Raw genomic sequence first — 72089 nt, 5'->3', positions numbered from 1 at the left:
AGTACTAAACTGAACTGAAACAAATACAAGAATTTGCTGTTGTATACATACAACCAAAATATGCATACTAATAAAAACCAGGACAACATTATTAATTTAAATGGGTGATCATTGGGAATTCAAAATAAGAACAGGAACCGTAGAGAAAAACAATATCGAAAGAGAAGGATCCATGTTCTCTGCGTTAAAGCTGTAGTATCTCTATAGAGGTCCAACAGGCCCTTGCTGAGTCAGACCTATAGCTCTGCAATAGGCAAAGCTCATGCCTACTTGCTGTTTGGAGATCTTTAGCTTTGACCTAGCAAGGGGTGTATGTTGGTCCTTTGCAGAGAGATCACTGCTTCCACACAGAGAGCAAGTGGCTGTTTCTGCAGTATAAACATGATATAAGAAAAAAGAAGAATTATAAATAATCTGTATGCTAGATCACAGCATTACTGTAGTCATTATAACCTATAGCAACATAAAAACAACAAAAATATAGACCACATTATAGATACCGAGGTCATAACAGTGGTTTATTCAAAACACCTACATAGCTTGTACACAGTCTAAAAAAGACAAAAATATTTCTTCAGTAAATTATTCCACAAATTATAATTTAGCACTCATATTGAAAAAAGCAAAATACCCTTTGCCATACCCATAAGTGAAAAAGACAACGTTGTCTTAGCTACACAACCAGATGTTTGGACTTCACTATGGCCACTGAAATAACTTGTGGCAACAAATGGGCACTGTATCCAGTCATAACCTACTGAACAATATATGCATTAGTGTGCCATTGCTAGCCATGTAGTTATTTTAGCTCCTAACTAAACAATTTTCCCAGGTACACAGGCAAAAAGACTATTGAAAATAACGATCCAAATGCACTTATGTGCAATTTAAGGGAAGAACACTCAATAGATGTCTTCAACATACGAAAAGTTCCCTTTTACTTAATCAAGGATCCATAGAGCAATTTGCTGCCCAAGAGATGAGCAGAAGCAAGCATGTGGTCTGCAAAGCATATGGTAAGTAATTGTGTGCTGAAAAGAAGTAGCAAGCTAACATATAGCTTGATGGATGTAAGGCAGCTGGCTAGAGGTGCTAGTGGAGATTAGCAATAGCAGGTAAGTAGAATGTTATACGTTTTCAGCAAGACAGTCCACAAGAATGGATATTTCCAACCAAAGAGATGCTATCTCTTGGTATTACTGCAAAGTAGATGTAGTTGTATTTGACATCACTCCTTGTCACTGACTTCAGAAGCACCCACAAGACAGTTGGCCTCCATCATACTGTGATCACAGAGTCTTTTTAGTTTTGTTTGTATAGCAGCACATTGAGCCACTGTCTCCTGGGATCCCAGGTAATAGGAGGCTTGGCCCACATGACCTCACCTCATGATCAGTTATGCTATGTCAATGGGGACATATTGTAACAAATATAAAGTAAGCATCATCCCAATTTGGCTGCAAAAGCGGAAATACACTTTAAAGTTGAACTGAGTATAAAAAGTGAATATCAAAAAGATATTACATAATTGTTAAGGTTAAAAAGAGCCACAGGTAAGTATAGGTACATGTACGATTTGTGTGAACTTGAGTCTCTAAGAATACCTAAACCCTTTTATATTATGCTCACTAAGTAAGACATCTAAGAGTTTTTTTAATTTATCATCAATCTCAGATAATACTACTAACTGGGGAAGGGAGTTCCACATTTCCACTGCTTTAACATTGAAAAACCCTTTATACAATTTGACTATAACCACTTCAGCACTAGAATGATTTTTTTTATTTTGTGAACACATGTAAAAATCAACATTTTTGGCTGTGAAATTACTTAAACCCAGAGAACATTATATATTTTCTGGAAGCAGAGACCCTGTGAAATAAAACAATGATAGTTGCCATTTTTTATGTGGCATGATAGTTGCACAACAGTTTATGAAATGCAAATTTTCCAAAAACAATATAATAAAATTAAATTTAGTAGAAACACATACAATACCAACTTTTGTGGTGAAATATAAAAGATGGGGCTGCATCAAGTAAATGGATACCAAACATGATGAATCTTAAAATTGCGTGCACCCATGAAATTGCAAAAAACTATGGTACCTCCAAATCTCCATAGGCGATGCTTTAAAAGCCTTTAATGCTCATGATTTTAGAGTTAACTGTAATCTTTGGTGCTAGAGTTATTGCTCTCACTCCAACGTTCGTGGCAATACCCGACTTTATACACATGGGCGCCTGTTTGCACTTGTGAGTTTGTAAGGGGTAACAGGGTTATTTTTAATTTTTTTCTAAATATATTTTATTATAATGTTATTTTAAATTTTTTTTTATTTATTTAACTTCATTGCTATCGCAAGAGGTTAACAAAACCCCATGTAAAAGCATTGAGCAAGTGACAGGTACTATCTATGGAGACTGCCCTCCACTGCATCTAACCAAGCAGAGATCTGCTCGATTACATGCTCCGCTGACTGTACCAGCCAGGGAATGGAAGCTCTGAAACCAAAAGTGGCAAAATTCTTGTCACATCCACTTTCATTCAGTGCAGAGAAAACTGGGGAATGGATTTTACTTTGTTAACTCCCACTTTCTATCCTTAAGCAGCTCGATTTGTCCCGGGCTCCCGGTAAGAGCAGGAGAGCCTGGGAACCACATGGGGTCCACTGGCACTTTCCAGCCAGGAGCCAGCTGAGTAAAATCTGCTACTGGAGCCATCAGCATTTGCTTAAAGTGATACTAATCCCAGGACCCTGCATTCGCTATATCTGGTCTCTCACAGTACACACAACATGGAAATGCAATTATTTTAGTAACTATAAACTGCTAAATACCTTTTCTCATCAGCAGTTAGAGCAGTCTTGTGACTTCAGAAGAGCACTGGTTAAAGCTTGTAGGAGGAATTTTCTTTCTGCTCTAGGAAGATGTGAAAGTCCTGACCTCTGTGCTGATCACATGCACCCTCAAGAAAAAAAAAACATCTCTAGCAATACACACCAAACTGAGCGTGTGTATGTGACTATGGATTCAGTCTGTATCAGGTGGTCATTTCAACAAGAGGAGGGGCAGAGAAAAAAGGATCAAACAGCCTTTTTACACAATACAGAGGATTAACCCCTTAGGTTCCACAGTGAGTATAACAAGCATGCTTTACTGCATATACAGACTGTTAGGGTTTAGTAACACTTAAATAGTATGGCCAAAGAGTAAATCATTAATGTCCAAAAAAGCTGAATTACTTAAACCTCTTCTTTATGGATCTTAGAGTAAACATTTTATTACAGTTACTAGAGATACCTTTTACAAATTTGTACATTGATCATATTTCCTATTAAGTGCCTCCTCTCCAGAGTGAATAAAATGTAATCTTTGTAATTGTTCCTCATAGCTAAGGACCTCCAGCTCCCTTATTAATGTTGCAGCTCTTTGCTAAACTCTTTCTAGTTTATTATAATTATACAGGATTTGTATAGCGCCAACAGTTTGCTCAGCGCTTTACAGTGTTTAAGGATCCTGCATGGATTAGTGACCAAAACTAAATTGCATATTCAAGATGAAGCTGAACATGTTTTTTGTAAAAGTGTAGAATTATTAGAATTATTGATTTATCTCCTGAGTGTATGTCCTTTTATTACATAATAATATTCTAATGGCTTTGTTAACTGCAGTTTAGCATTGCATGCTATTGCTAAATCTGTAATCTGCAAGGACCCCTAAATATTTTTCCATCAGTGATTCTCCCACTGGAGCCCCTCCTAATAAATACTTTGCATGCATATTTTTTTGCACCCAAGTGCATAGCTTAACATTTTTCAGTATTGAATCTCTGCCATCATGCAGCTACCTAGTTTTTCCAGGTCTTCATATAACCTTGCTACAGCCTGTGTCAAACTTGTTTCCTTGCATGGCTTACTATCAATGGAAAACACTGACATTGAGCTCTTAATTTCAACCTCAATATCATTAATAAATAAGTAAAAACAGCAAGATGGAGCCCTGGGGCACATTACTCAAAACCTTGGAGCATTTGGAGAATTAGTCATTTATCACTTCTCTCTGGACTTGATCATGCAACCAGTTTTCTAACCGTGTACAATTTCTTCCACACCAATAGATCATATTTTGTAAATTAAACATTTATGATTTGCTATGGGGAATGTGTAGAAATTTTAACTTTGCATAATCAATACTCTAAAATATGTACCTTTTTTCTGGAATACCTATTGAAAAAATAGTAGTGCACTTCATGGTACATGAGTGGGCCTATGCACTCCTGTGCCTACAGACTCTTAGCTATTTCCTATTAGTTATCTGCAGTGTGAGAGTTCAGGCACTGCTACCTAGTCCTAGGAGATTTGGAGTGAGATTTGGTGATTTCTCTGCTGTGCTGATCACTGTTCTCTTTGCCGAAAATTCTGACATAAGGAAGTAAAGCCCTGCCTCTATCAAGATGGTTGCCCCCACACAAACACACATTGCAGAGCAAAGCACAAAAAGTAATAAAGAGAAAGCAGCAGCTGTGAGACCACAGGCAATGCTGCCTGCCATTTTTTTTTGCACAGCTTCCAGAAATCAGTTCCTCTTTAAGAAACACAGTGGTGTCAGCCAGCTGCTTAAACAATGAAGGAGCAGCAACACATTAATAAGGTATCAGCTTTGCTCACACTTTGGTCTCCTCTTGTCCGCATGCTCCTTGTTAGCACATGTGCCTGCTCCAGAGCCTAATTGGCTTCTAGTACTGCTCCTCACCAAGTATACCCTCGATCATGCAGGGATAACAAAGCCTGATATAAAAACCAATTTGGGTACTTATAATAGTTTAATGTAAACATGCATTTAAATATACTATATTGCCCTCCAAATCATTGGATTCAGGTGTTCCAATCACCTCCATGGCCACAGGTGTATAAAACCAAGCACCTAGGCATGCAGACTGCTTCTGCAAACATTTGGGAATGAATGGGTTGCTTTCAGGAGCTCAGTGAATTCAAGCGTGGTACCATGATAGGTTGCCACCTGTGCAATAAGTCCATCCGTGAAATCTCCTCACTGCTAAATTCCATGGTCAACTGTTAGTGGTATTATAACAAAGTGGAAGCAACTGGGAACAACAGCAACTCAGCCACAAACTGGTAGGCCATGTAAAATGACAGCGTGAGGTCAGTGCATGCTGACGTGCACAGTGTGCAGAATTCACCAGCTGTCTGTAGATTCAATAGCTAAAGACATCCAAACTTTGTGTGGCCTTCAGATTAGCACAACAGTGCATAGAGAGCTTCATGGAATGGGTTTCCATGGCCTAGCAGATGCATCCAAGGCTTACATCACCAAGTGCAATGCAAACGTCAGATACAGTGGTGGAAAGCACGCCACCACTGGACTCTAGAGCATTCTAGAGTATTCTCTGGAGTGATGAATCACACTTCTCTGTCTGGCAATCCGGTGGACGTGTCTGGGTTTGGTGATTGCCAGGAGAAGTGTAAAGTTTGGTGGAGAGGGGATTATGGTGTGGGGTTGTTTTTCAGGGGTTGGGCTTTGCCCCTTAGTTCAATGAAGGGAACTCTTAATGCATCAGCATACCAAGACATTTTGGACAATTTAATGCTCCGAAATTTGTGGGAACAGTTTGGGGATGGCCCTACCTGTTCCAACATGACTGCGCACCAGTGCACAAAGCAAAGTCCATAAAGACATGGATGAGCAAGTTTGGGGTGGAGGAACTTAATTGGCCTGCACCTCAACCTGACAGAACACCTTTGGGATGAATGAGAGCGGAGACTGTGAACCAGGCCTTCTCGTCCAACATCAGTGCCTGACTTCACAAATTCTGGAGGAATGGTAAATCATTCCCATAGACACACTCCTAAACTTTGTGGACAGCCTTCCCAGAAGAGTTGAAGCTGTTATAGTTGCAAAGGGTGGGCCAACTCAATATTTTACCCTACGGACTAAGACTGGGACGCCATTAAAGTTCATATGCATGTAAAGGCAGACATCCAAATATTTTTGGCAATATAGTGTATATTGAAAGAAATATACAACTGCAATAAATTCTGTTTTTTTTATTTACCTGGAGTTCAGCTTTAAGCATAAGCCTTTGAAATCAGAAGAAAAAAAGCCATTTATTGACACCCTCTTTTTATTTCCAACATGACAAGTTCTTTTTAAAATAAATGTCAGTGAGGGGGGAATACGCAGATATGTGACATAAGGAAACAGACATGTCTGGAAAACAATATACTGTTCATTGTTAAGATGAAAAATACAAATTACAATAAAAACAGCAATGTGTCAGGAGATCACAGCAATACATTTACTAGATGCAACCACAAAAATCAAAACTTAATTAACATTGGCATAAAGTAATCATTTGACGTGGCTCTTGAATTCATTTAGCATTCCAACTAATTTATGTTGCAGCATGAATCTCAATTCTTCTGATGTTCTACAAGCAGTGCTGCTCCCCAATAGCATTTCACCTTGTATTATTATTATCTGAACCAAATTATATTAAGAGAGATTCTGATCCTAGCATGAATTGCACAGGCAGATGGAAGTATAACGTCAATTTATTAGGCTAAAGCTTAAAAAATAGTACAAGGAAAGGCAAATTGACATACATGGGAGTCCCAAATTTGATGTTGGTAGTATACTGTACTTGTCTTTAATGTGTAGCACTACCTCTGCAGGAACCATGGGTAGTTTGGGCCTATTTCTCCCTTTTACAGCATACACAGTCAGGCACACAGCATTTTCAGCATTATTTCTCTGGCTTGAAGATCAATCTAGGGGCTTCTTTGGGAGTTTTAATTGGAACAGCAGCTTAGATAGGGATGGGGAGGAAGGTATACTCCAGAATTAAAAGCTGTACAACTTGAAACCTGCTTGGCTTCTGGCTGCTCTATACAAAAATGCAGGGTGTATTGCACAACCTCTGGCTGCACTGTACTCTCTTGGCTGTCTTGTACAACTCCTGGCTGTCTTGCTCAACTCCTGGTTGTACTGGGCAAACTTCTAGCTGTATTACACACTCCTGGCTGTCTTGCACAACCCCTGGCTGCACTGCACTTGTTTGGGAGGTCATACCACCCCACACTCACTTCCCCTCTATATAGCAGGAACAATTACTCACTCAGTCCCAGAATGGTTGGGCTTCCTCCCACCAACTCCCTTCTGGCTCTGCTCAGTCTCCAGACAAAGCTTTCCTTAGTAGGCCCCCAGCTAGACCTAGCTGGGAGTCGGACCTCAATGTCTTTAAAGTCTCCTCTAGCTTCCTCTGCCCCAGTGGCAGAGCCCCTGCACAGCTGTCTGCTCTTGAAGGACTCGACCCAGAAACTCTGCAATTTGCTGCCAGGCCTCTGAATACTTACAGTCTATCCCTCCACCTTCTGGGCACACCTCCCCAGGGATTGGTTGGAGGTCCATAAATATTCAGGATGTCTGTCCTGCTCTCCCCTCCCCTCCCACTATACTTCTAGAAGTCTCTAGAAGACAGGGTGGAGTAGCAAAACAGCAGCCAGTAATACACTTATCAGCCCTGAGCAACCAACTCCTGCTCCACTGTTTACAGAGGAGCCACACTAAATTTATCTAGCAACCTTATCTGAACTAGGAGGGTACTACAAATGTGTTGTTGAATAACTATTTTAAATAATACTTTATCAGACATTTATCATTTATGTAAATGCAAACACTAAGAAAAAAGGAAGGGCATTAGATGTGGTGTATCTGGATTTTGCTAAATTATTCGATACAGTCCCCATAAACACTTACAAAATGCTTAATTTACAAACTAAGGTCTGTAAGTATGGACCATAGGGTTTGTTCAAACTGGTTACAGGGGCACATCCAACAGGTGGTGATAAATAGTGAGTACTTAAACTTGTCTGAAGTGGTAAGTGGGGTAGCCCAGGGCTCTGTACTGGGACCAATTCTGTTTAACTTGTTCATAAATGATATAGAGGTTGGCATAAATAGCTAAATCTCAGTGTTTCTGATGATACAAAGCTAACTAGGACAATATTTGTACAGCAGGACATCTTACAAGGAGTCCTCAATAAAATAATGGGGTGAGAAAATACATGGCAAATAAAGTTTAATGTTGAAAAATGTAAAGTAATGCACTTGGGGGCTAAAAATATGAATGCAAATTGCTCACTAGGGGAGAATCTCTGGGGGGATTCAGGATTGGGGTCTTAGTGGATGAAAAGCTGAGCAATGGCATGCAATGTCAATCTACAGCAAGCAGAGCTAGCAGAAAATTAGCGTGCATTAAAAAGGGAATTTACTTTCTGAGATAAAACTATAATCCTGCTACTTTATAAAACTCTGGTTCGACCACATCTGGAGTATGCCATCCAGTTCTGGTCACCAATCCTCAAGAGGGAGGTGCTGGAACTGAAGAGAGTCCAGAGAAGGGCAACAAAGTTAATAAGGGGACTTGAGGACCTCAGTTATGAGGAACAGCTACAAATACTTGAGAGGGGATATGATAGCAATATACAAATACCTAAATGGACATTCTAGCATAGGAAATAAACTATTCAGGGAGTGTAAGAAGATATGGGGCCACTCAATTAAATTGAGAAGAGGTTTAGCCTTAAACTGCATAGGGAGTTTTTTTCACTGTCAGGGTGTTAAGGATGGGGAAATCACTTCCACAATTGGTGGTGTGAACAGGAAGTATTAAATGTTTAAAAAAAAAACTCTTGGATGGGTATCTTAATGAACACAGTATACAGGGATAACGGCAATGATTTTTGACATGAACAGACACACACTAACACAGGTTGAACTGGATGGACTGGTGTCTTTATTCAACCTTACCAACTATGTAACACTGACTGGCAGCCATATGGTAAAGTTGAACTGTAGTCAGATATAAAAGACACAATATAATATAGCTCTGTAATCATCAATACATTCATTAAGTGTGTAAGTACCTGAATTTGACCTTTGCAGATCCTGTAAAGTAGAGTTGATGGGTGAGAAGGAGAAGCAGTATGAGAAGCCTAATGCCTTCCTGCCCAGCCTGCAGTAAAATGGTGGCTGGGCAAGACATTCGCCGTTCTGGGAAGAGGTCATATGACATCCTTCCCAGAATGCACCTAATACATGCCCCTCTGTCTGCGCTGCTGTGTGATCTGCCACCTGCTGTGTTCACTGCTGTGTCCATACTGTGCCAGCCCATAGGACTCTTGGGAGTTCAGTATTAAAGTTATTCTCTTTGGACTAATTATATAAGAAATTGACACTCTGAATTGTATATTGTGTATATATTATAAATTAGATACTGGATGTTAGGTTCTCAAATGATTTTGCTTTGAACTTTTATGAAGTATCTCCTTGCTGTTGAAACAATATACAGTGTATATATATATATATATATATATATATATATATATATATATATATATATATATGTTATATACAATATATATGTAGCGCTACCTCCTAAGGAGCCGCTGGATTTTTGGTTTCCCCTATTCCTGCATAGCCAGGCAACATGCACTTTGCAACTTACTTGCAGAGACTATGACCAGTCCTTGGGCTTGTTTTTGTTATTTCATTAAGAGTAAATAATTTGGATAGGAATTGAGGTTTATGGGATGCCCAATTTGTCTTGATGAAACAACTTGAGAACAAAACATCTCACACTATGTACACGAAAAATGGATCCTAGACATTACTCCAGCTGGAGTGGTATCAGTCCCTTTAAGGATCAGTAGCCATGTTACTTTAAGGAGCACTATGTCCCCTTTGAATGCACTCTCAAAGTCCAAGTTATCAATACTACCAGCCCACCGGGCTGCCTTAGATAGTGTCCCAGAGCAAGAGATTTAGGTAGCTGTGACACTGTCCTAATGACAGCCTGCTAGATATTGCATCTGGTAGCCCTCTCCCTTGTAGGGCCCTGGGGATTTAGAGGTACTCACAATGTTCCCTGTATCCTGCTGCTTTGGATGAGACTGCTTCCAGACCTTCCACTGTGCTAGTCTTTCCCAGGTTATGCAGCCTGTCTTCTCCTTCAGACTACAGGGTAGTGGAGATACCTCTTTCCAGTTTCCATACCTTCCTTCCTCAGCTCCAGCGTGGAGACAAAGCCCCTCTTCCCCAAGGTCCCCTCATGATCCTCAAGACTCTATCTTCCATCTGACCACCAGACTCCTACTGGCTCAGCTCTTTCATATTTATAGGCCTCCTGCCTGGCATTGGTGAGACCCTCATAAATTTTCAGATCATCACCTCTTCACCTCCACCCACTAGCTTCTAGAATCCTCTGGAAGCTTCTAGAACCAGGTGGAGATACCAGAGGCCTGACCTGTAGAGCCCCCAGCTTGATCTGATGTAAACTCAAAACAATTCCCCAGACTCCCCACACTACTGTGCGCCATTAAATTTTCCTACCTCTGCACACTAGAGGGTTATGCAAATATAGAGCTGTCATTCCCTCAGCTGCTGTAGCCAAGAAAAATCCTAACCAGGGGCAGACTGACCATTTGGAAACTCGGGCACTGCCCGAGGGCCCGGGGTCAGTAGGGGACCCTGTGAGATGCCCCTGGTACCTTTTTAATAGGCTTTTTTGAGTGTGGGCAAGGACACAGGGGCCCCATGATCCCCTATTGCCTGGGGGCCCCATGAGTTGTCAGTCCACCCCTGATCCTAACCAAGCATAATATGTGCTTGATTAACTACAGTAGAATGCAAAGGTGGCATTAAGGGTCTAATAGACCCCTGAGGTCTCCTCAAAGAGGCCCTTTCCTCAAAAATATGCTGTCACATAGGCAGCTTGTCAGCCTCCTATGTGATAGCAATATGGTTAAGTTAACCACTTCACCTCCCACACCTGTTTTCTTTCTATGGACCAGAGCAATTTTTAAATTTCTGCTATAGACCTGTTTATTTTCTTGATAACTGTGTCAATACGTATGATAAAAATGTAATACATATATTGTTTTTCTAAGGACAAACACAGCTTTCTTTTCATGAATATTGTCTTGCAATAATTATTTGTTTTTTGCAATTCTTAACCTCCTTGGCGGTTTTCCCGAGTGTAGCTCGGGGTAGAATTTCTATACCAAGAGCGGTAACCCTGAGCTACACTCGGGCTTACTATGCAGCGTTCTCTGGGGGTCCCTGCAGCACTTACCTTGTCCTTCGCTCCCACGATGTGTCCCCTGCAGCGTCCCCGTCCATCTCCTCTAGCGGATGCCGGCATCTGGCTTCCGTGTTCCGGTCCCCGAGACGTCGGAACGTTCGGGCGGCGGAACCGGCAGGAAATTTGAAATTTTTAAAAAATGACATTTTTACTGTCATTGATTTTCACTGCATTTCACATACATTTTGTCCCCACTGCTTTGTCCGGTGCCCTGCCTGCATTTTGACTGTTCTTTCTGCCTGGAAACTTAGAAAAGTCCATGGCGGCCAAAAAGCATCCCTTTACATCAAAAGCGGTTTTAGAACAGCGATAGTAAATCAGAACCACTTGCAGAATTGAGTGATAATGATTTGTGGGGAAATTCGTCATCAGACACTGAAAACGATTTTGCGACTTTGCTCAGCGATGTGCAAATTTGCCTCTGTATTTCAAATTTCAGTGTTTTTGGTTTCATTATATTATTGAATTAAATTTATTATTATATTATTATTTTTTATGATTATTTATTAAATTATAATTTATGATTTCGTGTTTCAAGTTTTATCATATCCAGAATGTTTAATAGACTCTTTTTCGGATAGATTTCAGTGAGTTATTCCTAAAAATTACAGCCTACAATTAAAAACTACATATTTCCATGCAAAAAAATGGTACCGCTTTCAGCACAAAATTCCTGACATGATCATACCGCCAGGGAGGTTAAACAATTAAATGTAACAAGATGCACATTTTTGAGCAGTGTTAGTTTAAAAATAAATAGTGTTGCTGCACATAAAAACTGCAAATTTTATTCTGTAGTTTGCCCTGCACTAAATGGCACTAAAATTATGATTCTGGTACAAATATTACCAAACAAAAAAAGTTTAAATATTATTAGTTAAAAAAGTAGAAACTAAAAAAATAATCAGCAGAAAAATAATAATTGAATGGAGCAGAATAAGGAGTTAATTAGGGCTGATTAGAGTAAACAAAGGGTTAATAAGGGGTTAAACAGAGGAACATTTAATTAAAAAAACAAAAACAAAAAAACCCTTTTTTTACTTGTCAGGTTGCTTTAAAATGTTACTAAACCCACAACAGTAAAATCAGTCTGTATATGCAGTAAAGCATGCTTGTTATACTCACTGTGTTACCTAAGGGGCTAATCCTCTGCACTGTGTAAAAAGGCTGTTTGATCCTGATTTCTTTGCCCCTCCTCTTGTTCAAATGTTCACACTGATAAAATAGACTGAACCAGTAGCCCTTCTGCACATGCTCAGTTTAGTGTGTATTGCTAGAGAGTTTTTTTATTTTCTTGGGAGAGTGCATGTGATCAGCACAGGGACAATCAGCACTGTCCAGACAGAGGTCAGGGGTTTTGCATTCACTTAGAGCAGAAAGAAAGCTCCTACAAGCTTTAACCAGTGCTCTGCTGAAGTCACAAGACTGCTCTAACTGCTGATGGGAAAAGGTACTTCTATGTTCTGTGTACTGTGGGAGACCAGATATAGTGAATTCAGGGTCTTGGTTTTAGTAACACTTTAACTGACTTCATCTGCAGATGGAAGTTCATCCCTTTGATCTGTAGATGAATAAACAGATACAAAACAGATACAAAATGAAACATTGTTTCTTTGGAGCAATGTTGTTGATAAATATTGCCAGACTGCTTTATAGTTTGATAGCTCCAACTGTCAGAACCTTCTCTGTACTGGGCAATGCCACTTGGATTAATCAGAGATGAATTAACCAGTACTGGGATAGGAGAGGTCCTGGAAGCAGAACAGAAAGACTGAACATATTACACATGCACTGTGTATAATGATGACACTTTTTTGGGTGTGTCTAATATGTCCAGAGTTTGCAACTGGTTAAAAAAATGTTGAAAAAAATTAACCACTTTCCCTTCAGAGGATTTACCCCCCTTACTGACCAGGCCATATTTTTGCGATACGGAAATGCGTTACTTTAACTGACAATTACTCGGTCATGTAACACTGCACCCAAATTGCATTTTATGCCTTTTTCCACACAAATAGAGCTTTCTTTTTGTGGTATTTGATCGCTTCTGCTGTTTTTATTTTTTGCGCTATAAACAAGAAAAGACCGACAATTTTGGAAAAAAAAACTATATTTTTTTACTTTTTGCTATAAAACATTTCCAGTAAAAAAAAAAATCAAATTTCATCATAAATTTAGGCCAAAACGTATTCTGCTACATGTCTTTGCTAAAAATACGTGTAAATTAATTGGTTTATGTGAAAGTTATACTAATGGCTGTATATACACTGGAATTGTTTTTTTTCTTTTTACTAGTAATGGCAGCGGTCTGCGACTTATAGCAGGACTGTGGGACTGTGGCGGGCAATCTGACACTGGGGGAAACTAACTTTGTGTCACTGACATCCCCAGTGACACCAATACAACGATCACTGCTAATAAAAAGCACTGACACTGTACTAATGGCACTGGGCAGGAAGGGTTAACATCTGGGGCGGTCAAAGGGTTAACTGTGTGCTGTTCTACTGTGTGCTGTGTGTGTGTGTTTCACTGTAAGAACACTGCTTTGTATGGCTCGGCTTTGCAGAGCCATACAAAGCAGCGTGCAGGAGCTGAGGGGAGAGGCCTGTGTCTTTTATACAAAGATCTCTCCCCCATCGGTGATACTCGGAGGTCGCCGGGTGCCGGTGGGGAATCACCAGCTGGGAACCGGTGATTGACAGCTGAGGCCGCAAATTTTGTGCAGCCATGCCACCCTGTAGCAGTATTTCTTCTATAGGGTGGCGGGAAAGCCGTTAAACTAACACATAACCCACCCCCCCCCCCCAGAAAAAAACAAACAAACAAAACACAAACATTTGTAAAGCCTGTTGCCCCTATGTACTTGCACATATGAACATAAATGCGAGCTTCAGGTGTGTCTACTTATAAAAATGACAACTGTACTGCACATATTGAGTGTCTCTGTACACTCTAAGTGAAAGTAATAATTCTAGGGATGACCTGTAAGGACTTTTAAAGCTTAGCTTATGGAGAATTTTGGGCATTGCAGTTTGTCGCTGTTTTATGGACTTGTGGAATCTTAAGGTTTTACATATACTGTAGGTACAGTATCTATTTATATAATGTAACCTCATGTTTTATATGTTACAAAAAAATTGGCTAATCTATTGTGTTAATATATTAGTAGTAAAAGCTGATACTAGAGCTTCTATAAATGAAACAGGATCTATGAATGGAGGGGACAAAGCTCTCAATCATTCACCCACCTTCAATTCATAGTTCCTGATGATGATGTAGTATGGCTATGAATAGAGGAGCTGGGCAGAAAGGGTGGGTATAGTTGGGCAATACTGATGAGAGGCTGTGACGCTTCCAATTAGATTAGGCAGCAGGGAGTGGGCAGGTGGGGGGTATCAATGGAGGAGGATTTTTGATAACAGAAAAGGCATCAGCGCAAGGGGCACATTCTACTGCCTGTAATTTTTGTACCTTGGGCTGAGTTTTGTGGGTTTTAATTTGGCTACATTTCAGTTTTCAAAAATATTTATTTTCCCTCAGTTTTGGTTATGTTGACAATTCTCCAAAGAACAAATAGTGGGTTAATCTCACACAGATACAAAATAAAATTGACAGGAGTTCTAATCCTTCCATGTTCTATTCAAAACAAAAAATGTCTTTACATCCACTTTCTAATCACTAGAAATAGATGGTGTCTGCATTATTTAGAAAACAAGTAAAAATCTAGTACTCGATATTCTTAATAGGAAGCCCAGTATGCTCTGCCATCAGATTATTATTTTATTACAGGTACTTATATAGTGCCATCAATTTATGCAGCGCTTTACATATATATTATACATTTACATCAGTCCCTAGCCCTCAAGGGGCGTACAATCTAAGGTCCCTAATTCACATTCATGAATACATGTACTAGGGCCAATTTAGACAGGAGCCAATTCACCTACCAGCATGTCTTTGGAATGTGAGAGGAAACCAGAATACCCCAAGTAAACCCACTCAGGCACAGGGAGAACATGCAAACTCCAGGCAGGTGGTGCAGTGGTTGGGATTCAAACCAGCGACCCTAGTACTGCCAGGCAGAAGTGCTAACCATTTAGCCACTGTTCTGTGCATCATGCAAGCATTATTTTATTTAAAAATATATATATATTAGGGAAAATTGTATTCCATACTTACAGTAATTTTCCTTTCCTGGATCCTCCCCATATTAGCCTACCACGGGTCAGCTCCGCCCTCTCTGACCCCTCCAGGATAACACCTTTCCTAGCCTATAAGAGCGTCTGTCTCCCCTCACTCAGCGTTCAACATATCGCTCCTCGCGACGGAGACTAGGTGGGAATCCCTGGCTGACATGGGGAGAACCGAGGAAAGGAAAATTACGGTAAGTATGGAATACAATTTTCCCTGTTCCTGGACGTCCCCTTGTCAGCCTACCACGGGATGTACAAGCAATGCCAAAAGGAACAAAGGGAGTGGAAAAAAGACACAAACTGAATGCTGAATATAAACCTCTATTACTAACTGCCGCTGCAATGACTGTAGATCCCAAAAAAGACTGCACCGATGGAAAAGCCATACCCATTCTGTGGTGGCATTGGCTCTCACTTCCAAAGGTGGTGGCAAGCCTAGGACTTTGTGGACAATCTGAATAATCTTAACAATCCATGAAGATATGACCTTGGGTAGTACCGCAAAGCCCTTCCTTGGGCCTTGATCAAAGCTGTAAAAACTAATTTGTTCACGGATGTCCTCCATGCATTTCAGATATACTGAGAATGAAAGAACCATATCTAACTTCTTCCACTCATCCTCTGACCCATCTTCTAGAAATGGTAAAAGTATGGACTCCCAACTTATTTGGGATGAAGTTGAAATTTTTTGGTTGAAATTTTTTGGAAGAAATCTGGGACCAGTCTTTTGTGCAACAATTGCACTTCTCCTGAACCCCAGGACTCCATTTCCGCAGCCCAAAGTTTGAAGGCCATAGAGAATGGTCCTGCCACACTGTACATCCTCTCCAGATCTGTATCAATATTTCAGTTCATTGAATCCCTAAAATACTGAACCTTCAAGTGGAAGCGTTGTGTGGCTAGCCAATCTCTGTAAAGAGGTGGCTACTTTGGCCATAATTTGCCATCCCTTTTGACATTTTTTTTGTCTTTTGGGTGGAGAACTCTTTTTGCTGCATCTCTAATGTACAATTTTACTTGCTGTGCATGTGCAGCTTTGTCAGGTGCCCCCTACCTAAGATAGGATGTACACACCACTTTGCCCACCAATTCGCATGGAAATGCCTCATCTGAACAGCCCCAACAAGCCACCACTTCAGGGTGGGTTTGTGAAGAGGCTCCGGAAGAGGTAGAAGACATTTTCTTCTGCTGGCCAGAGGTTTTACTCTTCTTGAAAGCGATTCGGTGACTAGATTTTCTTTGTCCCTTTTCTGTACAACTGCAATGGGCCACTGGCCTAGAACGACCATTTGGTGGATGTTTAATCCATCCTGGACTGTTCTGGTGAAGCAACTTGTCCTGGACAAAAGGAGACAGGATTACTTAGGACTGAGCTTTTGGCAGACGCTTTATTCCACGCTGGAGTCCTCTTTCTGCCAAAAAGTTACGCAAATAGCACTCTTTTAAAAAGTAGCAAAAAATAAATAAACAAATAAAAAAGAAAAAAATACCTCTCCATTAGATCTTCAGTGCTTGAAGGTGCAGCTTTAGGCAACAGCCTAAGGGGGAATATAACCTAACCCACATCTCAGTCATAATACATGTTCATGTATCAAGGGTAAACAGGAAAACAGCTGAGGTGACCTAGAGGGAGCAGAGCAACAGAAAGACCCAGGCTGGAGCATTAGAGTGATTAGGTAAACAGGTGGACCTAAAAACATGCATAACACCGCACAAAGGGAACCCACTGCACAGGGAGGTTTACAGCCCAAAAGAGGGGTCTTCTTACCCAGGAGAGGCTGAACCTAGGAAGGCCATAGGAGAGAGATTTTTCAAGGTGTCCGGAGCGAGGATAAAAAAAGAACACTGAGAGAGGGGAGACAGCCACTCTTATAGGCTAGGAAAGAGGCTGTCCTGGAGGGGTCAGAGAGGGTGGAGCTGACCTGTGGTAGGCTGACATGGGGTGGTCCAGGAAATATACAGTTGCAAGAAAAAGTATGTGAACCCCTTGGGATTACGTGGAGTTTTGCATGAATTGGGCATAAAATGTGCTCTGAACGTCATCTAAGTCACAACAATAGAAGAACACAGTCTGCTGAACATAATACTACACAAACATTAGATGTTGCCATGGTTTAATTGCACATAACATGTAAACATTCACAGTGCAGGGAGTAAAAAGTATGTGAACCTTTGGACTTAATAACTGGTTGACCCTCCTTTGGCAGCAATAACCTCAACCAAACATTTCCTGTAGTTGCAGATCAGACCTGCACAACCATCTGGAGTAATTTTGGACCACTCCTCTTCACAAAACTGTCTCAGTGTAGCAATATTCTTGGGATGTCTGGTGTGAATCGCTCTCTTAAGGTCATGCCACAGCATTTCAATCGGATTGAGGTCAGGACTCTGACTGGGCCACTCCAGAAGGCGTATTCTGTGCTGTTGCAGCCATTGTTTTGTTGAATTACTTGTATGCTTTGGGTCATTGTCCTGTTGCATCACCCATCCTCTGCGGAGCTTCAGTTGGCGGACAGATGGTCGTACGTTTTCCTGCAAAATGTCTTGATAAACTCTGGAATTCATTTTCCCATCAATGATAACAATCCGTCCAGGCCCTGAGGCAGCAAAGCAGTCCCAAACCATGATGCTCCCTCCGCCATGTTTTACAGTGGGGATGAGGTTTTGATGTTGGTGTGCTGTGCCTTTTTTTCTCCACACATAGTGTTGTGTGTTCTTCCCAAACAACTCAATCTTGGTTTCATCTGTATAACAGTATATTTTGCCAGGAATGCTGTGGAACATCCAGGTGCTCTTTTGCAAACTTCAAACGTGCTGCAATATTCTTTTTGGACAGCAATGGCTTCCTCCGTGGTGTCCTCCCATGTACTCCATTCTTGTTTAATGTTTTCCTTATTGTAGATGTGTCAACAAAAATGTTAGAATGTGCCAGAGATTTCTGTAGGTCTTTAGCTGACACTCTGGGATTCTTCTTTACCTCATGCAGCATTCTGCACTGTGCTCTTGTAGTCATTTTTACAGGACGACCACGCCTAGGGAGAGTAGCAACAGTGCTAAACTTTCTCCATTTGTAGACAGTCTGTCTTACCATGGATACATGAACATCAAGGCTTTTGGAGATACTTTTGTAACCCTTTCCAGCTTCATGCAAGTCAACAATTCTTGATCGTAGGTCTTCTGAGAGCTCTTTTCTGCAAGGCATGGTTCACATCAGACAGTGCTTCTTGAAATCAGTAAACCCAAAACAGGTGTGTGTTTTATAAGGGCAGGACAGCTGTCAGCAACACATCCAATATCATCACACTGATTGGAGTCAAGGTTGGCTCACTCCTGGCTCCAATTAGCTCTGGGAGAAGTCATTAAGCTAGGGCCTCACATACTTTTTCCTCCCTGCACTGTGAATGTTTACATGTTATGTGCAATTAAACCATGGCAACATCTAATGTTTGTGTAGTATTATGTTCAGCAGACTGTGTTCTTCTATTGTTGTGACTTAGATGATGTTCAGAGCACATTTTATGCCCAATTCATGCAAAACTCCACGTAATCCCAAGGGGTTCACATACTTTTTCTTGCAACTGTATATATATATATATATATATATATATATATATATATTTTACCTCCACTCCAGGCTTTGATTCAGTGTTCACTCTCTTTTTCCTTTACTGAAATATAAAACAGATAGTGGTAACATTTCTCTGGAAAGCATTGCCCTGCAATTGTCTCACATAGATACAAAATAAAATTGACAGGGGTTATAATCCTTCCATGCTCTATTCATAACAAAAAAAATGTCTTTACATACACTTTTTATTCACTAGAAATAGATGGTGTCTGCATTATCCAGAAAACGAGTAAAAATTTTGTGCTGGATTTTCTTAATAGGAAGCCCAGTATGCTCTGCAAACAGACTATCATAGAAGCATTATTATATAAAAAAAAACAAAAAAACATTGACTGCACAACCAAAAACAATTAAAACGATTATATATATATATATATATATATATATATATATATATATATATATTCTACCTCCAGGCTTTGATTCAGTGATCACGCTCTCTTTCCTTTACTGATATAAAACAGATAGTGGTCACATTTCTCTGGAAAACATTACCCTGCAATTGTCTTGGGCGGGTTAGGTTCTCCAACATTATTTATGTAAGCTGTACAATGGTTTTAACTCACTTAGCTGTCAAGGTTAGTTCTGGAATGCACCCAAGCTAACAGTATCTTGGAATAGCCTTAAGGATCAAAGCCAGTGATATCTGGAAACATACAGAAGAAGAAAAAAAACCTGACATTAATATTTATCAAAATTGATTGCAGAAAAAGAACACAGCTGGGCACACTTCCCTTTGCTACTACTATGTAAATAGTTCAATTTATGTCAGGGAAGGGTGAAGTGTACCTGCCAGTGTAATGGTATGCTGGGCAGCACTTGGTGTGAGCTTTTCTGCAGAGATCCATGTACTGCTAGAACAAGCAGCTGTTGGCAGGAGGGTAGTATGAAAGCTCTGGTCTCTTAGAGTTATTATAGCTTGCAGGAGAAGCTTGTCTCCTTTCTCTCTCTCTAGTTTATTCCTAATTCACTCTAGAACTGAAGGGGAGAGGATGCTATGTGGAGCTGTGTTGTGCTGTGCAGGATAAAGGATAACAGACTGGGCTGTTCTCAGAAGGGATTACAGTCTGCACTGTACAGAAAGAAAGGCAAAGCTTTGGACAACTCGCACACACCAAGAAAACTGACTTCATTCAGTGCAGGGATCAAGGGGCAGGTGGAATGAATGGGTGAGCTGCTTACTTTTCTGGATGTCTACAAAACAGGTAAGTCCTGATATCCTGGAAATGCTGGGAGGTTTTTTTTTTCTCAGAGTGGAGATGATAATTAGCTCACTGCAGCTGGATCTGGAGGTGAGGAAACATCTGGGAACTGCATGAGGGGCACACTGCATTGTACCAGCCAAGTGTCTCCAGTCCTAACTGAATGCCAAAATCCAGCAGTGCCCACTCTCCTATATACTCAGATCCAGTATTGCTCATTGCTATTTATTTTATTTTTTATTTTTTGCATTACATGTAATTCCCCCACCTGTGGTCAGATCTGCAATTTCTGTACAATTTAATTCATCTCTAAAGTTCTTCTATCATACATCTACTTGCTGCTTGCTGTGAATTGTCGCTGTGCATAATCTCCAATGTATGTGTACATTTGTAATTGATATTAATATGTGTACATTTGTAATAGATATTGATATGTGCATTTGTAATAGATATTAATGTGCATTTGTAATAGTTATTGATATGTGCATTTGTAATAGATATTAATGTGCATTTATAATAGATATTGATATGTGCAAATATAATAGATAGTAATGCACATTTGTAATATATATTTCTATGTGAATTTTGTAATAGATAATGTGTGCATTTTTAATAGATATTAATGTGCATTTGCTTTTGTTTTTATTTTATATTGTGCTAAAATGTATATATATATATATATATATATATATATATATATATATATATATATATATATATATATATATATTACAATAAATGAACATAGGCACTGTCATAACTGAATATCTGCATTTGAGCACGGTCGGTCCATGTACTTTTTTTTTCCACCAAGGATCCTGGGGGTACAAGCATAGTTGAACTCACTTTGCAGAAGGAATCTATCTTGCCAATGCAGACTGCAAACTATGTATTAATGTAACAACAATGAACTGAGATATTTTGTATCGGAGTTTACTGCAAAGGATGATAGAAAGTAATGAAGCTTGGACGTCGCTAGGATGTGTCCATGCAGCATTGGCTGGCTGGCACCGCTATGACAGGTTGTGCTGCGGTTGCCTCTGCATGCCATAACAGGGATGGTGATGAGCATCCTCGTATTGTTAGAGCTGCGCTGCAATGTGTAATTACGGTACCAGTCAATGTACATCGCCTGTACTTCTGATATGTGGGAAGAGGGTGGCAGATAATCAGATAAAAAGAGGAAGACAAACAGAGAGATGTAAAGCATTGTGTGATGTGTTTCTTCCATTTTATATTTGTTTAAGGAGACAAAAAAATGATTGAACAGCTAGAACACAAGACATGAATGCTATACATTTCCTGTTCTAGTCTCCAGAATACAATCAGAATGTACAGTATGCTTCACATATCTGGAACTTGATCTATTGCCCCTTCCTTTCCTTTTGCCCCCATAAAGTAAGGGCAGGAATCCCATTTATTGGTAATGAAATTGCTCTCCTGTGTGTGGGATCTACCTGTCTGCCAGTGTCAGCAGCACCAACACACAGCAGAGTCGGTAGAGGGAGTCAGATGCTTGTCGCTGGTATTCTGCAGAGATTAGCATGGGTTGCTGCTCTCATATCTTCACACCATTGTTTTACAGAAACTGTTATATCCTTTCAGGCTATTTGGAAGCTGATAGTGCTGTTTGCTGAATGTAATGTGGCCATCTGCATCTCATACAACTAAGACTCATATGCCATTCAGAAATACTTACTAATAATCCAATAGAGACACAGCTATTTGGCAGTGCTTGAATGGTAGTGGTGATTTACAGTATGTGAGCATACAGAACTATAAGTACATGTTAGCTTGGATGGGCTGTAATAAGATCAAACTAGTAAAAAATAAATGCACCCAGTGGAGTACTCACATGTACACTCACAAGTTTGCACAATGGGAGTTCAAATATTTCACTGGCTGAATGCTTGGTACAGGTCATTGGCTCATTAAGTACTGAAGCCTGCATCAGAATGATAGTCTGAGAACCCACATTAAAAAAAAATGCCCAAATGTAGCTTATTGAGTTTATTGCAGCTATTTTTTCCCAATCCAGGAAAAGTCAAGATTTGCATGTAAATACATATTTCTATAACTCCAGAACTGTTGATTGTTTTGAAATATAGGTTTCACTACCTATGCATTAGGATCTGATGAATTGCCCACCTTTGCAACAGGTTTAAGAGGTATCCACTATGAAATAGCTGACCCCTACTGCATCAGAATTATCTTCTCATTATTGTGCACAATACAGAAGTGAAGCACCTAAATTTAATATTTTTATTTTTGTATGGGATGTTAAATAATATTTAAGGGAATCAATGAGGGTGGAAATATGGAAGCTATCAATGCTGATATTTCAACAAATGTGCAGGCTTAGAGCTGTCATTCTAGTCCCAGCTTTGCTACATGGTGAGTTAGTCACCCGTACACTCACATGTGTGCACAATGAGAGTTCAGATACTTCACATTTCACTGGCTGAATGCTTGTTCCAGGTCACTGGCTCATTAAGTACTGAAGCATGAGTCAGAATGATAGTCCTAGTACCCACATCTTAAAAAAAACAAACAAACAGACTAAGGGCTTGTTCACACTTGATTATTTCTAACGCTTACCAAACTTCCCTATAGCATTAGACAGGCATTTGGGAAGCGTTTTTAACGCTCCTCAAATGCTTCCCAAACACCCTATGCACGTTTTTGAGGCATTTGATAGGTGGTTGCCAAGCATTAAAACTGCACCACAAATGCCTATAATGAAGTTTAATAGTATTCGCGCTCCGCAAACGATTCGCAACCACCTCGCAAATGCCCCGCAAACGCCTGCCAGGCATTTGAGGAGCGTCACCATAGACTTGAATGGGAGGCTTCAAAGCCTCCTGACTAGACATAAGGGATCAATTTTGCCGCGACACTAATGCTTCAGTGTGAACAGCACTGTGTGCTGCCATGTGTAGAATCTTCATAGGCATTTGAGGAGCATTAAAAACACTGCCCAAATTCCTGCCTAACACAAAGCTAGTGTGAACATAGCCTAAAGGAAGCTTGTTGAGCTATGGTAGCTATTTTGTATCCTAATATGCTGACTTATAGGGTGGAATTCAGAAGCATCTATGGCACAATAACTTTTTAATGATAGTGCTGTGGTGATTAGCAGAATATAGAGTACATAATGTATAATACAAAGCGTACAACCCAGTACGCTCCAAAGTGAAGATGTATAGCATAGGTAACATACTTCACTGTGTAAAGAATGGGGCGAGATGGAATATGTCACATTCAGCAGGGAGTAAGGAGTAGGATGGTGTGGAGAATGTCACATAAAGCACACACAGGATGGGTACACTTTTACATAGTAAGCACAGAGCTCTGTCTGCAACACACAACACACTAAACTCGCTCATATCTGAGGGTGCTTGTTGTCTTGTCCAAACATGGGTTTATTCTATAACTATGCAAGTGCTGGTGGTCTGAATCAACCTTTGTGTTATGATAGGAGGAACCTTCTCTCTGCATTCTCTATAAGGTGAAATTAATTAGACGTCCAAAAGTGTTCATGAGCCCCTTTTGGAATATAGCTAGCTTAAGTTATTTGCAAAACCTAAAGCTGAGCTGCCCCCCCCCCCCTTCTTGCATATTTTGAACTTCTATATTGGTTTTTAAACCCACTTATAAAACCAGTAGAGAGGCTTGAGAGGCAGGATTGGAGAAGTCAGGAAAAGTGACGATTTGCATGTAAATGTATCTTTTTGCAACAGGTTTAAGAGGTATCCATTTTGAAAAGACTGACCCTTGCTGCAGCAGAACTAGCTTTTCAGTATTGTGTAAAATACAGGATAGAAGCTGGGCTTTTTTTTTTTATTTTGCACTTGCAGTTTTATTTTTGTAGAACTTGTAGGGAGGGGTCCCTTTGTGTTTTAGCAAATAATGGAACCCATGCAGGTAGGTGAATTTTTGTGAGAAATTTTAAACATTTTCAACACTCTAGAAATGTTCAACATTTAATAGAGGCCACAAAAATAGGATGTTTAAAGCATGTTTCTGTACTGCTCTGTGAGCTAATATCCTGTCTATTGGGTTGACCCTGGAAGTCCTTCTTTGGAATGATGGTTGCTTTGAAGCAGATCTGCATGAATGACTTCCTTTCATGTTTCTATGGGCAGGTTAGAGCATTACTCTGAGAAAATTTAAACACTCTAGTGTTCAAAGGTACTTCAGGTCATCTTCAAAAAAGCTGCAAAAACACTCACAGGAGGGCACAAATGCCTAGCACATTACCACCGTATACAATTATTTAATCCTAAACCAAATGCATACTCACAAACATGTATAAAAACAGGCATATCAAAAAACAACTCCAGCCACAGGCGATGCCATCTGTTCATGTACCTCACCATTGGAAGGCTGAAGCGTTTTGTGGGATAAACCTATTCCTCAGAGCTAACTCAACAACCCACAGCTTAAATTATCACACATTGGAAGAACCCCTCCTCCTCAATGAGCAAGTGGGCGGGGCTAACATTACCTTAAAAGAAATGTAGTATGCTCTAATATACTTGTTCCCTTGGTGCACATACATAGTAATAAGAGAATCAGTCATTGTATTTTGACTAACTTTAAAAATATCACGTAGATTGCAGGGGCCTCCAAATGGGGGTCCCTGGCATGAGAACTTTATTAGTGACATTCTTGAGAAGGTGTGAGTACTAGCTATAAGTGGTTTATTTTAAGGTAATGTTAGCTCTGCCCACTTACTCGTTGAGGAGAAGCAGTGCTTCCGATGTGTGATCATGTAATCTGTGGTGATGCATGTGGTTGGGTTATCTCCAAGGAAGGGGGTTTATCCCCTGAAATGCGTTAGTCTTCCAACCACGTGGTTCATAAATAGATGATGTTGCCTACGGCCTGAAGTTTGATGCATCTGTTTTTATACATATTTGTGAGTATGGAATTGTTTTTGGACTAAATAAATGTTTATGGTGGTAATGCTCTAGGCGTTTGTGTGTTTTTTGCAACGTTAGAGCATTATGGCTAACAGCATGTTAGTGTACAATTTTCTGTTAGATTTACCAAAATTAACACAACATCCCGTTCAGTATAAAGTCAGCCAGGTCCCCTTTTAAGTAGATTTTATTTGTGTGGCCAGCTTGACTTGAGCTTAACCTCCCCACTCCACAGCATCAAATATTTACCTATCCTTTGCTCCCTTGCCATTCTGTTCAGCCAACATGAGAGAAGAGAGGAAGCACCACAATGTGATTTGGAGTTTATGCAGGCAATGGTGTATTTAGGTTTTGTGCTGCCCTAGGTAACACAAAAATTGGCGCCCCCCCACGCAGAAAGAGCCTGACATTGACCAAGAACACCCCACCCTCCACCCAAGCCTTCCACTACCACTGCCTCCATATACCAACCGCCATCACCCATGATGAGAGAGAGAAAGACACTCACCTTCACAGCTCCGGACATACCCAGGAACAAGAGTTGGGCTGTGTATACACCGTCATGAAACCCACAGTATCTTTCGGAACCCACCAGGTCCCCATGCCACGTGTGTCCCTTCTTCCATCCCTTCTTCCAAGAGGCAGTGTTGCCCCCCCCTGAAAAATGCCGCCCTAGGCAAATGCCTTGTTTGCCTTGTGGTAAATACACCCCTGTATGCAGGTCTGAGAGCTCTTTTCCCATCCAATGTGACAGTGTTGGGTTAATCACAAGTAACAAGTACACTCATGAAGAAGGAGGAGTGAGTTACACGCTCTCCTATTTTTCTTTGCTCCTGACATCAAAATGGATGAATGAGAAAAAGGGGTAAAGGGAAGCTAAGTGTGTGCTTTTGGGAAAGAAGGATAAGTAAATCTGTGGCTACCCTAAATGGATACAGAACAAACTTACTTGAAGAAAATTGATAACTTTGCATTTTATGGGCCAATGCAGCATTATTTGATGTTAAAATGGTCTCCAACCTAAGGGAATATCAACACATTCCCCTATATCTGCTTTAAAAAAGCAAGTACAGAATACGCGTTAGCAATGATAGCGTGTATGTATGCTTATAAATTCTGTCCAATACCATTTTTCACTTCCAGGCAAAAGTGTAATAAACACTCATAGATGAATGAGCTTGGCTTCTTTCAGAGGTGTGTTTGACATGTAAGGATTTCAGCTTGTTTTAGATTGATGCACTTATTTGCATAAGGTGCCCATGGCAAAGTAAGAAGAGAAAGAAAACAAAAACTACAAAAAAACAAGAATCTAAAAATAAGTTAACTTTTATGTAACAAACAACAGTGGCATATTATTTGTTATGAAAAATTTCTCACTTTGTCCATGGTAATGATGAATTTTTCTCAAAAGAGGTTTTATTGTGAAAGGGATTTTAGCTGAGACAAATCTAGTATTTTATTTTCTGGACAGTAAATGTATTAAATGCTATTGTAGTAATAGTTTAATAAGCCTATTAGCTATGCAACATCTACAGGACATAGCAGATTCACAGTAGCTAGAGGGTTGATTGTTGCCGATAGATGAAGAGGGGCATAACTACAAATCCATGGCCCAATAGCAAAATTTGATTTAGCCTACCCAGCTTATGCTACCCTTTTTCTATGGTGCTTATGCCATATTGAACACCTGATAATACCCTCTTTACCAGATGTTTCTGATATGAATTCTCAAAAAACCATTTGTGGCCAATTTTGACAGTGAATCTCTCACTGGCACTGAGGAGAGAAACTCACAAATGCTTACAACTTTCTTCTCAACATGGTTCACTTGCTGAGTATGTGTGCTCCTCAATGAAGGCGACTAGGACTAAGATGAAGACGGTAGGTAGATCAATGCACAGATGGTTATCCTAACCTTTAAAACTCACCTTCATTTACATATTTATTTATTTTTGTGAATGAGAAGGGTAGTGGCGATATATAGAGCTGGGGTGAATTTTTCCACAAAGCCTTTGAACCACAACATGGCTAAACATGCCTAAACGCACCTAAACATGTTTCTAAATGCATGCTTAAGCATTAATTAATTTCATTAGCCAGTATAATAAATTATTCTGGGCATTGAATATTAATTAACGCCCAAGCGCTTGAAGCTTGTAAATGCACCTAAACAATTGTAAAATTGTTAGATACTTTTACAAGCATCAGGCATTTCTTCCTGCAAAAATGCTGCTGCCAGGAGGAACACTTCTAGGAGAGTTTTCTTTAACATCCTGTGTGGGTGAGGCCTTAAGCTTTGATAACCCCCCCCCCCCCCCCCCCCCGCACCAGAGTGGCACCAGATTTTGCACTTTTTAGTTTTGGTAAATCTCCCCAGTATTTGCATATTTTATTTTGAATGTGGCACCTACTATGAAAATCTCTTAGGAGTTTCAATATGATCCCAGTACTTATTCAAAGAGCACTAGAAGCAGCATGAAATGCTTGAGATTATCTTGTTTGGGTTTGTTGCAGTAAAGAAGATTTTCAGCTACTCTAGTTAGGGCAGTGATCCTTTTATGATATGAGTAATCACATTGGCAGAAACAATCCAGATCAGCTCCTGGGGCATGTTTAGACACTGAAGTCTACACCAACTTGAAGTGGCGTTTGGTTGACCTCAGTTGGGCACCTTAAGTATCTGTTCTGCACAATTGGCTAGCACGTCTGCCTAGTAGCACTTGACTTGTTGGTTTGAATCCCAACCATGGCACTACCTGCCTTGAGTTTGCATGTTCTCCCTGTACCTGTGTGTGTTTCCTCTGGCTCTCCAGGTTTCCTCCTCCACTCCAAAGACATGCTGGTTGGTTAACTGGCTCCTGTCCTGTGAGGGACTGACCCTGATTTGGACCAAAGTGCCTCCTTCCTCCTCATTTGTCCCTCATCTCGGTCTGATCTATATAAGTGTATATAAAATGCACTATTTATGTATCAAAAAGTGCTTTACAGTGCTAAACCTTTCATCCAATTTCTAAATTGCTGCATGTGTAAATGTCAAAAGCCAATATAAAGAAAAAATATTGGCAAAAACAAAGCACTTGTGGGTTGAAGCAATCATTATTTGTATAATTCTCCTTTAAGCGAGGCGTGGCGGGGGGTGTCTTATATTGACATACTTTTGCTAAAAGGGGGTCTTCATTACAATCTCTGAAAGCTGGGAGGTATGACTCAGGTGGCTACACAGACTGTCTTTATATCTCATACTGAAAAATGTGGCCCATTGTTCTTTACATAAACAATGTTCAATTTTAGGGATGCAGGCCCTTTAAGTGGCTCCTTTCAAGAATCAACAAAAAAGATCAAATATTCCTTTATTCATTTGGTGCAATAAACTATGCTAATATTCCCTTTTTTTATTTTAATTAAAATAAATTTGAAACCTGATCAATTTCACACAGCCACCTATGTATACAGATGCTACAGGCTGTGTAATTAGAGATCATAAACTGTTGAAGAATCCAGGATCAGTCAGGATGAATGCAGTGGCATCTTTCCAGATATCACGCTGCCATTGTTCAGATGATGCAGATTGTAATTAATAGGCACACATTTCTTACATTTGCAATGAATTGTAATGAAATTCTGTTTATCTGTGGGATTCCACACCAGCCCATTTGTCAATACAGAAACTACTTATAGGGCTGCCATTAAGGTGAATTAGAAGTCTGGCTTTACTTGTGAATATTTTAGCACTTGTAAATTAGCACAGACAAACCAGTGTTTGTTGAGGAACAGGGGCTTGTCTCCATGACATTAAACAGTAAATAGCGTCATGATTTTAGCACTTAAACTGATGAAATGTCACTTTACTGACATTTTTTTCTTCATAACTATGCCTGGTGCTATAAAAACATATAATAGAACAAATGTGAATGGATGCTTTAGCAATTATCTTAAAAGCGTAGGAAAAAGACAATCCACTCACAGGCTTCCAGTCTTTTTATCATATATATATATATATATACAGTCATGGCCGAAATTGTTGGCACCCTTGATATTTCTCCAGGAAATCATGTATTTCTCACGAAACGTATTGCATTAACACATGTTTTGCTATACACATGTTTATTCCCTTTGTGTGTATTGGGACAAAACAAAAAAAGGGAGGAAAGAAAGCAAATTCGACATAATGTCACACAAACCTCCAAAAATGGGCTGGACAAAAGTATTGGCACCCTTTCACAACTGCGGATAAATAAGAATGTTACAAGCATGTGATGCTCCTGTAAACTCACCTGGGGCAAGTAACAGGTGTGGGCAATATAGAAATCACACCTGAAAGCAGATAAAAAGGAGAGACGTTCACTTAACCTTTGCATTGTGTGTCTGTCTGTGCCACACTAAGCATGGACAACAGAAAGAGGAGACGAGAACTGTCTGAGGACCTGAGAACCAAAATTGTGGCAAAATATCAACAATCTCAAGGTTACAAGTCCATCTCCAGAGAACTAGATTTGCCTTTGTCCACAGTGCGCAACATTATCAAGAAGTTTGCAACCCATGGCACTGTAGCTAATCTCCCTGGTCGTGGACGGATGAGGAAAATTGATGAAAGATTGCAACGCAGAATAGTCCGGATGGTGGATAAGCAGCCCCAAACATGTTCCAAAGACATTCAAGCTGTCCTGCAGGCTCAGGGAGCATCAGTGTCAATGCGAACTATCCGTCGACATTTAAATGAAATGAAACGCTATGGCAGGAGACCCAGGAGGACCCCACTGCTGACACAGAGACATAAAAAAGCAAGACTACAGTTTGCCAAAATGTACTTGAGTAAGCCAAAAGCCTTCTGGGAAAACGTCTTGTGGACAGATGAGACCAAGATAGAGCTTTTCGGTAAAGCACATCATTCTACTGTTTACCGAAAACGGAATGAGGCCTACAAAGAACAAAACACAGTACCTACGGTAAAATATGGTGGAGGTTCAATGATGTTTTGGGGTTGTTTTGCTGCCTCTGGCACTGGGTGCCTTGACTGTGTGCAAGGCATCATGAAATCTGAGGATTACCAAAGGATTTTGGGTCGCACTGTAGGGCCCAGTGTCAGAAAGCTGGGTTTGCGTCCAAGATCCTGGGTCTTCCAGCAGGACAATGACCCCAAACATACGTCAAAAAGCACTCAGAAATGGATGGCAAAGAAGCGCTGGAGAGTTCTGAAGTGGCCAGCAATGAGCCCAGATCTAAATCCCATTGAACACCTGTGGAGAGATCTTAAAATTGCTGTTGGGAAAAGGTGTCCTTCCAATAAGAGAGACCTGGAGCTGTTTGCAAAGGAAGAGTGGTCCAAAATTCCGGGTGAGAGGTGTCAGAAGCTTATTGATGGTTATAGGAAGCGACTGATTTCAGTTATGTTTTCCAAAGGGTGTGCAACCAAATATTAAGTTAAGGGTGCCAATACTTTTGTCCAGCCCATTTTTGGGGTTTTGTGTGACATTATGTCATATTTGCTTTTCTGCCTCTGTTTTATATTTGTTCCAATACATACAAAGGGAATAAACATGTGTATAGCAAAACATGTGTTAATGCAATACCTTTTTTGTGTGAAATACTTGATTTTCAGGAAAAATATCAAGGGTGCCAACAATTTCGGCCATGACTGTATATATATATATATATATATATATACATATATATATATATACTTTTTTTGGGAATCTCAACTCTGCTTCTTGTCATACATCTGAACTCCTGCCTATGCTGTCTATTCACCTCCTATTCCACTCCATACTGTGGCATGACTCATAAATAATATTAGAGCTTCAGATAGAGAAGTCTGCAGCCTTGAAGTTGTGATGACTTCAGTCATCAGTAAAAGTACTTTCCGTGCTCCATGCCATCTGAAAATTGGGGAGAAGAAGAAATAAGGTAAAAAAATAATGAAAATATATATGTAACAAGGTCTGGCTAATAATAAGTGTGAAAATTTTTTTTTATTATAATTATTTTATTAGATTAAGTCCCCTTTCACACGGGCATCATAATTTACTGATGTTTACTCAGGAACTTGTGACCCCTGTGTGCAAAAGGTCAAAAACTGTGTGTAAAGACCTGAGTAATGTTTAGTATAGGTGAGTAAGGTGTGTAAGCATATAGACAAGTAAAATTATTCTCCATTGCTAGTATTGTAATATACTCATTTATACTCAAACAAGTAAACGAGTAAACACTCAAGTGAATTACTGCACTCAAATGAAAAATGTTCTATTTTTGTTTTACTACTCTGTACTCAACACTGTATTACTGATCTCTACTCAGCTCTGTGCAATGTCCCAGAGACAACAGTGCATCTCATTCAGATCAGCATTTTTTACTCCCACGTGCAACAGGCCTAATAAGTCTTTACTAAAATTGGGTGGAACAAATTGACTCTTTGGGATTGATTGAAAAGAATTCATATAGCTATTGGCCCAGTGAAAGGGCATGTACATTAATTCTTTACAAATGAAGAAAAAAACAAATGTAAGTAGGCTATATCCTGTGCAGGTTGAATTGAAATTATCGATTTGGAAAATACAGCAGAAAATACCACTAAAGTATTTTACGAACTTCCTATGATACTTATCTCCATCCAGTGGCCTAATATTGTATTTTTCATTTTAAATCAACGATTTCCATTCAAACTGCTCAGTATACACGTGAGTCTCAATAACTTAGAATAACATCAAAATGTTAATTTATTTCAGTAATTCAATTCAAAAAGTGATACTCATATAATATAGATTCATTACACACTGAGTGATACATTTCAAGCATTTTTTTCTTTAAATGTTGATGGTTATGACTTACAGCTAGTGAAAACCCAACATTCAGTATCTCAGAAAATTATAATATTGTGAAAGTTCAATATTGTAGACTCATGGTGTCACACTCTAATCAGCTACTTAGCTCAAAACACCTGTAAAGGCACCTGTATAGCCTAGTTACATTCATTTTTTAATGAAACTGGCACAGAATGAATGTATGTGCCCTTTCACTATGCAAATTCTTTACAAATCAATTGCATGAAGCCTCTACATAGATTTTTTTTCATTTGTTGTGTATTTATCATGAATGTAAGTACTAATTAAATGGGATGGACCCATGTGTTTAATCTTTATATCCTTAGTTCCTGACAGCACTGACAGGCAGTACCTGAGAATTCAAGCTTCTGAATTTGGCATGAATGAAGAAATTAATAACATGCTGCCTCAGTAATGTACTGCAAGGTTTGCCTCTCTAGGCAATCATGGATGCTTTTGGTTGATATATAATCTTAGTAAGCCCCTCCCTAGCCATGAGGCCACATTTTATATTGAAGCACAATATAATATTTTTAAGAGACATACATTTCTTTAAAAACTGAAAAACACATAGTAGCAAATTCTATAATTAACCTACCGAGGCTCAAAATGTTGATAACAGAAGGAAGGATACTTGAAGGAAAATTGAAAAGCTACTTTATATTGCATGAAATGTATTTTACACAGAGTTGATTAATAAGAGGAAAAACCAATATGTTGGGCTTCTTAGTCTCTCATGCCTAGGGGCAACTGCTCTCTCTGCAGCCCATGTAATTATGGCCCAGGAATTGGCTTTGGTGGTTAGGCCTCAGTGTTCATTCACAAAATAGACAAATCGTTAACATAAATGACTCCACTTCCTGCAGTTTCCTCTATTGCTGCTTTTAATTTTTTCAGAGAATGTCCTTATCCCAAAGCAGTGTGTGGGTATCAGAGAGGAGATGATTTCTACCTATGCTATGGAAATGTCTTGTTTTTTTTCTGGAAAAAAAACCCAATTACAAGACAATTTTGTTTTAATAATTAGGCAAATGTGCCCCATAAATGTTCTTATTAGCTTTTATGTAACCTGCCAAGTCTATTGATCATTTTCATTTCTTGTCCATAGGGGTGTAGGATAACCAAAAGAGACATTAAAAAAAAAAGTTTCCTGATTCTGAAAGACTTAAGCATACTAGTATAAGTCCTCATGCACACTGGACATTTTTAGAGCTGCTGTTTTTGGCTTTTGATGTTTTTTTCAACAGCTAGTAAACCCCCCAGCATGTTATCCCATGTGTCCATGCACACATAGACTGCAATCAACGTGTTTAGGCAGGGACGTTTTTTGGCTGGAAGAAAAACCCAGGGTTTCTAGAGGAGTTTTTTAGCTGTAAAAACACTAACGCTGAAAAAAACAGCAAAACATGGTAAAACGCCACAAACCAACATTTTTGGATGTTTTTTTATGAAAAAATTTGTGGGTTTTTTTGGTAAAAAAACCCCACTAAAATATGCTAAAAACCGCAAATGCAGAAAAACACTGCTAAACGTGGGTAAACACTGCAAACCGCGGGAAAGCACCACTAAACACTAATGCAAAAATGGTAAAAAAAGCTGAAAAACTTACGTTTTTAACATGACTTTACACAGCTAACATTACCAGCGTTATCAAAACGTCCAGTGTGCGTGAGGACTAAATAAGGGCTTGTTCACAACATTTTTGTTGTGGTATTGCCAACACATCTGGGAGGCATTTAGGCATTTGTCTTACAGCGACACACTCCTGTGTGAACCAGCCCTAGAATCAAACTTTGCAGTAGAGCTACAGCCAAACATGGTTTTAGCATTTGATAGAGAGGAGACTGGTTCTAACTGATGTCCCTTTTTTATTATTATTTATTTATTTTTTTATAGCTGTTTGTATTCCTTGTTGAAGAGATTTCCCTTTACATCCTTTGTTGGCATTTAGTAGTTTGTCTGTAGTTCCACTTTTAGAATAAGAAAGTTTTAATAAATACTTTTTATAGTTGCAAATATATGGCATTGGGACTTTTTTTAATGAAATGGTTAGCAGTGATAGATATTTTTATCCTTACCACCTAACCCCCTATATGGTGCCTTTTGCGGCAGCAGTCTTTGCTCAGTTATCTTCCCTGAACAGGGATTCCATTGAAAGCATGATATGTGGCTTTTCTTTTATAAAATCTTTTATAAAATAGTTCATTGCTGGCAGTGTCAAACACTAATAATTTTTTTATGAGTTCCTGCTGGTTCTTGTGAGGTTCATTACTTGCTTTGAATAACATAATCCCTGCTCTAGGTGGCCACTGAAAGTCTTTAGTCCCTAAATAAAAAGAATTTGTAGTTACAACCTAACTAAACTCAACTTGGAAATTGCATGGAACCAGGTAACTTCCCACCATAGTGTGCCAGGTAAAGGGCAGGGTGTGTCACTCACTGATATGGTGACTCGTTGTACTTATTCATTGATGGATCTATGTAATGTGGTGATGGCCTCTTCTGAACTGTTTCCCATAGAGTTATATCTCATGGGAGGTCAAATTTGTTGCTTAACCCTTTGCTCTCTGGGTTCCTGTGTTTCTCTGATAGAGGGTTGTACCTCAACTTCTTAAGGCTGTGAATAGATGTCTCCCTGGACCTTGAGTCTGCTAAAGGTTCCAAGGGTACCTCTCTTGCAGCGATGGGCCGAACACCCCCCTGTTTGGTTCGTGGTTGAACATTCAACATTCCCGTTTCCCCTCTGCTGTTTATCCTTTGTTTGGAACCCCTAGCCATCGCTGTTAGATCTAACGCAGACATACAGGGGATACGCACTCAATTATGATTTTAAATTGTCTTTGTTCGCTGACGACATTTTGCTGACATTGATGGATCCCCTTACTTCCTTTCCTGTTTTGCACCATACTTTACAGCTCTTTGGTGCTTTATCAGGATATAAAGTCAATGCGGCCAAAACTGAAGCACTACCACACCATATCTCACCTACAGTCAGGGGTGGACTGACCATTTGGAAACTCGGGCACCGCCCGAGGGCCCGGGGTCAGTAAAGGACCCCATGGGATGCCCCTGGTACCCTTTTCATAGGCTTTTTTGAGTTTGGGCAAGGACACAGGGGCCCCATGATCCCCTATTGCCCGGGGGTCCCATGAGTTGTCAGTCCGCCCCTGCCTACAGTCCTATCCTCCCTTCAGTCAACCTTTCCCTACAGGTGGTGCCCTCACTCCCAGAAATATTTGGGTACTAATCTCACTTCCTCCTCTCACTCTATTTATGCGGCTAACTTCCCTCCTCTGTTTCATGCCATCTCCCAATCCTTAAAATCATGGGACTCTCTTCCCCTTCATTTCCTTGGACAGATCAACGTATTGAAGATGACTATGTTACCCAAGTTTCTGTACCTGTTTGAGACACTTCTGGTCCCTATCCCCATGCCCAAATTGCTTTCTCTTCAGAAATCTTTTCTCCGATTCATCTGGCATCTGTCCTTCTTTCTCCTCGATCCAGGGGGGGTCTTGGGGCCCCGGACATTATGTCATACTATTTAGCTACCCATCTCCGGACCCTTGTCTCATGGTCCTCCCATCGCCCCCCTAGTAAATTGGACTGAGATTAAATCTCTACAACTCAGTCCAACACACCCTTGTTCCCTCTTTTGGTCCACTTCTCTTCTTACAAACATTTCTTTTTGGGACCCATGCAGCAGGGGCGGGCTGACAACTCATGGGGCCCCCGGGCAATAGGGGATCATGGGGTCCCTGTGTCCTTGCCCAAACTCAAAAAAGCCTATGAAAAAGGTTCCAGGGGCATCTCATGGGGCCCCCTACTGACCCCGGGCCCTCGGGCAGTGCCCGAGTTTCCAAATGGTCAGTCCGCCCCTGCCATGCAGTTCACATTGTCTATATGGAGGAGATGTAGGGTTAGATTTGATCTGGGCTCCAACTGTTTCCCCTTGACCGATGTCATTTTAATACAAGCCTTCCAGATAGTCTGGCCATGGTTCGTGTGCGTCTTTGGGTAAAGACTCATCTATTTCAATTGCGACATTTGGTCAATCCAGTGACTCGCAAACTTAAATCCTTCACTGAATTTCAAAAAGCGACTCATTACCACCATGAGTATTTTGTTTATTTACAGATACGTAATTTTTTTCTCCTCCAAAGCCTCATGGCTGACTCTTGAGGAACCTACCCCTTTTGAGGCCCATGCCAACGGGGCATAATATCTGCTATGTATACATTTCTTTCAGATGCCTGACCCCCTTCTTTTTATACTCATCTTTATATGCATAAATGGCACCGTTTCCTTCAATACAATATTGGTTTGGATCAATAGAACAGGATTTGGGAAGCCACCTCCAAATCTTCTATGTGTGTAATATATAAAGAAAATACTTATAATATCCTGATGTTTTGGTATAGGACTCCTGAGGTGCTCGTAATCCAAAAGTTTCTTCTGTTTGCTGGCATTGTGGGAAGGAAACTGGCACTTTTTTCCACGTTTTTTGGGATTGCTGGTCCATTGCACCCTTTTGGAGAGAGGTCCTTACCCTATTGCGTTTACTTCTGCGGGCTCCTGTTCCTTTTGAGCCCATTTACTTTTTGTTTTGGTCTACCTTTTTTGGGCCGCTCTAAATATGCACGGAAACTTTCCACCCACATTTTGACAACGGCCAGGAGAATCATTCCCATGCATTGGTTTTCTTCTATACCCCCCACGTTACTGGAATTGACTAAGGTTATAGCAGGGATTAGAAAGTTGAAGTACCTAACTGCTTTACACGCTGCTTCTATTCCTGCATTTGAGGCAGTTTGGGACCCATGGGACACTTATAACACTGACTTGTCTGCTCAGATTGTTTGTGATTGCCACTCCACTGTTTTGTATTGACATCGTATGTACTTATGAACCCCTCATTGATGAGCTTTTTTCCAGCTTTCTCTCCTTCTCTTCCTCTATTTTATGTTTACATATGTGATTTGTTTGTTGTAATAAGTTTGAAAACCAATAAAATTTTAATTATAAAAGAAAAAAACACCTGAAGCCCGCAGACCCATCCGTACCCGCTGAGCACTTGTCGCATCTGACATTTGCCGGTCAGATGTAAACAACTATTGTTCTGTGATTGGTCAAAGCATTGCTCCTGATCTCTGGTCAGATGTATTGCTTTGGCCAATCATAATGCACTGTCAGAGCGCAGTGCTTTGTGGGGCGCAGAGGGCGAACAGCAAGCCGAACGCCCTAAACGTTTGTGTGCTCGCAGGACTCATGAACACCGGATGTTCAAGTCCAACCTATGTTCGACTCGAACGTCAAGGGCATCCCTACTCTCCTGTACACTTTTTTTCTTTTTTCTCCAACCACCACAATCTTTCCACTCCCTCTGTTAGGGCCCTCTGCTCTTGGATCAAATACTGGTTCATTGACTGAAACATGGGGTGCATACACTCTGAGGAAGAGTCACATGTACAGGCTACAACAGCAAGGAGCCATCTCACCAAATTCATGTTGGTGTTGTAGCAAGGTGCTTAGCTAAGAATGGAGAGTGAGAGAAACACTGGCCTCAGCTGCTCTCTGTAAAATGCATATATACTAGTGTTCTTGTAAGTGCTTGCTGTAACTTTCATTCAACTAGGTGTATCAAAGGGGCTGAAGGTGTTCTTGGAGTCAAGGAATGGAACAGAGAACCAAAATTACCAAACGGCTTCTATGGGGGCAGCATTACACTTAACAACAAAGAACCTTTTGAAGACCCCAAGGGTAAGGAACACACAATGGCTAGCATGTTGTAGGTCCCTGGTTGACTGATCATCTAGGGGTTAAAGGAAAGCTTGATCTGCAGGTAACCAATGTAGGGGAGCTTCTCTGCCTCCATACCGCAAATCCCTAAGTTCTTCAGCTCCTGTAGGAGACTGGTTTTTACAATGCATGTTGTAGAAATCTTGATATAGCATAGTCACCTAAATTGAGGAGAGCTCTGAGGAAGGGGATGCATCCCCGAAACGCGTCAACTAGTTTTTTTTTTGGGCATTGTGCTTTTCAACTGTCCATTTGCTCCACAGCCATAGCTTTTTTTTCTGCAAATTTCCTAGTGCCATCCTATCTAGCTTCTCCTGATGCCTTCCTCTAGGGCAGCATCAGCCTCCTGATATCGCGAGAGATTGTAGCTTTTCTCTTTGAGCCTGCTAAATTTGAACTACTGTCTTATGCATCTCAAACTGAGCCTTCACTATTTGGTATATTTTGTGTCTTTCTCTGTTTCTTCAAGCAACCCCAAACTGGCCAGTGCTGAACACACAGAGGCATAATCATGGCACTGTCATGAACTGGTCAGCCGTCAATGCTACCAGGAAGTGGCAAACCTTAAGATTACATTTTGGTTATCCTTTGTCATTATTTTAAAATGTGATGTTGCAAAAAGATGCATGTTCTCTTGCTCACTTTCCCAAGTTTGCCAATTTTTCTTACTTTAATTAGTAATTCTTTCATTTTTTTTAATTTACTTGCATAATTGCACAAAGACATGCCTGGTAATCATATAGTACATGATTCCAGGTGATTATGAATCAGGACTTGAAAGACTACACATTGGACAAATCTACTGAAATATAACCAATTTAATTAAAAAAAATGCTATTTGTAGATTAGTCCGGTTTAAAAATCAATGCATTTATCGCTAGCATTAATCATGCCACATTCATATACCATAAGCATAGGTCCTGACAGTAAGTCCCATGGAGTTTAGCTCATAGCTTTTCAGTTTCTTTAGCAGATTGTGATCAGTAAAGAAAATTATGCAAACTGTCATGGGAGTTTATCAATTGTTATAATAAATATTCCAGTTGTCTGTCAAGCTGGATATTGTAAGACAGAACCGTCATCATAAATGTATACATTATTGAGATAAATACTTGTTTTACTCTATTAATATTATTGCCAAGGTTTTTAAATGCATTTTGTCCAGCTGGACAATATTCAAATTTTGTATGCTACCATAGAATTCTGCTTGGAGCTGCTAAAATTTTCAACAGTTGTTTATGGAATACTTCAGTACACAAGAATGAACACACCCTGTATAGAGTTGCCACATTTTGACCTTTCCAAACAAGAAAGAATGTTGTGCCATACATAATGAACCATGACAAGAAGGCAGCATACATTTACTCATGGTTATTAAAGTGTAGTAAACTCAAAATCTATTTTCCAGTATATTTTGCATCAGTTATTCAGTTTCTGTAAGCATTTTGTGAAAATGTTTTATCTGCCGATCCTGTCAGTAACAGTACTTCCTTTTTCAGACTGACAGCACTTAGTCACTACTTCACAATTAGTAGCAGTGTTTTCATCCTGCCATGTCAGCTATTTTAAACAGCCATTGGGATGATTCAAAAGGCAAAGATACAAAACTACCCCCCCCCCCCCACAAACAAATTGAAACCAAATGTGGGCAACAATGAAATAAAATAGTTCAGAATATTGATAATTTTTTTTTATTTTGAATAACATAATGAACATTTTCATCCTGCAGCAGCTGAATGCTGGCGAGAGGGAGAAGGTAGCTCTCAGTGGTTGCAGGAGGAAAATGGAGAGGATCTGTTCCTGTATATCCCTGCTGCCCCTGCTACCCCTCCTGTCCAAGTGTAAAACAGAATGTGACAGGGAGGCCGCACAAGCCCTTACTGTCCAGAGCCCCTATAAAACTGCTTTCACACTGATGTGCTGCGGTTTACCTGCACTGCAGGTGTAGTGCAGTGCACCTGCACCTTCCTTGTTGGTTAGTTGTGCTTTGCAATAGACTTCTATTATATCTTGCAGGTGTGGTGCACTTTCTGAAACAGCACCACCACTCCTGCATTCAGGAGTTTTGATGAGCTTTCAGAAAGCACACCAAACCGGCAGCATATAATAGAAGTCTATGGCTCAGTGCAGCTGACCCACGAGAAAGCTGCCGGTGCACTGCACTACACCTGCAGATCAACGTGAAAGCAGCCTAATAGTTGTTACCCTTTTATGTTGCTAATATGCCCACTGCAAAAGCACAGTGTATGTGTTGTTTATCCACTTGCCTGCTGGGCACTTTTACCCCCTTCCTTCCCAAGCCAATTTTCAGGTTTCAGCGCTGTCACACTTTGAATGACAATATTGTATTGCAGTATGCAGTATATGCAGTATTGTACCCAAACTAAATTATCATTTCTTTTAGACATTTAGAGCTTTATTTTGGTGGTATTTAATCACCACTGGGGTTTTTATTTTTTGCTAAACAAACAAAAAAAGACCAAACATTTTGCAAAAAAAAAAATTGCCTCGGTTTCTGTTAAAAAGTTTTGTAAATAAGTGATTTTTCTCCTTCACTGATGTGCGCTGATGAGGCTGAATTGATGGGCACTGATAGGCTGCACTGATGGGCACTGATGAGGCTGCACTGATTTGTGGCACTGATAGGCACTGATAGGCAGCACTGATGGACACTGATGGGCATTGATAGGGGGCACTGATGGGCACTGACAGGCATGCCTGATTGGCACTGAGAGGCATCACTGAGAAAGAACTGATAGCCAGCACAGAGGGGCACTGAATGCCAGCACAGAGGGGCACTGAATGTCAGCACAGATGGGCACTGATATCCAGCACAGATGGGCACTGAGGGCACTATTGGCCACACTGATGGGCACTGATGGGGTTACACTGATCAGCAGGGCACTGATGATCATTGCCCTGATGAGCACCGTAGATGTGCCCCTGAGAAATGCTGCTTACCAGCTCTCGCTGCCAGAGTGAGGAGAGGACTGCCGATAACCGGCATTTCCTATTTTGCACTGTGACCAGTTGTGATTGGAAACATATTAAAAGGTGGCTCTGATTGGCCCTATGATCAGCTGTGTCCAAAGGACACAGCGATCACAGATCGCTCATGGCATGTGCCCCAGGGGGCGCATGGGGTTGTGTGCCTCTGGGAGGACATCCATGTACACCCTCCCGGAACTAGCAGATCATGCTGTAGCCATCTTTTGGCTATTTAGCATGGTCGGGAAGTGGTTAATACACTGACCTTCTTTCCCTCTTCCAGCTTCTGCTGGCATTGTTCTCCATCTCCAGGCTATTAGAAAGGTCCCAGGCAAACTACATTAGGTATCACTTTGCCTGAGACAGGATCCAGGGCCGCAGAGGAAGCACCACGTGATGTGGCTTCTGCTCTCTCAATGGCAGCTGGCATCCTCCGCTGCCAGCAACCGCTCGATGCACCCTGATGCTCTGGGATGGCAGGTTGGCAAGCCCAGATCGCGATCAATAGGTTGCCGACCCTGGGCATGTGTTTTCCTGAGTTTAGGTCAATGGCCACATCAAAGGGTTCTGAAGCCCACATGTGGCCCATGGGCCACAGACTGAGTACCCCTGTTCCATTGGAATCAAGCTGGCAGTATGTTGGAGCTGGTCTTCTGTTTGATTCAAATATAGGGATTGAGCACTTATCTTCGGTTTTATGCTTTACAGTCTGTATCTCAACAAAGTAATTTACTCTGGAAACTTCTACACAACAATTTAAAAAAATCCCCCTCTTGAATCTCTTGCCTCCCCAATGGCACCAGATACAGTATAGGTGTTATCATGAGTAACCGGCAACAATGGATCCCACCCACCTTCACATCTTCTTCTTCCCCTTTCCAGGAAGGAGATGTTTTCTCAGCAGTCACCTTCCCTGCCTACTCTCTCCTGTCCACATTAGGCTGCTTTTGGAGGTAAAAAAGCATAATCCTCCCTCCATCAGCTGTTGTAGTCCTTGCTCTGTGCTCCATTCTCTGTCTGAATGATACGGGTGATGGCAGTGTCACTCCCAGTATTCAGGCAGCTGGAACACAGGGCACCGACAAGCTTCCTGCACCATCCCTCCATAGGACGACACTGCATCCAGGGCAGGCACTCTTTCTGCACCCCTCCCCCCTATCCCAGCCCTGCTTGATAGGCAGTCCAACAGCCATCTGAAGGAGTGCATACAGCAGGTTGACAAAACTGCTGCTTATCACAATGCAGTGGCATAGCTGGCAGCCTAAACACAAATACTATGACTATCAGAATATCCAGATAAAAACATTGCAACAGATTCACAAAAATTATTTGCCACACACAGTGAGGCACGATGCCAAACATACTTAAATATAGATTTTGGGTTTACATACAGTAGGGGTTAAACACTTGCAATTTGTATCAATAAAAAAAAACATTCTTGTTGCATTTGCATGGTTGCTATAACTGGCATTATGTGCAGATTTTAAAATGTCTCATATCTGTATGGCCCTGTGCATACTGGTGCAGTTTTGCCTTGCTAAAATGCTCCTTTCCAGTGCAACAAAAGTGCATGAAAAAAGTCCCCTTTAAATTCTATCTATTCACATCTCCGCTCTGTGTTTTTTAAAAGTGCACTGACTTCAGTCCTGCTTGCTGCATCATTGGTGCCCTGTTTGGAAAAAGTACTGAAAGCACACCTTCCATCACAGTAAATGGAAATGCACCACAAATGCACCATGCTTTTTTAAGTGCGTTTTTTGAGTCACATTTTTCCTAGGTGACAGGATGAAAATGCATGTAAAATACATATATTTTGAAGTAAATTTTAATGCAACACATTAAACGTTAAATGTTAGCCAACAGCTGAGCCTAATAGATTAACCAGGGATAGTGGGACAGCAGAGTTGTGTGTGGGTAAGGGGGGCAAGAATGGTTAGTCAGGATTGCTATGCAGTGCCCAAATTGGACTTTTTGTATAGCAATTAAAAAACTACAAAAAAAATGGCAACCATCTCAACCTATAACCAGCCCTAGCAGCAAGGTGCTGCTTAGCACTTAAAAACAGCATTTATAAAACAAGGAATGTAATGTACAGAACAAATAAAGAGTCAATTTTGGAAAATAAAATTGCATAGCCATTTGTCCATCGAACCTGTATGTACATTTGTTCTGTGTGAAATGGCTAAAAATGTTCATTAGGCTTTTTTTTCTTCTGAACCAATATTTATTATAGGCAGTAGGACAATACCAAATTATGGTCACTAGATGGAGCTGGGGAGCACAGGAAATACATACATCTTTGTAACAATTGCTACAATGTAACAATTAGAAACTATAGGGAATTTACAAATGTAAACAATGGTTACAATGGTAGTCAATGAACATCAATGGTTACATTTATTAGCCAATTCACTCCAGCATTTGCTAGAATTGTTACATTGTATCTCTTGTTACAACAACATGCTTGTTTCTATGCTCCTCAGTTCCATCTAGTGACCATAATGCAGTTTTTTACTACTGCTCATAATTAAAGAACATTAGCATGTCACTAACTTGGTAATTTGTAAAATAAGAAAGATTCCTCTCAGGCAAGTAAATTCTATGACTGTGATAAACTGCTTGTGACTCTACTTTCGCAGTGAGACTACAAGTCCCAGCATGTACTCTTATTTAGCATGTTGTGATTTGTTCTGTAACAGCTGGGTAGTTATCCATGGATGTCATGCTTGCCAACACATGCTGATTTTCTGAAAAGCAAAGCTCCTGCAAATGACATTGTGAAATGAAAGCTTTGGTTTTAAGGCTAGACAGAGGAATATTCATGTGATTGAATCACAGTCCAACACACATTTTGGTGCCTCAAATGTTAGACCTGTTACTGGGTATACTTCACCCACTGATTCCAAAAATCACACCAATTTTTCCTTAACGGCTCTAGTTTTTTAGATACAGCATGAATGCTATATACCACTCTTTTCTGGTCGACCGTCGAAAACCAAGATATTCTAATGTCGCATTTTATTTAGTCTCCTTGTAGCATTAAAGAAACAGATAAAAAAGTAACCATAACCTCTACAGTGATCGATCTGCAAAAATTAAAGAACAGTGTCAATATACACACTCCTCCTATATGATCATAGCTATAACACAGTTAATAACCTACGCTTTACAATTCAATGTTTCCTATGTAAAATTACAGTTGGAAGTATGCAAACAATATCACTATAGCTGCTGACTTGTATGCAAAAACACAAACTAGATAACAGAGGATCAAGTTGATCAGTTGATCAAAACATTTTCAAAAACAGACTAAAAAATTATTTGGCGCTATCCAAAAGACTAGAACTGATGCAATCCAGCCAATGCAAATGAATCAGTTCCCCAAACAACCCCAAGAACAGGTCTAACAAGCAAGGCACAAAGAATTAATTTTTTTTTGTTGGGCTGTGATTTAGAACCCAGTATATTATAAATTCAGTTTACCAAGATGTAAAACATTTAAATTGTGTTAGCTTCTCCCACTGAACACAAACATAGAGTCTTAGCAGAATTCCATTGTAACCTCTTCCTGATTGCCCTATAGCAGAACTACTGCTACAGGGTGGCAGGGCTGCGTAAAACCATGTATATATACCTGATTTTGTGTTTCTGGGTAGAGGGTGCATGCACCGCCTTATTTGCACTGCCATTGGCGGCTACAGATGTCGATCACAGGGTCCCGGTTGGAGATTCCCCACTGGCACCTGGTAATTGCTGAGTATCACTGACAGAGGAGAGGCCTGTGTGTAAACAGGTCTCTCTCCTGCCAGCAATAACATGCTGCTGTGTATTTGTCTGCACAACAGAGAAGCACACAGCAGTATGTTTCCCTAGTAAAAGACACACAGCACACACAGTAAAAAAGCACACAGTTAACCCTTTGATCGCCGCAGATGTTAACCCCTTCCTGCCCAGTATCATTAGTACAGTGTCAGTGCTTTTTATTAGCACTGATCACTGTATTAGTGTCACTGGGGATGTCAGTGGCAGCTAGTCAGTTCCCACCCAGTGCCAGAATGCCTGCCACAGTCCCGCAGTCCCGCTATAAGTCGCTGATCACTGCCATTACTAGTATTAAAAAAATTCCAGTATATATACTGCCATTTGTAGATGCTATAACTTTTATGTAAACCAATTAATTTACATGTATTGGGATTTTTTTTTTAGCAAAGACATGTAGCAGAATACATTTTGGCCCAAATTTATGAAGCAATTTGATTTGTAACATTTTTTTTACTGGATATGTTTTATAGCAAAAAGTAAAAAATAGTTATTTTTCCAAAATTGTCAGTTATTTCGTTTATAGCGCAAAAAATAAAAAATGCACAGATGATCAAATACCACCAAATGAAAGCTCTATTTGTGGGAAAAAAGGACATAAATTTAATTTATGTGCTGCATTGCATGACCGCAAAATTGTCAGTTAAAGTAATGCAGCGCTGTATGGCAAAAAAAAAAGGCCTGGTCAGGAAGGGGGAGAAATCCTCTGGAGGGCAAGTGCTTAAAAAGCCTGGTTTGGGGTGATTTCTGCTGACTGCTTCCTCTAGTGATACACTTCTGTTACGTTCATTGTTAAAATGTCAGTGTCAGTTTTCTGCAAAGAAATTCCTTTTTTTACACCTACTGCACTCATTGAGGCCAGCAATGTATTTACCAAGATGGCAGTCAGGGTCCAGCACCTATGGCAGCAGGTGTATGGGAACCAAGACTCAAACTGCACAAATTATAACAAATCTTTCCTAATTTGTTCCCTTTCCTATCCACCTCTGGGCATTTGTGGCTAAACTCAGCAAAAGAAATCTAGGGGTGCAGGGAATAATGAGAGGAATCAAAGGGTTCAGGAAACATAAAACTGGTGTGCCTTTCTTTTTGGTGTTCTATACATTTGAAAAGTGATTCTGCATATACATAGTTTTACTAAAATAATTACATATATTAAAGGGCATAATTATATTTGAGTGCCTGGGGCATTGTGATGTTGGTTTACTAAAGGAAAGTAGACTGTGTACTTTGCAAAAGGCAGTTGTACTCTGCTAGGACAGTTGCTCCAGAGCAGGGGCGGACTGACCATTTGGAAACTCGGGCACTGCCCAGGAGTTCGGGGTCAGTAGGGGGCCCCATGAGATGCCCCTGGTACCTTTTTCATATGCTTTTTTGAGTTTGGGCAAGGACACAGGGGCCCCTTGATCCCCTATTGCCTGGGGGCCCCATGAATTGTCAATCCGCCCCTGCTCCAGAGCTTAGTAAATGAGCAGAAGCTCTGTTGACTTCCATCATCCATCATCCAATCACATGCAATCAAAAATGCTCTTTTTTTATTTCCCCTGCATATGATTGGGTATTCTTTGCAAAGTGAAGCTGTATATCATTTACTAAGCTCTGGATCAACTGCACTTGCAGAGTGCAGGGTCTTTTTGCCTTTAGTAAATCAACCCCATAGCCTCATAAATTAGATTAATGAACTTAGATGCAGACAGAAAGCTTCACAGGCTGTTAGAGCATGGGTGCCTCTGCTGTATGGTACATGCACTGCTGTCCAGCTATAGTTAGGTCTCTCTGTCTATACAGTAGCAGTGCATGTGCACTGTAAACAGGCTGTGGACACTAACCAGCCTTGCACAGGACTAGTGATACAAATGCATCATGCCTATATGTGAGATCTATACTCTCATTTACTTATTTGATTAAAAGGATGGGTCTGGACATCATAGAGGGGTAATACAGGGCAAGTTAGTACTAAAATGTAAGCATGGGTAGATGCTGTTGGCTTTGTATATGATTTAGGGACATGTAAAGTAAGTGCAGAACACTGATTGGGGGTTGATTTAGCCTCCCATACTCTACCCATAGGTTTTGGACTGGACTTTGGTTATCCTGGAGAAATTAACCTTAATTTTCATCAGTAAGTAGATGTTTTATTCTATTGCTGTCTTATGATAAAGTTTGTTTTTTTTACATTACGAAGTCCTGAACATTGCTACCATGATTCATTTCCCTGTTAGGGCTCTTATTACAATCCTTCCTTTAGCATTTTATGATTAATGTAAGCCATTGTTGTTTTGTTTATGCAGCAAGACCCCTTTATTCTAGAGCTCAGGAGATAAAAAGAGAGAAAGTTACATTTACCCTGGTTTTCAATTATACCTTTAGGTAGTATTGAAACAATTATATCTTGCTAGTGACCCCAATAACACATGTAAAACAAATTTTACAGTACAAAATGGAAATAGTGTGGGTTTTTTTTTTGTTTTTTTGCTTAGGTAGTTCTTGGATTGTAGTGGTTACCTTGGATTGCTCATGAGGGATTTTGAAGTAATGTTAGTGTGACACAGCTTTGGGAAATTGTATTCATTTTAAAGTGTATCTATAGCCATTTTTTAAATTTTGGATGGTGTGGGGAAAGATTAGAACCTCTGTCAGGTTTTACTGCTATCTGTGGCTCCTTTATGGAGATTTCCCATCACTTTGTGTTCTGGTGACAGTTTTACTGGATAGGTGAAAAAAAACCCTTTAACAGCAACACATACTGAAGCAAAAAATTCTGACACTGCTAGAATATCTGTATTTTTTTATGTTGCAGATTTTCCTTCACTTCATGCCTGGTAAAACAAAGTGGTTGATTTACTAAAGGCAAACAGACTGTGCATTATGCAAATGCAGTAGCACAGGGCAAGGGTGCTCCACAGCTTACTAAATGAGCAGAAGCTCTGCTTACCTCCATCATCCAATCATACGCAAACAAAAATGCTTTTTTTTTCTTTTCCTTGCATGTGATTGGGTATTCTTTGCAAAGTAAAGCTTCACCTAATTTTCTAGACTCCTAAGCAACTACACTTGCAAAATGCACAGTCTATTTACCTTTAGTAAATCAATCCCAAAGTCTCACCAGAACAAGAAGCAAGAGTAAATTTCTGTAATGGTATGCCAGATAGCAATAAAACCTGATGGGTTTTAACCTTTCTTTACTTTATTCCAAACTGTAAAAAAAAATGGCTATACAGTTGCAAGAAAAAGTATGTGAACCCCTTGGGATTATGTGGAGTTTTGCATGAATTGGGCATAAAATGTGCTTTCAATGTCATCTAAGTCACAACAATAGAAGAACACAGTCTGCTGAACATAATACTACACAAACATTAGATGTTGCCATGGTTTAATTGCACATAACATGTAAACATTCACAGTGCAGGGAGGAAAAAGTATGTGAACCTTTGGACTTGATAACTGGTTGACCCTCCTTTGGCAGCAATAACCTCAACCAAACGTTTCCTGTAGTTGCAAATCAGACCTGCACAACGATCTGGAGTAATTTTGGACCACTCCTCTTCATAAAACTGTTTCAGTGTAGCAATATTCTTGGGATGTCTGGTGTGAATCGCTCTCTTAAGGTCATGCCACAGCATTTCAATCGGGTTGAGGTCAGGACTCTGACTGGGCCACTCCAGAAGGCGTATTCTGTGCTGTTGCAGCCATTGTTTTGTTGAATTACTTGTATGCTTTGGGTCATTGTCCTGTTGCATCACCCATCCTCTGCAGAGCTTCAGTTGGCGGACAGATGGTCGTACGTTTTCCTGCAAAATGTCTTGATAAACTCTGGAATTCATTTTCCCATCAATGACAACAATCCGTCCAGGCCCTGAGGGAGAATAGCAACAGTGCTAAACTTTCTCCATTTGTAGACAGTCTGTCTTACCGTGGACACATGAACATCAAGGCTTTTGGAGATACTTTTGTAACCCTTTCCAGCTTCATGCAAGTCAACAATTCTTGATGGTAGGTCTTCTGAGAGCTCTTTCCTGCGAGGCATGGTTCACATCAGACAGTGCTTCTTGAAACCAGTAAACCCAAACAGGTGTGTGTTTTTTAAGGGCAGGACAGCTGTCAGCAACACATCCAATATCATCACACTGATTGGAGTCAAGGTTGGCTCACTCCTGGCTCCAATTAGCTCTGGGACAAGTCATTAAGCTAGGGCCTCACATACTTTTTCCTCCCTGCACTGTGAATGTTTACATGTTATGTGCAATAAAACCATGGCAACATCTAATGTTTGTGTAGTATTATGTTCAGCAGACTGTGTTCTTCTATTGTTGTGACTTAGATGACGTTGAGAGCACATTTTATGCCCAATTCATGCAAAACTCCACGCAATCCCAATGGGGTTCACATACTTTTTCTTGCAACTGTAGATATTCTTTGAAGATCAGTAAAACAAATAGATTACAGAAACGAAAAGCAAACAATTGAAGTGAGGTTTTCTTAGTGAACAGTTTCTCAACCAGTGTTATGTAAACCCTGAGGGTACAGGTACTCCTGCTAATCTTATAATAACAGATAAAAGTTGGTTATTTAAAATACTATGACTGGCTTTGAAACCTTTCTTTCAGTAAGAAAGTACTGGTATTAAATATATGCAAGTCAAGAGATACTTAAAATTAGGTGATCAACATCAGGGGAACTTGGTAAACCTTGTTGTTTATAAAGGGACTCCTACTTTAATAAAGGTATTGTAGCCTAAAAGATAATAATTTGTCATTAAAGGCTAAGTTCATCTTTTGCAGGAAATAGCCTATGCAGTCAAGGGGCCCCAGTAGATATAAAAAAAGGTGCAGCTCTGTAAAATGCTCATTAAATTTGTTGTCATACCTGTATGCCACTTGGGTCTCCCGGGAAGCCTGAGCGTAAAACTCCCAGTAAGCATTCCCCACTGCTTGTCTTATCAAAGTGAGCATCCAGCAATTCTCACATACTAGTAATAAAGCAGGTTGTAGGGATTGCTAACTGGGAGATTTTCAGTTAGGTTTCCAAAGGCGCCCAAATGGCCTATTTCTATGACAATAATATTAAAAGCTACATCCATGTCTGAGAAGTCAGCTCATGCTTTATCTGAGCAGTTTGAATAGTTGCCTGTGGCACCCTTTTGTGCCATTTCTGGGGTTGTAGGAATATTTGTGATTAACCAGCTGCAAATCAAGAGCTCAATTTTGGGTTGTCGCATTGTTTAAAACATATCTGAAGCCAAATTTTTTTTTAGAGAGCAGGGAATTAATTTTAAAAAGTCTTTCTTTACTGTCTCTGTTCCATTTGGGAGGTTTTTTTTCATTTCATGTTCTGAAACACAATAGGAACTGAGAGGAGGTTTCTCCAATAAGAGACAAATCCTCTCTTAGTGCCAGTTCACACCGGAATTGCACAGGAATGCAAAGCTGTTACTGTGCAATTCCTGTGTTGCAGTTTTCAGCCTACTCATTTCAATTGGCTGAAACTGCAATGGATAACACCAAAAGTAGTGCTCACACTACTTTTAAAAAAGCACTGCAACCGGATCCCATGGTACTGCGGTACCATTTGATTCAGTACAGGCAAACACACTGCATTTGCGATTCGCCTTTGGGGTGTAATTAGGAATACATTAGGAATACATTGATGCCCTCAGCAGATTGCACACCTGGTGCGTTTTGAATGCAGCATGGGAAATGCACCTGAAATGTAGGTTTTCCACACCCAATTCTAGTATAAATTGGCCCTTGGACAGTTTTCGCTGAAAGAAGCATCCCCATTGGAAGGTTTCCCCTCTATTCCTGTTCCAATGCCAACTCAAAGTTTGAATATTTCTCAGTTCACATCCTGGTGATATTGGTAACCATAACAAAAAGGTGAATCTCCCCAGTGGGGACCAAGACAGTGTTAAAAAATCTCCAAGGATCACAAACTGCCTTTAGGTACTCTTTATAGCAGATCTTGCAGTGCAATGCAATTTCCACACAGACTGTCCTCTCCATCCCTCTGTACAAATTGCCATCTGATAGTAAGTCCTAAAGTTACCCATAAAGGAAGAAGTTAGTTTTTACACCTACCTTACCCCTGTCTTCGATATTGTTGGGAATGATGTCACCATCCTCCTGGGAAGATTCCTGAGGAATGCAGGACAAAACAGATTTCAGAAGGTACTCCAGTTGGTTGCAAGAGCAAGGTTGGGGTTGTTCTATATTTTCCAGAATCTCACCAGAAAGAGTGTGGTGTCACTCTCCCCTAGGCTTGTGGAAAACAGGAGTAAGGTAAGTATAAATCTAACTTTTTTTTTACAAGTAAAGTTTGGCCCAGATATGATCAGGCAATATATGTAAGGAGGGGCGAGAGGACAGTATTTGCAGACCATGACGTGCTCTATAAGATCTACTTTAACTTTGGTTTGTAAGAGTTAAGAGAGAGTAAGGAAATCTAAGTGTTAGAAATAACAACCCTTCAGTAGTTATGTCTTCCGTTACTTGCAGTACATAGAAACTTAGTGTCATTCTCTTAGAACCTTTTAATGAAAACAGCATTATCATTTGGGATTTTTAAATGACAAAAACTCTTATTTTTCTCATTGTTGAAACTCCAGTCCATGAGATACAAGATAGATGCTTTTCTCTGGAAAAGCACTAGAAAAATGCTTGACACTGCAGATTATTAATTAAGTAGCAGCAATGCTTTCATAAATAACAGTTTGGCAAAAAAACCACTAGCTCATTATTTAAAAAATATATAGTTTTACAGAAGTGTCTAAGTTATTTATGACCATTTGAGAATAATAAAAACAAAATGCTTTTACATATTTATTTCTGGGTCTTGTATCCTGTGATTTACATGGAGGGTAGTTATTATTTTGGCTAAAGATCTAGAATGGTTGTTTTTTTTTTTATCAGACTTTGTTTTCTCATGTAACAGATTTAAAGAGAAACTTCAGATTCTCATTATAAATCATTTTCAAAAGAAACTGTGCTTCCAAATGAAAAAATCTAAAACATGGCTCTTACAATAGACAACACTGAATGCTTGCCTCTTTAGGAAATGACGAGTCCAAACTCCAAAGTCTTTAAGAAATAAAGCCTCTGCTATAATATTTACATCCAACACACTTCAATGGTTCCTCCTGCTGGCCCCTATATCACTACTGCATCTTGTATTGATGTAGAGTTGGCAGATGGAACCACAGTAAACAGTAGGGGGTACATGCTTCTTACACTAGTGCAAGTGTCAAATGCTAAAGGCTTTAGCAATAGATGTCAGCAGAGCTATTATCACCATCCCCAGAGAGGTAATCATTTAGACTCTGCTACAGCAGAAGACACTTTTTTATTTTTTTTAAGCAATAGAATAACATTAATTTCTCAATTATAGTTAAAAAAAATCCAATTACTGGTGTAAAACTTCTTGGTTGAATGACACCCAGTCTCACTCAGTAAGTCAGAGAGCATGCAGTCATGGCTCCACCCCCTTTAATCTTTTGCACTACAGAAATAGTATCTATGAAGGGAAGCTGCTTTTTTAGGATTCCTTTAACTTCACATTCAAGAAAATTGTAAACGTTAGAGGTGACCTAGATAGAATGAAAAGTTATTTCCTGCAAGCAACAGGTTATTTATTAACACAACAGGTTATTATATGGATCTACAAATAAGCAAAATATATTTTAATTGGAGTTCAGTGTATTGTAATATCAGATATTTGTTATCTGATATAGTGTTTAGTCAATGCCACGTCCTGGAGCATATGGTTAGGATCCAAAAGAAAAAGGGCAAAGTATACAGTTGATAATTTTTGAAAAGGGTTACATCACTTCATATTTCTGTATAGTCAGAACTCTATTTAATTTTAGAGAGAGTAGAAAAGGTTTAAAACATTTTTTTGCTGCCCGTGGCAAATTTTACAGACTTCCATTAACTTCTTGTCCTGGAGATGCAACAGGAAGTGACAGTAAATCTTTACAAAATGATTGGCATTCCCCTCCTAGATTGTTGTCACCAAAGCAGATTTTCCCATTGGAAGGTTTACCCTCACCTCTTGTTCTGGCAATGACTGTGAAATGTCCATGTCCATCACTTTCTGTCTCTGTGACAGTGGTCGCCTGGACAAAAAGTGGGGATGAATCTATCAAGTGGAGACACAGACAGCAATTAAAAAATGAAAGGGGTTCTAACCCTTCCTCGTTCTATCCAAAACTAAAAAGAGATGTTTTGACTATATACATACTTTAAAGGGCACCTGTAATAAAGGCAATATGTGGAAAATAATTGCCCTCCTTATAATAAAAGGCTTGCCATTTAAAGAGTATTTACTAAACCAGGCATTCAGCAAGCAAGGTATTAAGACCAACATAGTTCTTCCAAAGTGGTGAATTATCAACCTCTAAAGGCAGAGGATCTGCAATTTACTGTAGGTTAGTTAGCATTTCAGGAGATCATCAATTGCAGCCTACATAGATCTCTTTTAATTAGCACTCTGATTTTAAAAAGCCAATGTGAGGTTGTGCATTATTTTTTGTAGCTGCTCATTGTATTCTTTGAAATGTATACTGCTTTTCCAAAAAATAGTGTTCCACTGCTGTTAGCAGAGGTAAATTCTGTAACTGACAAAAAAATTGGCAGATGTTAAAAAGCTATAAAAAATATTTGTCTGCATCATTATGTGCCCTGAATAATAAAATGTGATGCACACCATCATGTTATAAAAGCTTATTTTGAGACCCAGCCAGAGATTAAATCATTTAGAAATATTTTCCAGTGTTTACTGTACAAATAAAAAAAATAATATGAGCACAGAATAGGGACATTTTACATAATAAATTTGTCTAAAATGGTCACAGGTGTTAACCTTCATATGGAATATTTTAAAAATGTTTTATATTAGTGTTATTTTTCATATCACAAGTGTTTAAACTTACATTTTTTATATTTGTTTTTAATTATTTGTATAAAGTTATTATTTTACAAATATCCATTTGTCAATAACTGCACTCAAGACCAATGAGAAAGCCTAAGTCGAAGGAGAGAGCCCAAAAAATGCCTTAATGCTTTTTTGCAGACTGTGTATGTAGGCAGGTGCTTACAATGAGGATTTTGTGTGTAATTGAGTTAGTTGGTCTGCCCAGACTGGGAAGGGGTTAAGTGTGGGAATGATGGGTTCCCAGACTTTCTTGGGTCCAGCCTTCCTTCCCGGTTCCGATATAAATAGTGGAAGGCCGGACCTGGGAAGAAGAAGCCTACATATGGGACTCTGAAGTAGGGTTGTTGTATCATCTATTTCCGCAAGATATCGCAATTTCTAAAGAATCTACTAGCTATGGGATTACAACTTTTCAGGTATGCCTGGGCAGCCACAACGTAGCCAATGAGGGTTGGAACTGTGTTGCACTTGTATTTATATTGCCATGAAAGTTTTAAGTAAAGTTCCTAAACTGTTCTTAGCCAGGTCTGAAGTTATTTTAAAGGGGTGCATGGGGGTTTATGATGTATGAAAGAACAGAGCCTGTGAAGCACACATGGGTACAGAAGCAAGGCCACTCTAAAGTGTTAACTCGGCAGAAGGTGTGGAAATGAACAGTTTCCTCAGGTAACCAAGGAAAGCAAATAGCGGTCTGTCATGAAGCGTGGTACCTGGTATTGTGATGGGTTCGCTGCTAGAGTGGGGGTTGGTGCTGTGGCTCCCTCCCTAGTGGTCAGTTCCCCCAAAGTTTTGGGACCAAACCTGTGGTACAGACACCCCATGTGACCAATTTGTATGGTATGGTGGAAGAGAAGGAGTTAACTAAATGCACCTATGAGGTCCATGCTATGTGCACAGAAGGACCCCACTTTGTCATTGGGAGTAAGGTGGAAGAGGTACGCTGCACAGGTAGAGAGGACACAGGCTCAGTGGTGCCCCTCCTAAATGCAACAACTCACAGGCACGGTGTGTAGTAATACGGGACAGCATGTTTCCCAGAGGGACTCAGTACACTTAACACATGGTGTAAGTCAGAGTACTGCCATAATGTTTGATTTCACATGAACATGGCCCTGCCTGGTTCTGGGCATTGACAAGCATGCTCACATACAAAAGGTACCACCAAGTGCATGGGGGAGATGGCCCCACTCACATGAAGAGTAACTCCACTTTTGTTGAGAAAAAAAGAAACATTACAAGGATTTTAACAAATCTTGTTGCTGACTCCTGCTTGCTTATGTTCTGATAGCTCTTTATTTGACAATGTTCTGTATAAAGTGATTCTGAATGAGAGGAACTGGTTAATTACAACCAGTTGATGCACTTTTAGTGTTTTGATGAGAAAAGTTGCAGAATCCCTTTAGAAATAATTAACTCTTGGGGACAGGGGCGGACTGACAAATCATGGGGCCCCTGGGCAATAGGGGATCATGGGGCCCCTGTGTCCTTGCCCAAACTCAAAAAAGCCTATGAAAAAGGTACCAGGGGCATCTCATGGGGCCCTCTTCTGACCCAGGGCCCTCGGGCAGTGCCCAAGTTTCCAAATGGTCAGTCCGCCCCTGCTTGGCGAGTATATCACCAAAAATGAGATTTTTGTTGCAGATAATTGAACCTGAATAACCACACTACTGCTAAGAGGTCCAGATACAATTTTATTCCATAAAAGTGGTACAGACGATGCCTACAATCTGACTGGTATCAGAAAATTACATTTTTAGAAGCATTCTGTACACCAATGGTGGCCAGAACTCCTCCAGGTTGCCATATTACATTGAATTTTACAGAAAATAAAAGTGCTGCAGATTAAAATGGAAAAGTAACTGTAGCCTCCCTGGTGGTATTCCCGAGTGTAGCTCAGGGTAAAGTTTCAGTAATAAAAGCGGTAACCCCGAGCTACACTTGGGCTTACCATGCGGTGCTGCTCCGGGATCTGTTCTTCGCTTACCTTGTCCTGTGCTCCCACGATGTCCCTCCTGCAGTGTCCCTGGCAATGTCCTCCGGTGGATGCCGGCATCTGTCTTCCGGGTTCCGTCCCCTGCGAGCGTCGGGACGTACAGGGAACGGAACTGACGGGAAATTTGAAAATGACAAAAAGTGACATTCACTAAATACACTAAAATCACATAGTAAAACATTACTGTATCAAATCATTTCACATACATTTTGTCCCTAGTGCTTTGTCCTGTGCCTGCATTTTTACTGTTCTTTCTGCCTGGAAACTGATAAAAGTCCATGGCATCCAAAAAGCATCCCTTTAGGTCAAAAGCGGTTATAGACCAGCTAGAGAACAGCGATAGTAAATTAGAACCACTTGCAGAATTGAGTGATAATGATTCGTGGGGAAATTCGTCATCAGCACTGAAAACGATTTTGCGACTTTGCTCAGTGATGTGAGAACTTGGCGCTATATTTCAAATTTCAGTGTTTTTGGTTTGATTATATTATTGAATTAAATTTATTATTATATTATTATTTTTTATTAAATTATAATTTATGATTTCGTGTTTCAAATTGTAACATACCCGGGATGTTTACTAGACCCTTGTTCGGACAGATTTCAGTGAGTTATTCCTAAAAATTTACAGGCCTACAATATAAAAAATACATATTCCCATGCAAAAAAATTACCACTTTGAACAGAGAAATATGGACATAATCAGACCGCTAGGGAGGTTAATTGAAAATATGGCTTGTGCAGCAATTGTATATGCTATATTAATGTTTCTGTATTTGCTATATTTTTTCCCACAAAAGTGGAGTTATGATTTAACACTTTGCTGTCTTTACGAACAAAACCAGAAGAGGTTGTGGCCCTCCTCTAAGTCATTCAGACCCAATTTAGCACCGCAGCTGGCTGACAGGAAAAAACGGAACAGAAAATACAACTAGCATAGAACTCCACCTGTGCAAACAGAGAATAAAATAATTAAGTTAGTGCCACGCAGTACTTATTCATGAATGATAAATGTCCTGTGATATAAACAATATTTCAGCAATAAAAAAAATCGTCAAAGTAAAAGTCCAATGTGTCCCTGTATTCACATTACATAAAGCTCAAAACGTGTTTGTTTATAATAAACTGTGCCATAGATTCTGCATAATAATGACAAAGTTCTTCCAGGTTTTACCTACACAAGTATGAAAAATCATACTTGTTGTCACACCCCTAACATAGGTGGTCAGGCACTATAGCTAGCTTCTGTTTTATTCACTTATAGCAGCCCCCTTTCCCATAAGACAAGCAGGACTACCTGCCCCCAGGACTTATATAGAGTGCTATAGTGCCTGGCCACCATGAAAACTGAGCACAGCAAACAGGTACTTGCAGTTGGCAGAGTGGATCAATGACCGTCCAGGTAAAAGGCAAGGTTCAAAATAGTCAGAGTCAAATCTGTAGTCAAAAGGCAAGCAGAGTTCAGAGAGTAGTCGATATCTGATCTGAGGTTGTCAACAAGGGAATCCAAACTAGCAGGCAGGGCAGACAAACAGGAGGCTTGGAGCATGTGTTACAAACTCAATATCGCAAGCATTACACTGCATGCTTAGCTGGCTTAAATCAGGTTTGGTCTTCACCCAGAGACTTGCCACATAAATCACATTACAGGTAGAAAGACAGGTAGAATGTAACACGACTAAAACCAGGATGCTGGAATGAGACCAGCAGCAGTGATGGAGCAGGACAGCTACATGCTCTTTTCCCATCCTTCTTACTGAAATCCAGCACTATGAACCAACTCTACCAGTGCCAAACTGGGTAAAGAAAAAAGTTTTGGCATAAAGCACAATAGGCTGCGTTTTCATGTGAGCCAAATTTGTTAGTGTAGCAAAACAGTGAGCAAAGGCCAAAAAAAAAAAGCTCTCCCTAAGCAGAGGTTATCCTCAGCACCGAAACTATTAGCACATCTAAAGTAATAGACAGCTGATTTTTATACAAATCTTGGTTCATGTCAAGCCTGGCCTGTATCTGTATCCCTATTGGCCAGCAAAGCCAATAATTCATATTAAATAATCAATAAAGTTGCTTGGTTGGTAAGGGGGTGGGATCAAGCTAGATGATTACAGGAAAGGTCAAGATTTGAATAAAAATATAATTGGATAGTAAAAAAAAGAACAAAACACAAATGCTATGCTGAAGTCATCCCTGTTGCTTCTTTGATTTCTTCACCTGATTACCTCTGTGCAGGAAAGTACATGAACACAACAAGTTCAAATTCATGAGCTGCTTGTATTCAATTTTATTAATAGACCATTGCATTAATTCATGGTTTTTTTTATATCATCTTGCAGTTCAGTTTTAAGGCACAAGTGTTTGACTAGCAATGCTTAGAATGTTGGAAGAAGAATAAGGTGTGTGGTAACACTGTTATCCTATTATACATTGCTCTATCTCTTTTCTTGGAATGTTGACAACAACGTGACAACAGAGTATTCAAAAATTATTACATTTGAATTTAACATTTATAAATTTGATTAAACTGACATAAAAAAAACAAAGAGTTACACAATATCTGTAAATAGTTTTAGACTATCGGGCTTGCTAGTACTTCCCAGTTTAAATCTGTGCTATGGTTTCTGGTTAGCATTGCTGGATAGCTGGCCCCTCTTCCTTCCCCTGCTATCCAACAACACTGGGTGAAGGAGATGGCAGTTCTTAGTGACAGCTCAGAGGAGAGGGAGCATGATTGAGAGTGCACAGAAAGCCAGCACAGTCCTCATTCCCCCTGCAAGCTGCCAGCACCCTCTGTGTCACCTCTGCTCCCTTACAGGTACATAAAACACTAACCTGACTGAACCAAAACCCTCCTGCTATTAAGACTATCAAGCTGTTGGCTTGATTTTTTGTGAACATCAGCAGCTGCAAAGGATCACCATCATTGACAAGAACACAAGCCCACAACAAAATGTCACCTACTACCAGGGCCGGTGCTAGACTATTTTGTGCCCTAGGTAAGACTAACTGCTTGAGCCCCCCCCAAAAAACCCATTAAAAACAGTATATTGTTATTAATTAATATTAAATCAACAAAATATTGAACTGCTAAATTTCTTTTAATTTGCAAAGATAAGTGCAATAAGATGCCATCAGCACCAATACTAAAGACAATATCAATGTCACGGACGGACTGTATCTGTGGCTGGCAGTGGCAGGGTGACAGTTGCAGTGAGCAGAGGATGATGGAACCACACTCTGCCTGGGAAAATCCTTCCTGGGATCTATCAATGGGGGGGAGATAAAAAGCTGTGACAGCAGGCAGCCCAGTACACACACACACACACACACACACACACACACACACACACACAAAACACCTGAGCTGAGCGAACCCACACAGTAACAGATCAAACACAACACACCACCACCAACACTGGCACAGATCAGCAGGCCCTAGAAGAGCAGACTGTGGGATCGTGATGATGTCATCACTCACTGACACACTGCACATGTGATGGATGGCCAGCTGGGTCACACTGATACAGACATGGGACATCAGAGACAGACATTGCCTTCCTCCACAGGCTCAGCTCTGCCTCCACTGATGAATGGGAAGAAAAGTGCTGGACTCCACAGTGACCAGCAGCCTCCAGTCCACTTGCAGTAAGGGACGGAGTCTGAGAGGAACACTGGAAGGAGCGGAAGATCAGCTGCTACACTGGCCCAAGACAACCGGCATCTTTCTCTGTCCTTTCTTCCTCCCCTCTGCGACCACTCCCCTCAGCAGAAGGATCATTCATGAAGTGGCGGCATCCTACACAGAGAGGGTGCCGTTTTGTACTGCACCCAGGCACTCCTAGGTGGCAATGCACCCTAGGCGGCTGCCAAGATTGCCTAGTGGAAGCATCGGCCCTGCCTACTACACTAGTCACTCTCTGACAAGTGTATTATCTTGCTTGTGTTTTTGTGAATAACAGTGCTTTTCTGCAACTGCTGTGATTCACAAGCAGAACAAGTGAAAGCAAGCCCACAGCTTGATAGTTTATCTCCTCTGAAATAGGTGACTGGAAGATGGTTTTGAATTCAGTCAAGTTAGTGTTTCATGTACAAGAACAGTAGCGGAGGAGACACAGACAGGGCTGTGATAATACATGGAGGAGCAAAGAAAGTAGAGGAAGTAGGAGCTGTAGTGCTGGCTGTAAATTCCTCATAGAAACACCCATAATTTGTGGTTCAGCCTGGGGAGGAGCAACAGCTAGCCCTGACAGTAATACGATTGTCATTTTATTTGGATTAATTGGAATAGGGACAAGTGCAATGTGCACTAGGTCCACTGGGGGACTTAAAAGGAATTTTACACCTGTGGCTATACTTCTGTAAGGATTGGAGCTGTGATATGCTGAGTTAGGGTGAAGTTGGTTTATATTGTGGGAAAAGAAAAGTTCCTGTTAAATCTACATTCTCTTAACCTTGCATTTACACTACAGTTGTTAGTTTATACATGTCACTCAGTCTGCAGTACAGTTTCCTCATTTCAGAGATACCCCCATGTCCCTTCCCCATGTCTCATGGAATGTGACACAAGGCAGGGGCAATACAAGGGTTGTAGCAGCAGGCAAAGCAACATTTGTTTTTCTTTTACAGAAATGTGTCTCCCGATTTTGTTGACAACTATAGTAGTTTTGGTACAGCAATATGCTATCTCTTCTAAAATACACAGAAACTGTCATAATTACAAAGTGTCTAAATGCTTTCTGGTTCATAGCATAGCATAGCTAAGTATTTGCTACTACATTGCATCCACTGTGTTAATGAGATTGTAGCATGCTCAGATATAAGGTGGTTGGTGTTAAAAGTAGGAAGCACTATATATACAAAGTCTTGACTCAAAGACCATTCAGATGGTACATACATATGCCAGCAGCTATGGTGTTAGACAGCAAAAAAGGCTGAGACCGGAGTCATGAGAATTATAGAAACTCACCAGAATAGTTACATCCCCTGGGTCAGCTTAAATACATTTTATTCATGCTTGACTGGAGTGCACGTTAAAAGCTCCAAAATGGGAGCTGTTCGTGCTTCTATGGCAACTCCAATTTGAATGCCATTTCCCATATCCAGATATACAGTAATTCAATGAGCATTATTGAATACATGGTAGCTAACCAAATGAACATTCAGAAAGAACACGGAGTTGAAAACATGTCTAATTGACTTGCTTCAGTGAACATTGCAGATTCCATCCTGACTTATTGCTCGCACTTTCTCCAATGGGTTAGCTAAAATATTTTTATAAAAACTTGTATTCTGTAGACTTAGCAATGAACAATATTGGAAGTCAAACATGCTGAAAGGTGCAAGTGGGCAGAGTGACCATTTAAATAAGCCTGCAGAATACCACTGTGAAATAAAATAGATCAAACTCAAATATATGTTATGTAAAGAATAAGTTCACCTTTTGTAACATGTTACAAACAAGTAACCAGTAATGAGTAACACCCATATTGAGGGTGTAACATGTAACTTGTTATGGACAGATCGACCCCCGCACCTCCCCCCCATTCCCCGTTGTGGCAGCTAGTGGGGGATCTTCTCCTCCCTTCTGCCTGCTAGCTGTCACAATTTTTAAAAAAACGCAGCCGTGCCTGTTCTGTGAATGGAAAAACTACAAGTCCGGACAGCCTTTGCCTTTGCGGCTGTCGGGCTACCACAGCACTCCACAGCTCCATGGTAGTTCATTGAGCCATCCTGTCAGTAAGTATCTGCTTGCCCATACGGGATGTACGAGCAAGCAGATATATTGACAGGTCACGGAGAGACCTGCATGGCACCAGTGATCTGCTGATTGCTAGTGCAATGGTTTATAGGCTCCAGAAACAAAAAAATAATAAATACACACTTTTTTTACCTGCAAAAATATGTGCATTTGCTAAATATAGCTGCAGCATTCACTACAAATTCCCCATGAGCTCTAAAAAGAAGAATTCTACACATTTAAAGAAATGTAGTTGAGTACTGTTCCTAATACTTTTTTGATTTGTGCTAACAGGACAAGCTTTCAGAGGTCCAAACGGTAAAACCTCTAATTTTTCGGTACTGCTTGGACCTAGAATAAGGGGGTATACCTCTCAGATGCTTGTCCTGAAAATGTAACTGTTAATGCAAAAAGGAAAGAAAGTCTTCAACTGTATTGTTCCCAGGGCAATAATACTACTACAACTGTTTTAGAGAAGAGTGAACATAAACCAGATGTTTCTTATAAAGATACCAACTTAATTACAAGCAATAATAAAGAGTCAATTGGGCAAAGTAACAAACACTCCCTTAAAGCCTACCCCTGACCCTCCCTTCCCCAAACATCTTTTGAGCCTATTTTTTCAACTGATGTGTGTTTGTATATATATCTATATATATCTATCTATATATATATATCTATATATATATATATATATATATAGATATATATATATTACACACAAGTCATACAATAATTAAAGCATAAAATTTAAAAAAAATAAATTAATTAATTTTGAATAGGGTGGGGAGGTATTGGAATACCTTTCAGGTTTTTATTGTTGTCTGTGTCCCTGTTAGAGTGACATTTATCATCAAAAGTGACAATGAAAGAAAATCCAAAATTGTGAGTGGTCACCAGAACAGAAGAGGGGACATCTTCCATTAGGGACACTAGTTCTGGTGTCCCTGGTGACTACTAGGGATTTCCCTCACTTTGAAGGGATTTCTTCTCACTTCCTGTAGGGGCTATAAGATTGAGAATGTGACAAAAAGGGCAAAAAACCTTACATGGGTTATATCCCGTTCTACTTTAATAAGACAACTCAAAAAATTCTGAATGGTTGCAGAGTGCAGTAGCCAATAAGAAGTCATCCCTGTCAGCCGTACCCAGATTGCAAGTAATGATTTCAGATTTGATGCTAAGGATTACTGCACATTGTATATAGTCATAGTCCTTTGCTCTGCATTACTAAATAAGCTTGATTATGTGCTTCTTGGGAAAACATAAAAGTATAACTCCATTTTTGTTTAGAAAAACCAATCCCTTGTAGGTGAACTAGATATAATACACAGATTTTAGTAAACCTTTTTTGCAGATTATTACCATTCTTTGTACTGAATAATCTCATGTTTGCTTTACTATGACCTTTCTCATACCGATTCCTGAATAGGAAGGTCAGCTGTCAACATAATTTCTTGGGGCAATCTAAACATTATAATAAAAATTGTAGTAGCCACATCCCTTTAGACTAACTTGATAAAAATTAAACCTCTATTACAGGGAGTGTCTGGTATTTGATTTGAATCACAGTGCAGACTTCTGGGAATAGCAGGGAGTCAATAACACCAGCACAAAATTACTTTTCTGTGAATGGCCTATGTACCAATGGTTGATATATTGTGAGGACACATTTTTTTTCTGACAATTTTAGAAAATATTAGAATTTGCAAACTTAAATGTAAAGCTGCTTTTAATAACATTAAATTGCAAAATAACTTGAGTAGCAATTCAATATGTCATATGAATTTGAGCAACCATGGAAGTGTTGTTTAAAGTAGAAGAAAAGCCTAACTATACGGTATCTATCCTTAAAATGCTTCCCCCCTCCTCCTACCTATCCTGCCTAACCTGTATCAAATTATCTTGTAATCTGCTCTGGTCTGGCCAAATGATCCCACAGTTCCGGCTCCCCTGTTTCAGTGTGCAGCTGCTGCAGTGGAGAGAAGGGGGCGCTGACAATAGATGGGGATATGGTAGTCTATAGGTGATTTCACGGCTTCCTGGATTCAGAGCCGTTGTTGACCTATCCCTTAACAGAGCTGCAGGAGCACATGACTGGACCAGACTAAAAATAGATAAGTAGACAGATCTTTTTTTATACAGGTTAGGCAAGATAGGTAGGAGGAGGAGGGAGGGAAGATTTTTTTTAATAGATGTAATTAGGCTTTTTTTTCATTTAAAGAATATAGTTAAGGAAATAATTCTCAGAATTATAACCAAGATAGAAATAAACATCCGTAACTCCAGGGTTCAGGAGTGTGTTGCACAGACTGCAGGCCACAGGAATGCATATTGCAGAGTGCTCAAGAGTGTGTATTGCACAGGGCACAGAGCTCAGAATTGCATACTGCATGGGGTGCAAGGATTAAGAGTGCAAATCGCATAAGGCACACTCAGGAGTATTGCTCAGTGATCAGGGCTCAGGAGTACATATCACCCAAGAAGTATGGATTAGGAGGACATGTTAGGCAGGGCTCAGCAGCACATATTACACAGGGTGCAGAGCTCAGCAGTGCATATTGCACAGGGTGCAGGGCTCAGGTGGGGGTAGCACACAGGCCAGTGTACAACCAAAAACATCCTTTCTCCTCAGCCCACTCCCCAAATACAGAGCGCTCCCTTCAATACCCCTCTCAACATAGCTCTCTTCCCACCCCAATTTCTGACTCCTACCTTTTCCCATTACAGCGTGGCAGAGAGAGGCTGATGTGGAAGAACAGCTAGTGCTCACCACAGAAGAAGCTAGAGCAAGGGCTGTAGGAGGATCCTCTTCCACAAGACTGGGGTGGCTGTAAATAACTGCGGTGTAGGGAAAGGAGGATTCTGCGTCTGAGCTGTCACTTGCAAGCTCAGAAAATGGCAGAGGAAGCAAGTAGTGCAGTAAATTTCTTCTACTGGCGTCTGTGTTTCCAAGGGATAGAAGGCACATTTGTGAACAAAGGGCCAGTGTTGGAGGTACCAAAAGGAATATCAGCGCTGGGGATGAAAAACCCTGGTTATTATATATTATACATTTACATTATACATTTTTTTTCTTGTTAGTTTTGTTGATATAGTGCTTTTGTGATCCTCTGTCCATCAGGAGTCTGGGAAAGGGGGTAACATGTGGAGACAATCAGGACTGCTTGCATGTATATGTGCCAAAAAAGAATTAGGGAGGAGAGTGATGACTCATCAGTCTTCTAGTGTTCCTTCACTGTCCTGTTGTATCCTGTAGGAAGTGACCAGACTGTAATGTTTAAATTGAAGGAATCAGAAGGTCATCAACTTAACTGTACTGTCTAGAGGCCCTGGGTAATCACCCATTGTGCATGGGGCTTTACACCTTGCCTAACACCTTTTTTCTAGGCAGGAGAAAAGCAGCTTAAAAATTTGCCTAAAGTCACATTTTGCAAACATGGTTAGGTGTGTTTAGGCGTGTTTACAGGTGTGTAGGTGCATCAAGCATTTTTTCTGCTCAAAGGCTCCTCTCCTGATCCTGCAAGTGATGTTTTTTTTTCACTCTCAAAATGCTCCTCTTCTAACACACCTGTAAACCTTGATGTGTGCATGGACATTTAAAGGCTGAGAAAAAACACCAATGCCTGTAAAAGTGTTGTCTTTTTACATCTTGTGTGCTCGAGGCTTAAATCTCAAGAATAGATTAAATGAAATTTTGTCTGGCAAATAACCTACTGTAAAAGTACTGTATTTCAAATGTATATTTAGTTGTTTGCCTGGAATTTAGCTTTAATAAATGTTTTTATTGATTATGTTGTAGAGTCTTGCATTATGCTCTGTTCTTAAATCTTGTGACTTTTTGTGACCTTAATTTTTTATATAGTATAATGTTGATTGAATTATAGCACTGTTTTGGCAAATACATATTGCATAAATTAAATAATTTCCATTGATGAAGCTAGATACTTAGAATCAACACAGAATTTCCACTGATATTTAAGGCAGGTACATTCAAGTCAAAAATAATAAATGAGTCAAAAAAGGGATACAGAGAGAACTTGGCAGAGTTTTTTTTTCACATATAGTATTGTTCACCAAGCTAATGCCCTTGTCCCTCCTAACCTAAACAGGATAACTGAATTCAGATACTGTACATGTGAAATTACATGGTTCTCTCAAATCCTGCTAAGTGTAAAGTTCATACTAACTTTATGATCACCCCCCCCCCCACACACACACACACACACACACACACATACACATCTCCCACACACACCCACACACACATTTTTTTTACACTTTTCTGTTTAGCTAAATAATAGTTCCAAAGCTAGTGGAGCACTAGGCACATGTCTACAGGATATTGCTGTGTGTTTTAAATATGCAGTATGTTTTTTTTAGAAGCTAGTTTTTGGCCATATTTATAGTTTATAAATCGACCCCTTGTTGTATTTTATGCATTAGAATCATTATAATACTATTACTACTGTCTGGAGTTACAGTTCTGTCTCTGTTGCCTAAACCCTTCCACTGTGAGCTGCAATGTCTGGGATAGGGAGTATGTAGGATGCAAATGAAGGAAGATTTGGCTCTGACAGTGAAGATAAAATAAATAGATTGTTTACTTTATAAAGCTTGTGCATCACATATTAAATGGATTTTGCACATTTTAAGACTGTTTAGTTGTCCTTTAACATAGCAGTTCACTGAATAATCATACTTGTTTCCTTGAACTGCTTTTTAAGGTAACAACACATCTTGTCTTCTTTGGTGGCCTTAGTTTGGAAGTGTGATGTTTATATCGTGTTGCCAATTTACTATGAACACTGATGTCTGGAGAAATAATTTAAGTAGTATATAAATAGGATATTATAGGTTTATTGTAAGGCATTGGTAGTAGTTATCTTTCATACTAAGTATGTTACTATTCACATACAGACTAAACAGGATATAAAGCAGGAGTCCATGAATCAGAAGACAATCTAAGGAGACCATTTAATATTTGTGCACAACTGTAACACTGTAATAGTCCAATATATCACTGCATTTCTGGCAGATGTATTATTTTAAAACAAAACAAAAGTATTTTGTAAATACTATTTATCATGCTTTTAGTCTCACACTAATAAACACATTTGTAACAGTTGAAGCTGATTTACAAAAGTGAACTGATGTAAATTTTTGTTCAATTCAAACAGCCTACTGAACAAGAGACATTTAAATGAAAAGGGTAATTCTCCTGCAATATTGCCTGCCCACAGGTTCAATTCACATTAGTTAACAAATCCTACATATTCTTTAACATTTCTAAACTCCATTCAGGTGGACCTATACTCCAAAAGGTGAAGATTTGCTCTTTTATAGATAATGTAGTAAGATTAATTTTAGCTAAGCAGTAAGCTAAAAAAATATATATATATATATATATATATTATTATTATTATTATACAGTATTTATAAAGCGCCAATAGTTCACTCAGTGCTGTACATTACAAAGGGGGACAGAACATGTGACAGAACAATACCAATACAATGCAAAACATGAGGGGATCGAGGGCCCTGCTCTTGTGAGCTTACAATCTAGGAGGGAGGGGATGGTGGTACAGGAGGAGATAGCTGTGGGGGATGGAGTGGTAGGAAGAGTGGAGGAGGTCAGCAAGTTAGCAGGGGGTGAGGTAGGCTTCCCTGAAGAGATGGGTTTTCAGGGTGCGCCTAAAGGAGAGGAGAGTAGGTGATAATCTGATGGGTTGGGGCAGGGAGTTCCAGAGGATGGGTGACACCCTGGAGAAGTCCTGGAGGCGGGCATGGGAGGAGGAGACCAGGGAACTAGAGAGAAGGAGGTCTTGTGAGGAGCGGAGTGTGCGTGCTGGGCGGTACTTGGATATTAGGTCAGTGATGTAGTTCGGGGCAGTATGGTGGACAGCTTTGTACGTCAGTGTTAGGATTTTAAATTTGATCTGTTGCGCAATCGGAAGCCAGTGGAGGGATTGGCAGAGGGGGGTGGCGGAAACGGAGCGGTTGGAAAAGTGAATGAGTCTGGCAGCCGTATTCAGGATCGACTGAAGCGGGGATAGCCAGCGGCGAGGCAGGCCAGTGAGGAGGGAGTTGCAGTAGTCGAGTCGTGATATGATGAGGGAGTGGATGAGCTGTTTAGTGGTTTCTGGGGTTAGGAACGTGCGGATTTTGGCGATGTTGCGGAGGTGGAGTCTGCACGAGTTTGTTAAAGATTGGACTTGGGGCTGGAAGGATAGGTTGGAGTCCAGAATGACACCAAGTACTCTGGCCTGCAGATATATATATATATATATATATATATATATATATATACTGTATATATGCATTTCCCTTGAATTTATCCTGAGAAGTAGCAACACTTTCTGCCTAGGTTACTTCTATTCCTGCAGCCTCCTGGTCATATATCTTCATTCTTGGATCATTTATAAGCCAAAATAGTCTGAGAACAATTGGGAGTTGAAAAAATGTTTGAGTCTCATGGAAGCCCTGCTAAAGCTAACTTATTTAGGGTCATTGGGAAAACTACATTAGTGGCCAGTGGGAAAATGCCTCTTATCAGAATAAACAATCAACTTGTAACATGTATGGTCAGCTTTAGATAATTTATCTACATCAATGACGGTGTCCTAAATTATTCCAGTAAAAAATTATTATAATTTGGATAAAAGAAACATGGGCAGGCATATTTTATTTTTGCAAGAACAAGGAAAAAAAAGAAGAAAAGAAGTGATTTTGAATAAAAGCATTTAACAGACTACAGTGTCTAAAATATTCCAAGATATTTGCAGTTTGTACTGTATAAAGAAATTCAGCCTTCGCCTCTGAGGAGAGACATGGTACTAATTAGTGTTGGGTATTTTTGTAAACATTTTATGCCTTAAAATATTTTGACATTGTGTTGACATGGAAAGAATAGGGCTATCTTGTGTTAAGGGAATTACAGAGATGTAAGTGAAAATGTAATAGCTACCTGCTATCTCAGGATTGTGCACTTAGGAAATCAAGGAAATGTAGCTGCAGAATGGAATCTAGTAAAAAGCCACTATTCTCATAAGGAATTAAAGGTAAATGCTAAATATTCAAATATATATTAAGCCATGAGTAGGGTAAGGAAGTCCCAAAAATCGCACATTACACCAAAACCCTGTGAGGAGGTTAATGACAGCCTCAGCCTGGACTCCACCCAGGTTCACCCCCCATGGCTTTTAACTCCGCCTCCTGAACTTAATCATGGTAAGCTTCAGAGGCAAAGTGAAATGCATTGGGAGGCGTGGCCTGGTTGGAGCCCAGAATGAGGCTGTCATACACCTCATAAGGGTTTTGCTATGATGTGCAACATTTAGGACTTCCTTTCCATACTGGATGTTTGAGCTGGGACAAGCTCTGTCCTTGTCGGCACTGCTAGCAGTTTGTCATGCAAGAGGACCTGGTGAAGCCTGTCATTTTGTTGTGATTTCTTTTGCTGCTTTAAGTGGCTGGGTGCTGCTGTCAGCCCGTTTATCATAATGACAGGTTGCCAGGTTCACAGGTGTGTCCAGCAGTGATCACTACAGGTAATCGTTGACTGTGCTGACAGCCGCAAGTAGGTAAGACTGCCAGTGACCTGTCATTACAGTAAACAGGGCTGCTGGCTTCACCTAGCTGCTCACAGCAGCAGCAAAAATCGGAAGATTCCTGCCGCTGCAATTTGCACCAGTTTAAACTGTCAGTGTGAATGTAGCCTAAGGGGTCAAATTTGTATTGATATTTTGGGGGATGCAACACCAGGTGTCAGAATACACAAACAGGAAATCCTAAAACTCCCAGATGGACAGGGTTAAGAGTTACCAGTTATGGCAAGAAGATCTCACTAGCAGAGTATCAAATATGTAGAGAAAAACCAGAACATGAGCATCACTAGAATTGGACACCTGGGGCACATGCCCCAGGTCTAGAGAGACCGTTATTGCAGAGCATGTCAATCTCACTGCCAAAGAGACATTCTCTTTTGTGTGTCAGTAGAGCTGGGTGGAGTGATATCCAGCCAACTGCCACTGGTTCAGTTCTAGGTCAAGGTCCCTCAGCAGTCCTTAGTGGGAAGATATTAAAACATTGTGACCTGGGAGGAACAAAAAAAACACTTTATAACAGAGAAAACATTACAGCTTCTTGATAGAAAAAATACAGCTGCTATATTAAAAAAATAATCATCAATTATTAGGGAAAAAGACCCCAAAATTTCTTGGTTCACACATATGACCATATTAGGTCTTCTGACCTGACATTTTCTAACAGGTTAATAATGAAACAGATGATATGAAGGAGTTGAATGCACATCCAGATTAGGCAGAATTTTCCCTCAAAGGAAGGAACAAATCATTTGATTGTAGATGAAGAAAAGAAGCTGCTGGGAGCCATATCAAAAGTAAAAAAGTGCCCTATGTATCTTTTAAACTACTGGTTGGGATTAGCTTTATATTAAACATGTTGCCTTGTTGAAGCATGTATGAAATAGGCATTGAGTATACCATATAACAGCCTTTCTCAACCAAGGTGCACAGGCAGATGCCTTGAGGTTTCTTCAGGGGTGCCTTGGCAAAATGTCTAAAAATTTCCCAAAACCTATATACAAGCCATCGGGTGGAATAAGCCTGCCTTTTAGTTACACAAAGCCACAGGTTTTCATTGTTCACCATTATGACTTTCTCACCACTGGCATCCTGACAACCAATGACATCATCAGATGATAAGGAGGATGTCAGTTGCCTGTACAGCATCCTAATTTGATCCTCCCCTGCCCCTCTCCATCAGTTCTGGGGTCATATTAGCTCAGTGATGGAGGAAAAACTGAGGGAGAAGAGAAACAGTGGAATACTACTCAGTACCAGTGTGCAAAAGTGTATTTGATTTGGAAGAATAGATCACCTCTAATGTTTAATGTCCTACATGAGTGGATGTTGCTGCGTTATATTAAACTATTAGATTCGTTTTTCACATTTTAGAATGGGGTGCCCTTTTAAAATGATGGATAGCCTTGAGGCACCCCATTTTAGAATGGGGTGCCTCAAGACTGACCATAATTTTAAAGGGTGCCTTGGGACTGTCCATAATTTTAAAGTGTGCCTTGGGACTGCCCATAATTTTAAAGGGTGCCTTGACTGAAAAAAGGTTGAGAAACACTGCCATATAACCTTTATCAGAATTACAAGTATTCACAAGTGTCCTTCCTCATTACCCTGTGTTTCAAATAAAAAGCTAAAATAACTTTAAAATATCTTGTGAAAAAATAAATAAAGTGAACCAATCTCATATGATTATGTTAAATTAAAGTGCTGCTCACATAACCGTGTGTTCCCACATATATACTAAATGTATGGGTGACGAGAGAGAGCTGTAGGAGAAACAGCAGTGTTTTAATGTGGAGGTACTGTATGACAAGCGACTTTTAACCATTCAATTGTAAGTGCAATTTTAAAGAATAAATGTTTATGTCCAGACTATGAGAGATTTCTTTATATATACACTTTATTGCCAAAAGAATTGGGACACCCCTCCAAATCATTGGTTTCAGGTGTTCCAATCACCTCCATGGCCACAGGAGTATAAAAACAAGAACCTAGGCATGCAGACTGCTTCTACAAACATTTGTGAAAGAAAGGGTCGCTCTCAGGAGCTCAATAAATTCAAGCGTGTTACCATGATAGGTGCCACCTGTGCAATAATTCCATCCATGAAATTTCCTTGCTACTAAATATTCCACGGTCAACTGTTAGTGGCATTGTTAAAAAGTGGAGACAACTGGGAACAACAGTAACTCAGCCACAAAGTAGTAGGCCACGTAAAATGACACAGCAGGGTCAGCACATGCTGAAGAGCAAAGTGCGCAGAAGTCGCCAACTGTCTGCAGAGTAATTGGCTAAAGACCTCCAAACTTTGTGTGGCCTTCATATTAGTACAACAACAGTGTATAGTGAGCTTCATGGAATGGGTTTCCATGGCCAAGCAGCTGCATCCAAGCCTTACATCGCCAAGAGCAATGCAAAGGTTTGGATGCAGTGGTGTAAAGCACTCCGCCACTGGACTCTAGAGCAGTGGAGACATTTCCTCTGGAGTAATGAATCATGCTTCTCTATCTGGCAATCCAATAGGTGGGTCTGGGTTTGGCAGTTGCCAGGAGAACAGCACTTGTCTGACTGAATTATGCTAAGTATAAAGATTACTGAAGGGGGATTATGATGTGTGGTTGTTTTTCAGGGGTTGGGCTTGGCCCCTTAGTTCCAATGAAGGGAACTCTTTAGGTGTCAGCATACAAAGGTATTTTAGGCAATTTCACGCTCCCAACTTTGTGTGAACAGTTTGGGGATAGCCCCTTCCTGTTCCAACATGACTGTGCACCAGTGCACAAAGCAAGGTCTATAAAGACATGGATGAGCAAGTCTGGGGTGGAGGAACTTGACTGGCCTGCACAGAGTCCTGACCTCAACTCGATAGCAGGGGCGGACTGACCATTTGGAAACTTGGGCACTGCCCAAGGACCTGGGGACAGTAGGGGGCCCCATGAGATGCCCCTGGTACCTTTTTCATAGGCTTTTTTGAGTTTGGGCAAGGACACAGAGGCCCCATGATTCCCTATTGCCTGGGGGCCCCATGAGTTGTCAGTCAGCCCCTGCTCGAAAAAACACCTTTGGGATGAATTAGAGCAGAGACTGCAAGCCAGGCCTTCTCATCCAATATCAGTACCTGATCTCACAAACATGCTTCTGGAAGAATGGTGAAACATTCCCATAGACACACTCCTAAACCTTGTGGACAGCCTTCCCAGAAGAGTTGAAGCTGTTATAGCTGCAAAGGGTGGGTCAACTCAATATTGAACTCTACGGACTAAGACTGGGATGCCATTAAATTTCATGTGCGTGTAAAGAC

This window comes from Staurois parvus, unplaced genomic scaffold, assembly GCF_062004578.1.
Source record: "Staurois parvus isolate SC_StPar_1 unplaced genomic scaffold, SC_StPar_1.0 ptg000668l, whole genome shotgun sequence".
NCBI classification, from domain to species: Eukaryota; Metazoa; Chordata; class Amphibia; order Anura; family Ranidae; genus Staurois; species Staurois parvus.
Note: the sequence above shows the minus strand (reverse complement) of the source record.